The sequence below is a fragment of the Lygodium microphyllum genome, chromosome 6 (assembly GCF_053477565.2).
Source record: "Lygodium microphyllum isolate KBCC chromosome 6, Lygodium_microphyllum_v1.1.10, whole genome shotgun sequence".
NCBI lineage: Eukaryota > Viridiplantae > Streptophyta > Polypodiopsida > Schizaeales > Lygodiaceae > Lygodium > Lygodium microphyllum.
This window is the reverse complement of record NC_141140.1, coordinates 136,321,432-136,393,520: the sequence shown is the minus strand read 5'-3', so window position 1 is coordinate 136,393,520 and position 72,089 is coordinate 136,321,432. Positions and strand designations below refer to the sequence as shown.

General features: G+C 41.7%; 1 protein-coding gene across 4 annotated transcripts; it reads right to left on the bottom strand.

The window, feature by feature from the left end:
* Positions 1–21,562: 21,562 nt before the first annotated feature.
* On the bottom strand, positions 21,563–55,869 carry LOC148035176 (uncharacterized). Of its 4 annotated transcripts, none has more exons than XM_087680153.1 (6): positions 55,323–55,869; positions 25,382–25,432; positions 25,094–25,227; positions 24,896–24,987; positions 24,537–24,634; positions 21,563–21,788 (listed from the first exon to the last, which is right to left on the bottom strand). In XM_087680153.1, exons 1-6 carry the CDS (start codon positions 55,674–55,676, stop codon positions 21,780–21,782), a joined length of 738 nt encoding a protein of 245 aa, XP_087536279.1. In that variant the 5' UTR covers positions 55,677–55,869; the 3' UTR covers positions 21,563–21,779. The 4 variants fall into 4 exon arrangements, with proteins under 4 accessions (XP_087536279.1, XP_087536278.1, XP_087536280.1 ...); XM_087680152.1 differs by having other exon boundaries at positions 21,568–21,788; positions 24,537–24,623; positions 55,323–55,868; XM_087680154.1 differs by lacking the exon at positions 21,563–21,788 and having other exon boundaries at positions 23,704–24,623; positions 55,323–55,863.
* Between the last annotated feature and the right edge of the window lie 16,220 nt (positions 55,870–72,089).

The window sequence follows — 72,089 nt, the reverse complement described above, 5'->3', positions numbered from 1 at the left end:
AAAGTATACTCACAAGAAGACGTGGTTTAAGGATTGCTTCCTCAACAGCAACAAAGTCCAACAAGGCTCCAGAGCCTGTAAAGGAAGTGGATGTGGCTAATGCTTTTTTAGATCTGGGTACCCCAGAGACTGGCGTGTGGATAGAAGGCTGCTTCATTGCAAATGCACTGATTGATGGAGGTTCATCAGTGAACATTATGACGGATGTGACGATGAAGGATCTAGGCTTACAAGGTGTGCAACCAACCCAATGGCTCATTAGACTGGCGGATCAGAGTAGAATCAAGCCTTTGGGCATTCTTCCATATGTGAAGACTACAGTGGCTGGAAAAGATTATTGGCTAACCTATTTAGTGGTGAAGCCAAACTCTTATGGCACATCCTATCCCCTGTTACTAGGCAGACCATGGCTTTTTGAAGCCCGAGCAAGGACGGATTGGTTCAAAGGAACCTTGACCTTGGGCAGAGGACCCAACAAAGTGGTGCTGAAACTGTATGGTTCTCAAAAAGGACATGGATCCACCTCCTTGGAATTATCTTTTGATTCCCCTAACGAGGCTACAGATGGAACATCAGCAGACGAAGATGCTGTCAAACAAATCCTTCCCAAGAAAACAATGGCACATTCTTTAACAGTGGATACTGTAAGCCGACTTCCAAAAGATGCAAAGCCATTATCAATGGGTGAATACTTCCTGCCTGAATCAGGAATGACTTCTGAAATCACTTCTGACAGTGAGATAGAAGCATGGATGTACTGCTCTCCCTGTTATATGGTCACAGCAGCAGCAGAAGCAGACGCAGAGACAGAGGCAGGAGAGGAACCAGGGAATCTGTTCTTCTGTTACAGAGCTCCTACAGAGACAGAAGCAGAAGCAGAAGCAGAAGCAGAAGCAGAGACAGAGACAGGAGAGGATGGATATGATATGGACGAAGAAGATTATGAAAGTGAGCCAGAAGAGTCTATCCCACCTGAAGAGGATACATTTGAAGAAGAAGTTCCAGAAGTATCAGAAGCCAATGAGCTCATGCTATGGGACAGAATGGCAATGGTACCATTTGGTCTGGTCAATGGATCTTCTCATATGCAAAACCTTTATAAGAAATGGATTAAGAAGAGCAAGCCGTCTTTTAAGTGTGGCTCCTGCCGTCCTAACCTATTTTTGTCGAAGAAAGATGATGATGATGCACCGTGCCAACAAGCACCAGTCCCACTAACCCAACAAGCATCAGAGGGTCCCTGTTATGTGACGTTCTTGGATGTATCATCAGAAGAGGAGTCTTCAAGCCAAGAGGTAATTAATTTTGAAACCAAATCCGAAACGACGCTTATCCCATTCCAACGTCTTAAGGAGCAACCTAAGTCTCCACCAAAAGAAGAAGTTGGTTCTAGTGGGACATCAGAAGAGGACACCACTCCCTTGAAGGAGTCGAATCTATATCCAGAAGCAGTCCGTGGGACCTTCATCCGTGAAGTAGAAGGTGAAAGGCAGTTAACCTTTGTGGATGCAGATGGCACTGAACGCCACTTAAAGGTGGGTAGCAGTCTCCCGGAAGAGGAATTGTTAACCTTGTACAACTTGTTGAAAGAAAATTTGGACGTGTTTGCATGGTCCTACAAAGACCTAAAGGGGATTGATCCCACAATATGTCAACATCATATTGACTTGGAGCCTGATGCAAAGCCAGTACGGCAACGACAGAGGCGAATGAATCCGAATCATTCCACATTGGTGAAAGCGGAGCTGCTGAAGCTTCTGGAGGCCGAGTTCATTTATCCAGTGGCAAATAGTGAATGGGTTTCACCCATCGTGGTTGTACCCAAGAAGAATGGCAAATTGCGAATATGTGTGGATTTTCGAAAGCTTAATTCCAAGACAAAGAAGGATCATTTTCCTATCCCTTTCACAGACCAACTGTTGGATACAGTGGCAGGACATGAACTTTATTCTCTTCTGGATGGATTCAGCGGATACAATCAAGTCCAAATCGCAGAAGAAGACCAATCCAAAACAACCTTCACCACAGAATGGGGGACCTACGCTTACCGAGTGATGCCATTTGGGCTCTGCAATGCCCCTGCTACTTTCCAACGAGTCATGATGGCCGCATTTCAAAATCATCTGCACGACTTCATTGAAGTATATTTGGATGACTTCTGTGTCTATAGTTTGATCAGTCAACACTGGGGACACCTGGAGCAATGCTTTGACCGATGCCGGGAGTATGGGATTTCCCTCAACCCCGACAAATGCATCTTTGGGGTCTCTTCTGGAGTTCTGTTGGGCCACATTGTCTCAGCACAAGGGATATCAACAGACCCTGCAAAGATCGAAAAGATCGCAGCTTTGCAAGCACCCACCAACCTCAAACAGTTGAGGGGATTCCTAGGCCATGTGGGTTACTACAGAAGGTTCATAGCCCATTTTGCGACAAAGGCAACTTCCTTGCACAAGCTCCTGAGGAAAGATGCAGAGTTTACTTGGACGGAAGAATGTGACAAAGCCTTCCATACTCTGAAGCAGTATTTGATAGAGGCACCCATCCTGCAACCTCCTGATTGGACGAAAGAGTTCCACGTACACACTGATGCCTCCATTGAAGGTTTAGGTGCTGTCCTCTGCCAAAAGGGCTCCTCGAAGTTGGATCAACCGATCTATTATGCAAGCCGAAAAGTCACTGATAGGGAACGGAACTATACAGTGACAGAGCTGGAGTGCTTGGCAATGGTGTTTGCCCTGGAGAAGTTTCGCCATTACCTCCTATCTACCCACTTTAAATTTTATGTGGATCATGAGGCCCTGTCCTTCTTGATGAACAAAGCAGATGTGAAAGGACGAATGATGAGATGGCTCCTTTTATTCCAGGAGTTCGACTTTGAGGTGATTACTAAGCCTGGTCGTTCCCATGTTCTGGCTGATCATCTGTCGCGTATCCCACAAACTGCAGACGAGGAGCAGGATGATCCAAACCTCCCTGATGCTTCCCTATTCTTGGTAGAAACTGTAACTCCGTGGTATGCAGACATTGCCAATCTGCTGGCAACCCAACAGTACCCTCCTGGTATTTCTAGTCGGGAAAGGAAGAAGCTCATGCTAGAATCAGCCCCATACACCCTGCTCGGCGGTGCACTGTACAAGAAGGACAAAGATGAAGTGCTCAGAAGATGTGTTGCAGGAGATGAGATTGGGATTGTTCTGAAGGCTTGCCACGACGAGCCATGTGGAGGTCACTTTGCAGGAGAAGCTACAGCCAGGAAGGCTCTGCTAGCAGGATATTGGTGGCCTACCATCCACAAAGATTCCTATGATTACTGTAAAAGATGTGATGCTTGTCAAAGAATGGGGAAACCCACGAAGACAAGTGCCATGCCACTGCAACCTATCCTTCCATTGAAGCCGTTTGAGAAGTGGGGCATTGACTTCGTAGGTCCAATCGATCCTCCCACCAGAAGGAAACAAAACCGATACATCCTCGTATGTACGGATTATGTCACAAAGTGGTGTGAAGCTAAAGCCCTAAAGCGGGACGATGGTAACATCGTGGCCCTGTTCATGTACAAGAATATCATCACCCGTTTTGGCAGTCCCTTAGAGCTGGTAAGTGATAGAGGCACTCATTTCCTCAACAAAGTCATGGAAGAGTTGACAGAATTGTATAAGATCCGCCATCGCAAGTCCACTCCCTATTACCCCAGAGCCAACGGCCAAGTCGAAGTCACCAATCGCATCCTTTGCTCGATTCTGACAAGAACAATTGCCGCACATCGTCGTGATTGGGATGATCGACTTACAGAGGCCCTCTGGGCGTACAGAACCTCCCATAAAGCAGCAACGGGACAAACACCCTTCCAGCTGGTGTATGGTACAGAAGCAGTTTTTCCTGTTGAACTGGAACTACCCTCGTTGAGAGTAGCTATCAAAGAGCGTTTGGGGGATGATGATTCACTGCAACGTCGTCTCCTGCACTTGGAATGTTTGGACGAAATTCGTAGGATGGCTCTACAGTGCATGGAAGCCACGCAAGCTCGACGCAAGGCTTACCATGACAGCTTCATCAAGCACAAGGAGTTCAAAGAAGGTGATTTGGTCCTAGCTTATGATTCACGCTTTGGCAAGTTTCCTAGCAAGCTCCAACAGCGGTGGATGGGCCCCTATAAGGTACTTGCAGTTAACCCTAATGGTTCTGTCCAAGTACAGACCGTTGATGCCTCTGATGATCCCTTTCTGATTAATGGATATCGCCTGAAGAAGTACTTCCCTCCTTGGGGATCTTGACAATTACGGACACTTGATCTTTTCCCTCGTTGGCACGGCACTGTACTTCTTATGATGATACTTCTGATAGCCGTTCTTCAATCACTCCTGATAAGGTGGACGCAACCCTCTGTCCCCTCCAAACCCCCTTCCAGCCTTGATCTCTTATCCTCTATTTTCCACCAGCATCAGTGGCGAGGTGGGTTCTGATAAATGGTAGTTCTACCATTCTCTTGCTCAATTCGAAAAAAAAAAAAAAGAGAAGAAAAAGAAACGAAAAGAAAAGAAAAGAAAGAAGAAAAAAAAAAACAACAAAACATATCGGTCATGGGAGAAAAGGACTTAGGTCCCTGTCATGCCGACCTATTCTTCGAGAAAAGGTGGAAACACCCTCGGGAATAGGGGAAAATAAGAAAAAGAAAAAAGAAAAAAGAAAAAAGAAAAAAGAAAAAAAACAACAAAACAAATCTGTTATGAGAGAAAAAGGAAGCAATTCCCTGTTATAGCAGGCCTCGTTCCAAGAAAAGGTGGTAAACACCCTTGGGCGGGAAGCTGGCTGTGGAAAAGGTGGTAACACCCAGCAGTCCAGAAAGTGGATTCATTGATTGATATCCCTCGGATCCAATTCCGACGCTACCTCCCTTGGTACGCTGTGTCCTGGGTCTCTCTGCAAAGCTGGGTACGCCTCTTCAACAACTAATGACGCGATCTTCATCGACAACCCCTTGAGTGATGTGAGCTTTCATCCTAACCGGATGGGGAAGTGAGTATGGTTGCCCTCTGTATCTATCAACAGAGAGTGAGACAGAGGGTGGGGTGAGAGACCAATCTTTTCCCTTCAAATCGAATGAGAGGTGAGCAGTGTGAATGAAGTGTTGCACGCACGGGATGGGCCTCTCAATGCACAAAGCACAATTTATTTCTGTGCACTGCACCATAAGGCTCCCTGGCCTTCCTTCTCGCACCGTATGCCGACATAGGGCGGGATGCACAGTTGCACCATCAAATGCGCACAAGGCATACAACCTTTGCACAAGTGACTGTGAGGATTACATCAATGGGTTTCAGGAAAAGGCTGCCCTCCTGTATCTATCCACCGAGCGTGAGACAGAGGGTGGGTTGAGTGTGACTAGAGTTTCTTCAATCAAATACCGAGAGGTGCGATTGAGGGACGTTACGACACTTGGAGTCATGTATGTTCCCGTTTCCCTATGCACCCACGGGATGGGTCTTTACCGTCAACACAAGACACAGCACCCTGTTCTGTACACTGCACTGTAAGGCTCCCTTGCCTTCCTCCTTGCACCTATGCCAGACGGGTTGGACGCACTAATGCATCATCAACTGTGCACCCTGGCATACTCCTTTCGACACCATTCCCCCCTTGTCGATTCCTCAACCGGGTATGAGTTATGGGTTTTAATCATTCTTCCTCAAGTGATATTAGTCATGGGGCGGGTGACTGTTCTTTCATTTCAATTGAGTAACTGTGAGTTGAGCGCAATATCCCTCATCATCGACGAATTTCCTGCGATTCCTTCCATCAGCTACCTCCCTGGGTGCTGCTGCGTGGTCCCTTCCATGATGAACGTGTGCCAAGAAGATGCCTTGGTCCCTCTAGCCCCGACAACAACACTAGACGTGCCATCGACACTCAACCTTGATTTTTGACGAAACGGGCCAAGTTTTTCTAACCCTACAACTTCTGTCTCTTAGTGATGTTCATGTTTTAAGTGTGGGAAAGTTAGTGGATGGTCTATGGCATGGTCCTAGGTCCCTGTTGTTCGGTTAACCCTATCCGTTAAGGTTTTAAGTGTGGGGACGCGTCCCTGCGCGTCTACATTGCATACCCATTTGCATATGCCTTATCTTGCTCATGCATGTATACCATGACTTGCTTTTACCCTCCTGGGGTCCCTTCCCACCCACCCGGTTATGTTCCACCCACCCTTGGGGCTGTTCCCTTGCCGTTTTCCTTCATTCCCTGATTTTGAGGTCCTACTATGTGAATGCCTCTTACGTTCACCAAAATCCAAATCTAACCTTATAGCCCTGTTCCTCCCTTTGAACTGACCATTTTTCCCTTTTACCTACCCCTGTTCCGGTGCACAGTTTTTGAGTTATTAATTTTTGAAGCATTTTATGCAATTTAGACGGTTTTCCATGTGAACGCGCCTTTCTTGCTTCGAAACCATGATTTGACGTCATAGCCCTGACCAAAGCTTTTCCCCTGACATTTTTCCTTTTTATTCCGCATCATTCCGATACACGGTTTGTCCAATATTAATTTTCCGGTTTTTTAAGACTTTTTCGTGTGTATTTTTGACATCTTTCCATGTGAACCTGCCCTATTCGCATCGGAATTCCAATTTGATTTGACAACCGTGTCCCCCGTGCCTTCCCCTACCTTTTTCCTTTTTCCTCCACCCTTTTTTGGCTTCTGGATTTTTACTTATTAATTTTTAAATGAGTTTTCGGGAGTATTTTTGGAGTTTTTCACATGTGAACCCCTCCTATTTCCACCGGAACTGCGGTTTTAAGATGATAACCCTGTGCCACTCCTTCCTGCGGACATTTTTCCTTCTTATTGCATGTCATTCCGGTGAATGGTTTGTCCGATATTAATTTCCGATCCCATTTTCGGGTTTGTTTTTTGGGTTTTTCCCATGTGAACGCGTCTTATCTTAGTCGGAATTATGTTTTGACGTGATAGGATTGTCGGGCACATCTTTTTGTACAGTTTTCCTTTTTTCCGCACCTCATTCCGATGCACGGATCTTTCGATATTAATTTTTAAATTGTGTTTTTGGTTCATTTTTTGTGTTTTTTGCACGTGACTGCCCTTTACCCCTCCCGGAACCCCCGTCCCGTATTTTTCTTGTTTCCCCCCTGTCGTCCTGCCCACTTTTTGTTTTTACGGTATTTCGGTTTGACGTCCGGATTGGGAGTTATTCATTTTTCTTTATTTTTCTGTTTTTTCTCGCGCTCGTTTTGCGCGTGAACGCGCCCGTTTTTGATTTAACGCGTCTCCATGCGCCCCGGTCGTGTCCGGGTACCTCGTACCGTCATCCCCGCGTCGTTTCAATCCCGTCATGGCAAATTTTTTTACCCCGCCCCGCGCACGTGCGCGGGACGGGGATCCTCCCTTACCCCTGCCCGCCCACCTTTTATTTTAAAAAAAACAATTTAAAAAAAAAAACCCAACCAACGGACACCCTTCCCCCCCCGACTCTCAACCACCTCTCCTCTCTTCTCTTTCTTCTTCTTTCTCTCTCTCTCTCTCTGTGCGTAATTTCTCCTCTCTCTCTCTTCCATCCCTTCTCCCTCTCCACCCACTTCTTCTCCCTCCTCCCTCTCCCTTCTCTCCTGCCGACTCCCTCCTCCCTCTTCTCCCTCCATCTCCACCTTCACTCCTTCTCTCTCCTTTCTCCTCCCTCTCCTCCTTTTCTCCTCCCACTCCTCCTCCTCTCCCTCTCCTCCCTCTCCCTTCTCTCCTGCCGACTCCCTCCTCCATTCCTTCTCCCTCTCCACCCATTCCTTCTCCCTTCTCCCTCTTCTCACTTCTTCTCCCTCTCCCTCTTCTCACTCCCTCCCTTCCTTCTCCTCTCTGCCCTTCTCTCCTTCTCTCCCGCCTACCCTCCTCCTCCTCTTTTTCCCCTCCCTCCTCCCCTTGGTCGCAGTCGCCTCCCTCCTCCCCTTGGTTGCAGTTGCCCTCGTCCGCCTGGTCGTTGCCTCTCCGCCCGCGCCACCTCGCGCCTCCTCGCCAGCCTCTGCCCGGATCGCCTGGCCGCTGCGCCGCTGTCGCCGCCTTCGAACCGCGTCCGCCGCCTCCGGATTGCCTGGCCGCCGCGCCGCGTCGCCGCCCTTGCCGCCTGGTTGCCGCCGGTGCCGCCTCCACCTCCCCTCGCCTCCCTCCAACCTCCACCTCCTTCACCCCCACCTCCTCCTAAGGTTAGCCACTAACCTTAGCTACCTTAGGACTAATTAATCATTAATACTAACCTTAACCTAACTTAACTAACTAGAGTTAGTTAGACCCTAGTTAGACCTTAACTAACTAACTTAGTTAGCCCTTAACTAACTAACCTAGTTAGACCTTACCTAACTGACTTAGTTAGACCTAACCTAACTGACTTAGGTAGACCTAACTTAACTAACCTAGGTTGACTTACCAGACTAACCTAGGTAGACTTACCTGATTAACTTGATTAGCTTGACTAACCTGACTTATGACTAATATGACTAATGTGATTAATGTGACTTAATTAATCACTACATTAATTTTTCCATAAAAAAATTTTCAAAAAAAATTTCTAAAAATTCCTTCTGCCAGCTGCCAATTTTTGGACCTTTGTCTGCTGGAAATTGCCTTTCCTATAATTTTAGATAAATCCATCTTTCCTAAAATTACCCATAAATTGCAAAAAAAAAAGGAAAAATCATTTTAAAAATTGTAAAAATTTCTAAAAAATTCTAAAAACATTCTAAAAAATTTTCCTCACCTCCCTTGCTCATTTTCCATTTATTTAATCATTAAAAAATCACAACTAAAATAAAATAAAATAAATAAAAATAAAAAACCAACATAAACCAAATTAATACATCTGCTAAGGTGTTGTTTGTTGTTTCATCAGTGCTTTTTGCTTTTCCTTTACTGGGACTCTTCCGTGCGCATTCCTGCATTTCATACACACCCTTCCAGGTATTTATTTTCTATTATTTATTTATTTATTTTCCCCCTTAATCACAATTAATTGTTAAAATAAACCCTTTAATTCACCCACCGTTTCCACGCGCCTTCGCGCTCAACACACATTTTTTTTAAAATTAAAATAAACCAGCCGTTCACTTAGCACGCGCTACGTGCGCTAAAGAGGCACTCTAAAATTTTAATTAAAAAAGAACCAGCCGTCACATGAGCACGCGCTGGCAAAAAAGCGCTCCACATCACCTTAATTATAATCAATGAATTGCATTTAGAGACCCAGTCGGGAATCGAAGTCCGGGAATCGAATAAAAGCACCGGTTTAACCTAATAATTGGTAATTAAATTTATAATAAGGAACCGTCGTTTTCTTATTAAGGTTTATCACCTAATAAAAATTCATCCATTTTTAATAATTGATTAAAATCAACCCTTCATTAAATTAATTCCCCCCTCACTGCACTTAATCCCCTTTTTAATGAGCCGTTTTGTGGGATGGGTATACGCAGTTCTTAGTGTTGTTTTCCATGGTCCAGTCTTGGTTCTATCACAGATGTTGTATTGATATGTGTCGGATATGGTATGGTTTTGGTTTCATGTCTTAGTAACGGTTACGGGTACGGTATGTAGTTTTTTCTTTTATTGCCTGATACGGGGTTCAGGGTGTTTGTTTGATGCATCGCATGAAGCTTTCGGTCGCATTTGTCTCAAGGTCATGTCAATTTTTTTTTAGGATGTGGTTTGCTTGGGGTTAGTAGGTCGAGTTACGTTTATTTGGTAATTATCTTATCCTTGGTTTTTTGTCTGTTGGTTTGCAGGCATTCACCTTGATTGTCTGTGTTTGTGGTGTGTGTGTAACCATCTGAATGGCGCCTTCTCATGCTCCTCCCCCTATCCAGTACGTCCCACTAGTTAGTAGGGATTACTCGTCCCTACTTACTTTTGAGCCACTCACGAAGGCAGGACTTGCTGCTTTTGTGGCCACTCCTTTTCCATTACTTCTTGAGGATCCGTCCGTATGTGATGAGTTCCTGGCCTCTTACAGCAAGAAGACAGGAGTAGTCCAAGGCATGTCTATGACATTGATGTCTCGAGGCTTAGGGAAGGCTCTATCCTTACCCTCCAAAGGAGAACCTTTTGTAACCACTCGTCAGCTCTTCTCTAATGAAGAGATTCTCAAGCTGTTGTAGAAGCAGACAAGGGAAGTCCGTGATGTTAAGAAAGTGATAAACTCTTCAGGAGTTTCGTTTTCTATGATTACTGATCCCGTCTAGAAGACGATGTGCCAGTTCCTTCAGGACAGGTTCATGCCTGCCAAAACGCCATCCCACTATTTGTCCAAAGAGCTTTTCACAGCTTCCAGGATGGTGCTAAAAGGAGTTGCCATTGATTGGAGCACATACCTCCTTACTAAGATGGATCAGCATTTTGTTAAAGTCACGAGGGGTAATGTTACCAATGTTACCTATGGATCCTATTTGTCTGCCTTCTTGACCTATTCAGGTTTACAGAAGACTGTGCCTCCACCTCCTCCATCAGATCCAGTCCTTCCTCCTCCACCTTCAGAAGAGTCAGCACCTATTGACATTGAGGATGATGATTCTCCGCCTCCCCTGGTCATACAGCGCAAACGCTTGAAGATGGTAGCGGACAAAGCCCCTGCTGTACTTCCCTCAGTGCCTATCCCTGCTACTTCTGGCAGTGAACTCCCCAGGTATCTCACTTGCAATAATCTGTTCCGAGCACATAGAGAAGGATCTTTGGAGATATAAGTTCCCTCCCTGAACAGTCTCGTTTCAGGAGATGCCATTCCTTTCCTCTGCAAGGATATTCAAAGTTCCATTGAGTTGTCAGTGACAGCCTGTGTTCAACAGCTGTACGCATCTTTCTATGAGGAGCTCATGCAGTCCAAAGACCAGTTGCATAAGGCAACATCTGAGTTAGCTTCTGCTAAGGATACCCTAGCAGATCTATTTAAGCAAATGGAACAGCAAACCCACCTGGTTGCCACCCAAAGCGATGAGATTTCTTCATTGAAGACCCAGTTATTCGAGGCTCAGTCACAGGTTACTAGCCTTTCAGCAGAGAAGGAAAGGATGTCCAGTGAAGCGACAGAATTCCAAGTTCTTTTAGATGACAAGCTTTCAGCTTTACAGATGGCTAATAACACAGTGGCCAACCAAGCCTCCCAAATCCAGCAGTTGCAAGATCAGCTTGCAAAGTCCCGCTCTGTTCCTCCAAGCCCTCCTGTTCCATTAATTCCTTCTCTTTCACAGCAGGACTTGGCTGCCTTACAGAGACAGACTACTTTGTGCCCTCTATTCCAAGACAAAGTGGAAAGATTGCAGTCCAGAACGGACTTGTTATGGTCTACCTTTGAACAGTTTCAGGAATATGTCTTACCTGACCATTCTTTATTTGTCCACTACCACTTACAGAAGTTGGTCTTCTATATGAAGCTTTCCACGATGGATTTACCTTTTCCAGAGGATGGCTGGAGTGGGGCTTGGTCTGCTGAGTTGTTGACAGAGGTAGTCAGAATGCTCTTTGAAGATTCTGTCACGCCAGACACCATGTTGATGTCATACATGTATCTCCGAGGAGATTTGTTAATTCCAGATGAGGTAGATATGGCATGGTATGTGGGGGATGTGGTCTTACAGGCTGTTCTCTATGTCAATCATTTGGAGTTGCGCATAGCTGATATGTTTCAGAGTTATTCCTCCACAGTAGCTGATTGTCAGGATAATTTGTGGCATCCCATGATTGATTCGGTGGTCCTCAATCAAAGACAAAACACAGCTCCTACCTTTGTACAGAGTACTAACCAACTAAGGATGGATCTCTTAACCTATCTTTCCAAACATAATCCGTTTGATGCTACTTTCTTTGATGCCTATCAGAGACGATCTCTTTTGGGACCTTCTGTTCCTACCCTCCTTTATTACCAACAAATGGCTCACCGTTATACTATATATTTTTCCCTTTGTCAAACAAATTCCACAGTAATTTTACCACTTCTTTTCCAACCTTCCAATTTTCCTCAAATTCCCATTTTCACTTACTGTTCCTTTATTGAGGATAGGGTATTTTCCCCTTCTCCACCCTGTCCTTCACCCCTCATAAACGTACCCTCTACATTTCCTATTTATCAGTTAACACCGTTCCTTAGTGATTCCTTACAAATTTCTGCCACTCATTCTTTAACCTTTTCTTCCTTTTATGATTTTTCTTATCCTTCCCTACATCCACTTTCCCTTATTCCATTACCCTCTCCTAACACTTCCATATCTCAACCACCTCAGTTGGTTAGTGACTGTGCCGGTTTTGATAATCAGATTTCCAGAAGAAGGGGATGGAGTTCGGATGATTGCCTTACAGGACCGCAGATTAATTGGCCAGTAATTCCAGGGGAATGGACAGCTTCAAGTCAAGCTTCTCAAAACTATGTTCATTTTGCCCAACAATATTCACAGTCTGCAGATCCCTCAGTGAGATTAACTGCTCACTTTGCTTGGTACCTGGCGTATATGCATAGGCATTCTCATACTGATTCAAAGCCTATCCCAAAGTTGTGCATGAATGTCAACGTTAGCATTGATTCCCAGCAGTTGGAGATACTGTATTTTCATGCCCTCTGTTTGCCTAGCAGATACTTGGTCCTTTTGGAAAGGATGTGTTGTCTCCAATTTTTCCAAAATCCTCCTAAAAACTTTGTAGATGAATCCTTATCTATGGATCGATTCCGACAACATCAATCTTTTAAGAGGGATCATCTTCATTGATACCTTTCCAATGTATGGTGGAAGCTTTTAATGCCAAACTTTCTTTTTGAAGAAGTCATTCAGATGGTTGTGTTGTGTATTAGTGTTTGTGTTGTGAGTTTATGTATGTCAAACGAACGTGGTGGTTTCCTATTGGATCTTGTGTACGAGCTATGTTTTGGAGATTTGTAGAGATGGGTTCGTGGTTGGAGAGTTGAAGCAGATGAAGATGAAGAAGAAGAAGTAAACTCTTATATCCTTTACAAATTTGTGATGATTTTTAGTTTGATAAGGGTGTTAATGTAAAAAGAGTTTTCCTTTCTTTGTATTTTTATATCAGAAACAGGTTATAAGTTGGGGTTGTGGTGGATGGATTCCTTGTAAGAAGCTAATGAAGATCAAAGTGAAGCTTGTCAATGAACTTGTATTCCCTTTTTCCTGGGTCGCGAGGACGCTTCCTTATTAAGTGTGGGGATATGTTGAGTGTTGAAATGACTTATTTTTTGGATGATTTTTGTTGTTTTTGAGAGCTGAATGGTTGATTTTAAGGGATGATTGATTGGTTAGGAAGTGGATTGAGAGTGTTTTGGATGATAATGATTGTGTTTTGGAAGATCATGATGTTTGTTGATGGTTCTGTGATGTTCTGATAGGTTCTGAATGGTTCTGTATACCTTCTGTTTTGGTTTGTTTTGTTCTGATTGTCTTCTGTAAGGAGGGATGGAGTATTGATTGATGAAGAATGAGATATTGTGAAAGCTTATTGAATGGTTTGTGAGAGTTTTGAATGGTTTGAGTATAAGTTATGTGGTTTTGATGACCTTCTGTAACCTTCTGTAGGTCTTCTGTAGAGCTTCTGCTTCTGTTCTGTTTCTGTTCTGTTCTGTACTGTAACTGTTCTGGTACTGTTCTGTAGACTGTTCTGTAAGTGTTCTGTAGAATGTATGTATGACTTTGGGAAAGTTTTCTAGCCTTGGAAAGAGGTGAATACAAGTGCAAAAGAGCTGAAAGAAGTGGAAGAAGTAGCTGTTGAAGACTCAAGAGAAGACTAGAGTGAAGTGACAGTAGTGAGCTGTGAAGAGACACTGTGGTGGCTCTGGTGACCCTTCATATCAGACATACCTCTTGGGAGGGGTATCCACGACCTAAGAGTGATTATTGAGAGTAATTTTTGAGAGATTGTAGTGAGGATATGATGTATTATTAATGGAGTGTGTGAGAGAAAGTCAGAGATAGCCAATTCTACTGAAACAGAGTGATTGTATATGAGAGATTGAGAGAGAAGACTATGAAGATATTGAAGATGAATACTATGTGATGTATTTCCATTCAAAGATGGTGTACTTCTTTGCTTTCTTTGTTCTATTGATGGATTTTGTGAAGATGTTGAAGAATATGGTTGATTCTATTAAAAACCGTGGGAGATTTACATGATGCTGCATGAAGATTTGTTGTGCCTGGTGTTCTTTTCTTCATTGTGATCATATGAAACATGATAAACAAGCTTGTTGATGTTACAAGATAGATTTTCTTGCAAGAGAATTCCCTTTTCCTTGGTGTTCCTCTCGGGGCTCCACCAGCTCTCTGGCAGAGTGCAAAGCAAGCACGTAGCTTTGAACTCATCATTAATATTGAACTTCAAAGCGGCAAGCTGGCTGAAAATGGAGTTAAACTCACTAAGGTGAGTAGACATTACAATACCCTCTTTCATACACAAATTCATGAGTTTCTTTGGCCGGTAGACTTTTCTTATAGCACTCTTCTGCGCACACAATTCTTTCAGTCACTTCCAAATGTCATAAGCAAAATCCAAGCGTTCAATGCTAAACAGCAAGGCATCAGAAATTGATAGCTCAATGGTCGAGCATGCAAGCTCATTCAGCTCATCCCAGTCATCCTACACTACATCAGCTGGTTTTGTTCCCTTTACTTTAATCGGCTTTGCTTGCTTCTTCTGCAACAAGATATTATAGCACTGCTTTTGCCAAACTACAAAGTTGTGTGCTCCTTTAAGCTTCTTGATATGCATAAGATGATTGTCGTTGCTGCTAGACATGATTCACAACCAAATAACTGTATGACAGTAAATGACAGCTAATGCCAAGCAATGAAAGCTCCAAAATCTACTCAGTAGTATGTTAGGAATATCCCCAAGTATGTATAGCAAGAACATACATCAGTTCATTGCCCAAAATGCATCAAAAGCATTCAATGATAGTAAATATACCAATTTCCTGACAAAAATAGAGTGGAATCCTGAAATTACTAACAATACAGGTGGTTGTCCTGCAATTCAGGAGTGCAATCTAGAAATTCCTGGCAATACAGGTGGCTATCCTGCAATTCAGGAGTGCAATTCCCTAGACATTCAGGAAAAAATTGTCTTGAAAATTTAGAACTAAAATAACCTCTCAGACTAACTGAGATTGAGCTCCAAAGACCATGCAAAATTGCTCAAAACATCAAATTTCCTGACAATGAGGTACGATGTCGTGGATATGCAGGAAACTGCCATGAATGTACAACGATAGACATGTAAGTAAAGTTGATCCAAAAAATGACATTTAATCACTGCTTAAATGCATTCTAGAATCAAATCCAAGCATGTAACATCAACCATAAGCATAAATACATGGTATAGAATTCCTAAGACCAAGTCTAGAAGCAAGACATAATGCATATGTAGTCAAAATGTCATTTCAGCCTTGTTATTCTAGCAGTCAAATCTCTATCAAAACTAAGGGAAATCTCAATTAAAATCATCCAAATACACTTCAATACATAGGCATATCATTCCTCAGTGTCTTGACATCACGAGCATGTATACGCATCAACATGCATGTCGAAGGACCAATGTCATTAAAGGACAGAAAGTTGCTTGTAAATTGTAGGCTATAGAGTGTGTATTCTAGCCACAAGCACATCTGCAAACCGAGCCAAATCCTTGCCAAGATTAGCTCAAAATGGCCTCAAGACAATGCCACATGATTCCCAAAGCATCCAACATCAAGATATCTAATAGCCATCAAATGAGCATGATTTGTATGCACTAAATACACAAAGATATGTTCAGATTTGAATAGTATGTATTTTAGACCTGAAGCTGAATGTATATCAACCCCAAGTGTAATACTACACTTCAATGCTCAATGCTAAGCATTAGATGCAAAGTCTGGAGCACAACCATGATGCCAAATGAAGAGGAGCAACTGTTGTAGGTCTTGAGCATGCTGAAAACCAAATCTACATACCCATGCTAATGACACCTTCAACCCTGAAGAGATTGGAATACTAGTCCAAGTGTTAGAGATGATAGGGAGGGTCCCCAAGTGGCCAACGATGCTGCCACCAACAAGCTCAAAATGAAGAGGGAAGCTTCAAGCTTCAAGAAGAAGCTTCAAACCTTGTTGCCTTGCCTGAAGACTCTTCACAATGAACTCTTCTTCAACTTTAAGCTCCTACACTTGAAGAAATGCCGAGCTCCTGATTGCCTGAACCAAGCTCTGATACTAGTTTGTTGAGATAGTTGCAATGGAGCTTCTATGTAGAGATGCAGGTTGAGAGAGAGAGAGAAGAGATAGAGACACATGATTTGTGGTACTAAAGAGTGTACCTCAATAATGATTTTAGATAGGTATATGTACTATGTACAACCTAGCCCTTATGAGTGGACATGGGCACTGCCCTTTATCCCAACACCACAAACCCCAAATCCAACACACTGTGCAAGACTTTCTAGGGTGACAATAGATAGAGTCACATAGTTAAGTAGAGCTAGGAGGCCTCATCTTGAGCTAGGTAGCATCCACAATATTATTGTAGGATCCAAGCTATCATCTATCATCTAAATTCAACATTCTCGAGGGGATTCACTTCATCATATTCTATCATAAAGGAGTTGATACCCTTCCAACATAATCGCACAATGAATCTTGTACTTGCTAGGATAGCCAAGCACTCTTGTAGACTTTAATGCCATAATCACATTAGTTTTTAATTTCTTTTTCTTTTTCTTTTTGCTTATCCATAATAAGCCATATCGTGGCTCAACTATACTATAACTTCATTCTCATAGGTCATTTTGTCCTTGAGTACTCTGTGTGTGTGTGTGATTGGGTGTGAGTGTATGGGTAGTTCATAAAGATTAATGGATATTTAGAAGAAGCAACAAGCACGTCTTCCATCATCTATTCACTTTAAAGCATAGCAATAAGAAGCCATGTTTTCCACATTTTCCATCATCCATTGTCACAAATTGAATTCAAAATAAATATAAATGCTTGGTTTTTCATACATTTTTTTGGCATTTGTGTAGGGATGATATGAAAAGAATGGCACGTGTAAAAGAGAAAGAGCAGTGCTTAATTAAAAACTTGAAATTGGACTTAATATTCGTAGAGTTGTAATCTAAGTAGCAACAAGCAATGCTCATTAGCAATTATTACTATACAAAAGTCTTTGAAGAAACTATAATTATGGCATGATAAAGATTGTATTAAAGAAGAACTTGAAATATCATACAAGAAATAAGGAAGTTTTGATATTATAAAGGAAAAAAATCTCGTGGCTACATATGATACATTACTTGATGAAACACAACTGGTTCTTACATATAACATATGTTGCATGAAAAGCAACATCAACTTTGTTATCCAAATAGTTTTAACATAGGAAAATACAAAAATTTACCATGAGACTATATATGATACATGATAAAACACCAATAGTTGTTGCATAAAAAGCAAGTAGTTGACTTTATCATCTACATGTTTGGAAGCATAGATTCCTCCTTGGAATATACCATTTTTTATGTTGTTTTACTTCTTAGAATGGTCTCTACCATAAGATCATGTTAATCACAATAGATAGAGCTTTCACTATTGACACATTGCCTTTGATACCATCCACCTTGACCTCTTGCCCTTGCATCTTTCACTCTCTGTCTCTACCATGCAAGTTTTTGGTTATCTTGTTGATATTGCTCAAATTGACCCCATACACCATGACCTCTAAATGATGATCATGTTCTACCTTCATGTGAATATGAGTAGAAGGGTTGTGTTTGCTATCCACTATTGTATAGTTATGGAGAGCCACTTGAAATTTTCATCTCCTCCATGACCATCAATGACAAAATATTGTCAAAACTAGGAAGTGTCTCTCATAGAGAAAGGCCTCTATGTTTTTTTCTTCAAACTTTTGAATGTGATTGAAATTATCAACATCATTATGTTGTCCTCTGGTAGATGCAAGTGTATCCTTAGCACATACATGTTGAAAACCAAAACTTTTCCCTTTGCATAGTTCAACTTTTATTGAAATTGATTTTTTCATGACTTTAACATCATCATGTCATGCTTTAGTAAATTCAAGTGTATTTTTAAGACATGCATGTTGGTGATCAAATAATTTTTTCTTTTGTATTATTTAGTTTTTTGCTTGAGCTAAATTTTTCTTGATGTTGTGTTTGTTCTATATAGCTTCTCTAAAATAGCACATGCCTCCTTCAATCCTAAATATCCAACTTATCAAACCATTGCCATAGACAACCAATACGTGACCTTATGGGATTCATTCTAAGTTTCCCATTCCTTAGTTTCGTTTTTTTGTTGGTTCCCAATGGTAGTTCCTTCTCTTCTCTTATTGCATACTCCTCAATCAAGGAACTAGGAGTCTTAAACTTCCATTACCAAACCTTTTTTGCAAAAGCATAACTAAAAACTATAATACTTCAATCTTATGCAAGAATGATCATAAGTACTATCAAAGAAAGCATGGTAACAAAAAATAGACCAAATTGACCAAAACCACAAACATCCAAAATCTACTAATAATTGAAATGTTGCAAGGCTAGAATAAGGCCCGAAGTGACTTCATATGATCAAAATAGTGTTGGAAAGGAGCTAGAAAAACAAATTTCAAGCCCTTTTTGCCCACTTCTCCCACCCAAAATAGTTTTACTTCGGGCTTTACTTGAAGGTATGCTTAGATTGGGAACCAAATTGTTTTCCAATATAACTAATCAATCATGCATGTATCTCTCTCCTTTCATTCATTCTTACTCTCTTCAATATCACTTTGTGTACTCTATTTTGTTTTTTTTGTATACATGCTATTCAAATCAAATTAAATCCCTCTCATTTTCACTCCAAACACTCAATGGATTTTGCTTTTTGTTCATTTCATCAAACTCTCAATAATATTGCACCTTGAAAATGGAATAAAATGATTAGATGGAGATATAGTCTCCTTTAGACTAGGAATCATATATTGTATATATTCAAGGTATTTAGCATATTCATGCCCAACTTTCATTATCATGCATTTTACAAGGTGCTATGTTCAAATATATAAGTTATTTTGGCATTCCAAAATTCTCCATCATGTGGTCGGCTTCATTTAGGAAACTTAATGACGATGCAACCTTTGCCATGAGAACACACCAATAAACAAGAATGCAACTTCATCGCATGATATAGTTCTAAGTACAAAATAGTTTATTGTAACCCAAAATTAGCTTAAAGAGTGAGTCTAGAAAAAATTTGAAACAAAGCCATCTCACTTGCTTAAAAATTTTCAAGATGTGTAATAATCTATTTAAAGTTTAGTTTAAATTGACATTCAAAAAATTAAAATTATTATCGATAGAAACCATGATGTCCAAAATATTCAATTTGGTTGTGTGTAGGTAAAACTACCATAAGAAGATGGCAAGCATAAGTCATATTGTGGCAACAAGTAGGATAGTTGATCTAGATTGAGTAGTTGCAAAAAATGATGGTGAAAAACTTACCTTCATAACCATGCTTGGCAAAAAAAGAAAAAAGAAAAAAAAAAGAGAAGGATGAGTCTAAGTCCCTTCATAACCTTATGCCTATGCAAGTTGTTGTAAGGAACCCACAAATGCTCGTCTTGCTCTTCTGGACGAACTATTCCATTATAAATTCAAAGAGATAATTGTTTCACACCAGAAGGACTTATACTCCTATGAAAGGGAACACTCTTACATGATGAGTACATGTTGCAAAGTTTTTGTTTGCCTAGTTCCCAAGTGAGCAAGGTAAGGCATGTTTTTGTAGCTTTATGATCATCCAAATCATTGTCACCATGTTTATGCTCTCTATGTGTATGATTATGATGTGCTCTTCGTTTGTAGATCAACATTGATTAGCATGCATATTGCTTAGGAGAAATGACACCATAGAAAATATAGAGATATAAGGAAAGGGCAAGAGGCAAGTTGAGAGAAGACCATACTAGAAAAACGGAGCAAAAGGAAGAGTAGACTAGGGAAGAGGAAGAGGAAGACCATATTGGGCCTAAGGAAGAGGAAGCAGAGGGGATGAAAGGTAGGCCCAAGTCTCAAAATGACCTAAATCTCTTGAGCATCCTAAGTCTCATAAGCAATCAACAAGCCATAATAGTACATATGAGAAGTAGAAGGGTGAGCACAAAATATATGGGGACATGGAGGAGAAGGGTGAAAAGCACAAAAGAGATAGGGATGCCAAGGAAAAGGGGGAGGTGTAGAATAGAGATAATGGGGCCAAAGAGGATAGGGAGAAGGAAGACAATGGAGATGAGGATGCCGAGGATGTTGAGCAATAGCATTGGGAGTAGAATAGAGATGGTGAGGCTAAAGAGCATAAATATGTGGAGCACAAGGGAGATGATAGAGGCAAAACAAAAGGTGAAGTACAAGAGAAGGATATTGATGGGGTAAAGGATTGGACATTACATATTGATGTGAGCCCATTGTACAACACATTTGTTTTGGAGTTTTCCATGATGATTTTTGATGCTTTTTACAACACTAACTAATGAGTTTGTTTTTTCTTTGTTTGGTCTTCATATCAAGGTTGATAACATTAGATATCAATGGTCTATTGATATAAAAGGTAGTCAAAACCATTTAACAATAGTAGAAGATTGATGTTTTGTCAATAGGTTTTTGGCATCAAAGGCTCATGCCTAGAATTTTGGAGTTATTGAAATTTGTGAGTATTACTTTAAAGTTGCACTATGGACATTTATGACTACGTGAAATTTGAAGCCAATTTTGCTCCCACTAAACACACAAATATGGTACCAAAAATAAGATTTTATTTTGTATATGGTTGAGAATAGTGTCATAGCTATTGTAACACATCCCATTCCAATAGATATAGTGTGCCTCTCCATACCAAGCCATCTATAAATATTTAATTACCCTTTGATATAGGTAATACATTATTCATTAATGACATCATTCAATGATGTGTGCTACCAATGACAATCAACTTATACCCCATTTCTTATAGTCGGTAAAGGGTTATTGATCTATCTTGAAAAACAGACCAATGTTAAGCGTTATTGAGATTTTAAAGCAAATCACACACTATAGCTAGTCTTTGCAACAAAATGCATAGAAGCAAGCTAGCTAATGGTCCTATCATTGATCACATTCTAGGATCTTTGAACATTACATGTTTTTAAATATCACAATATATATTTCAAGCCATATAGAATGGCTTGTACTTCTACTTCCCTGAATATTGTGCTACAATATTGAGTAGCAAAGATTGAACTTGTCAAGATTTAAGCAAGTTACAAAGCCTTTCTATTAGGCATTGCTTGTAACTTTAAAGTATCATACTAGTGATTTATGAATACATGTGTGTATAGGTGCACGTGTAACAAATATTGTGAATCAACAAATTGAACTTTTAGATATAGCACAACAAAGATAAGGATAATGCCACATGGTGAATATTACTACAAGTTACTGCAAATAATATTTTGTTTTCATATCCTTTGGAATAGAGATGAGGAAAATGTTAAATGTATGGATGCTAAGTATTTTATACTCAATGTGAGAGATTTAAATTCAGGGTGAAAATATGAGAAGTACAAATGCCAAGTATTTAAAACTCAAATGGAATGTTTTTACAAGTGCTTGCTTTGTATGTCACAAGTTTGAACAAATCTTCAAAACGTTCTTCTATCTGGACCCTCCTTGAGTTTCTCCAAAGTGGTATCAAAAGGATATCCAATTGTCAACCAATCGTTGAATATTCAACTTGACTAAAAAGAAAATAAAAGAATATCATCAAAGCTCACTAGTACTAACCTTCAAGGTATAAGAAATAAAAAGATTGCTTTAAATACTTAGCAAGCACCTAAAAGACCTTTCTCATCAAGTACAAATGTAACACAATCCAAAAATAAATAAAATTCTAATTTGCTCTTGCTTCAATCACACTTCTACACCATTCTCCTCGATTGTAGTTACTACTAGATTCATAAGTTCATATTCTAAAGAGCAATTCATCTCTATAAACGCGAATGATATTAAAATATGTGTGTAAGACATGACCTTTCCAATTTGGAAACTAGATTGAAATTGCTCTTGCTTTAATCAAACTTCTATACCATTCTCCTCCATTGTAGCTACAACTAGATTTATAAGTTGATATTCTAAAGAGCAATTCACCTATAAAGATTCAAATGATATTGGAATATTTGTGTCACATGAATATAGCCACCTATGATTTTATGTTCCATCATGATGATGTTATCATATGAGATGTTTGATTCTTGTAAGAGGATACATAGCGCTATAAATATTATGTTTAAAGCTCTCTTAAAAAATATGCTTCTAATAATATCCAATGCCTTTATGGCCCTAATAAGTTGAGGCTACCTTAACACTCTATACATACCATGAGTCCACACATTGTTTATGTACAAGATTATAATAGATATGCTTTGGGTTCCCAATCAAATCACTCTTCTAATTTACTAATTATATACTTATGCTAGTCTATCTCGTTCTTCTAGTGTTGCAACAATGGATGCTCATAATCTTCAAACTTGTGTTTCTAAAGTTTGGATAGAGTGTGCTCACTTATTATTGAATAATGTTCCACTTTGGTTGGAACTCTTTTTTGACATGTAAATAGATGAATCTCCATTGGATTATACATACCTCCTTTTGGTTAATCATTGTTTGATGAAGTGCAATGAATTACAATATGTTTAACAAATCATACACATAGTTGTATAGTGTGGATATTAATTTTGTTTATCACATAAGATGATTACCTAGGATTATGGCCATTGGTTTATGGGAGGAACGATCACATGACACTAGCCAACACTAATTGGACATTTTTCAATCTAGGCAAGTGTTAAATGATTCTTTAGTTTGGGCATCCTTCAATCTCCATGTTTTCAGTATGGATGTCCTTCAATCTATTTGATTCTCCAATTTTGATATTCTTTAGTCTAGCAATTTGACATTCCTTCTTGTTATATAAAGTTTACATAATCAAAGAGAATAATGCCATTCTCTCTTAACTTTGGAGTACCCCCAAGGTTTGAATCTTGTAAAATGCATGTGTACAACCTATAGAATTCTTAAATCTACATGATTCTTTAGTTTGAACACTCTTCAATCCAGACAAATTGACACACTATTATTTGAAAAACTACACATTTACATAGTCCAAGGGAACCAAATCCTCCTCTCTATCTACTGTGTAGCATCAGTGAAGCATATGTAAAAGCCACAACTCTTGCATGTGTATAATCTGCGACATTCCATATTAACAATTGTTTGACACTATGAACATACAAATTTTCCCACACATAGAAGCTGCTACTCTTGCACGTGTACTATGCAATTGGATCAATTAATCCACAATTTGATATAGATAAAATTAGAAAACCAAAAAATTGATGATACCCTACATAGATTCGACTTTCTCTTTCTAATCAATTAGATCTTTAGATATTCCAAACCAAACTTTTATCTAAATTTCTTTTTAGGTATCTGTCATTCTATGTGGTGATCTGTTGCTGAACTCATGCTCCACCATGCATCAACCAAGGAGAACACCTTTATGATTACAACAATAATGCTGAGAAAGAATGAAAGAGCTGCGCACAATCATAGAGAGAGGAGCCCCAATACAAAGCCATGCTTGTGATCTAGTAGTTACACTTCAAGCACATGTATTACCAGGACGTGCAGTCCAGTGAATGTGGAAGGGCACGGCCCATCTTTTATAAATTTCAAAGAGAATTGCGGAACCTCTCCATACATATTGCATGGCAATCATGTAGATTCAATTTTACATATTCATAGGTACCTATGATTTTTCTGCATTGATTTTGCAAGTAATCTAACCATTGATGCTCTTTTGTTTGTGGCAAAGCCATGGCCACTTCACCATGGAATTCAAGATCCTACTAATAAACTATGGCACATGGCCAAATGATTGAAATTGTGGGTAAAAAGGTTCCGAACATATGGAAGGACACAATTGTGAGTGGTCTTAAATTGCATTTGAGTGGCCTGCCCCCAGAACAATTCTTTCAGTCTTAAATTGCATTTGCTGGTACTTCATGGCCAGCAGGCTTCCAGTCTAAGATTTGTGGAGTTCTCAATCTATATCAAAGCTACAATTTCACCATCTTCCAGACTGCCTCGTAAAGTCTGAAGTTTAAAAAATTAGAACTATAGTAACTCTCAAGATACAACAGCGGTCAATATTGCCCAGATGATTGCCTGAATATCTGAAACCCTTTCATCTTCTAGGCACTTTGATTTCATGCAGAACTGTCCAAACGATTGGACTGCTGTGTCTCTTTATAATGATTGTAGATCTTGAACTTATTAAGCAATTATATCTCACTCAAGCTATGAAAGCTTAATCAATTCACCTTGGTTGAGATGGCCCTCCCAGGTAGCTGTGAACGTCTCATTCTCCATAATCTCCTAATCCACTTCATACAATATTTTACAGTAATAAAGCTATTAAAGATCACCTGCAGTTGTGTTAACTTTTTGCGAAGACCCTTTGTTGGTTGTGCCACTGCTACCTTCACCGACTCTGCTGGAACTGCGGCTTGTTTCTGTAAAAAAGCTACCCAGTGAACAGGAAACAGTGGTTGGCAACCATCATGTTATGAAGATCACAGACTAGCAAGAGCTATGGTTTCAGTTAACGTGCTTGTATAAATAGCTCAATACAGCTGATGTGGATGGAAAGTTCATGAACACATGGAATGAAGCAACTCACATTTTATGGTGCTATGGTTTATTTGTACTGTTATCAGCAGGCTGGGCAGAATTTATGGATAGATATGCACATATCTAGCAGTGCTTCAAATTAGATCATACTAACCCATTGAAGCTATGCTGCTCATCCGCCGAAGCCCATCTTGTGCTGCACGAACTGCACGAGCAGAATTCTTTACACCTGATGATATCTCCTGCCTATTTTGTTTCCAACAAGTCAAGTTTCAAGCGTCATCAAAAAATGGGACTAATTTAAACTTGAATGCACCATTGTCCCCTGCACCAGAGATGCACTATTACTCACCCCAACTCACTGAGCTCCATGGTGAGATCACTAATTTCCATTCCTGAGAGTCTGACAGCTGCCATTGTACCTGGAAGCTCCTCCCTAGTTACTTCGAGGAGCTTCTCCAACGATTCAGCTGCTCTTTTAAAAGCCTTAAGCAGCAAGGAGTTTTAAATAAGCATGTGTTAGTGTCTACAGAAGTTCAAATTACACACATGCTCTATCAGGAGTTCAATTTCCATACGTTATCAGATGATTAAAACAATTTAAATGAAATTGGGTAAAGCATGAGTACAAAATGCTCACCAGTAAAGTAGGAATTGCAGCTACAAATAAAGCAGTCACTGCCCCTCCAGTCTAAAAATCAACAAGCACGAAGAACTATTTTAGAAATGCATTCAATTCCTTCTCATAACATGGCATCCATCGCACCAACTACTCTGTCATATTAAATTGCATGATTTTAGAGCAAAGAAAAAGAGTGCGACTCAATTACAGCTAAACTTACAAATAAAATAGCTCACAAGTCAGCTACTATTAACAGCAGGCTATCAATCTAAGTAGATAGTAGTACACTAGACTCTTGAGACTGGTTATCTAGGAAGTAGTCACAATGGTGGCAAGAAAGTCCACTGTGGATCTAGAAGTCACTTAGCTTTGTACCTGGAGTTTTTTAGGAGCAATGATCCATGATTTCAATTGAGTGATCTGCAAAGCACTCAGCACCCAAGACAGTCTGGCCAAATATGCAACTAGCTTTTTGGAAATTCCGCTTGGTTATGTTGCCCAAAGGAAGAAAGAAACAGGAGGGGTGCCTTCATGAGTATCTAAACCCAATCTAGAGTTTGAGTTGCAAATTAGTAAAGTACTGCTAAGGAAGAGGCATCATAAAAATCTCGGAGTTAGATGGTGTGGCAAATGTCTTACAAGCTCGCTGCCCTCTCATTCTGGCAGCCCTCATTCAAGTGCCTTGGGTGCTTCATAGAGGGGTGACATACAAAAGAAGAAGGATCAGTGCTACTTCTGTGGCAAGAAGGGGCAAGTCTTCAAGGACTACAAGAAGCTAGTGGCACTACGGAAACAAAAGAAGCTAGTGGCCTATGATGAGTCATTTATCACTGTATCATTGTATTGTATCAAATCACCCATGATCTATGAGATGGTGTTAGCAGTATTGTTAGCTCATGTGTGAGTTTGTGCATGCCAGAGTGGGCTCGGCACACCCCAAATTATTTAGGATTTTATCCAGCATTTTATATGTCTTTCTTTTGTCATTTCTAGCGTTTCATGGCAGGCCAACCAGCATTAAATACTAGCTGACCTGTAGCAATTTATGGCATTCCTTTGGCCTATTTATTTAGGCTCCTCCTCCACAGTCTCTCATTCATTACTTGCAGATCCAATGCATACTTTGGTGGAGAGAGAAGCCAAAGCCAATGCCTACTCAGCTAGTGACTCTTGTTGTACGCAACTGTCTCGTGTTTGGTATATGGATTCCGTTTCCCAAGCGTTCTTCTGAGTTTCCTTCTTTACACTGTTCTCTCTTTCTTTCTCTTCTATCTTGTGTTTAGCAATTTATTCTAGCACTTGTTTATGCTTCCATTGTTGCATCACTTTTGACAAAGATATACCCAGAAAAGCGATGATGATGACTCATTGAAGGAATCCTTACCCTTCTTCTTCTTGTTCCCCTTTTGCTATAGCACTAGTTTCTTGCACTCTTTTTGAAAATACCCCCTCTTACCACAATGATAACATTATGCATAAATGCATCTTGCTTGCTATCATATTAAGATGGTAGCCTCCCTTATAAACACAAAGAAGCCTCATGGTCAAGTAACATAGAGTCTTGTGCTCAAAACTAACGAGTGTTGCCAATGTTTGAGCTCATAAAGCATTGGCCTCAACATCAAACTTGAGGGGAAGCTTGTAGAGAGCAATCCCCACAAGGTGTGCTTTTGGAAGGACGAACTTGTGTCAAAGCTAATCCTATATTTGTATCACCCAAAGTAGGAATGATTAAATCATATCAGTTGCCTCAAACCTAACAATTTGAAGTTGACTATAGAGGGTCATAGCACACATGGTCGACGGAACCTCGTACCCATACATAAGCCATAACTGCTCGCACACTTTCTGAAGATGTTTGGCAAGGGGAAAGAACTTTAAAAGATGCATTGGGAAAGAGTAAAGTAGGCTTAGGAATCATTGGTGATCGATCTCCCAAGTAAGAATTGCTTCTTCATATTGTCTTTGTACCAATCATTTGGAATGGAGAGGGCATATAGGGACATAAATAGCTCTTGAAACAACGTACAATAGGTGCTATACAAACCAAGCATTCATCACAGAACTCCAAGTAAGACACTCAAGTCCCTTAAGCTTGTCATCAGTAGAGCAACATGGAGGTGCCATTCAGGCGAGGTGCAAGGATGATGAAAGAAGGCAAGAGATTAGAGAGAGGCAGGCACTTGCGGAGACATAGCCCAATCCACAAGTTCAACAGGTCAAGCAATAAAGTTCAAAAGATAGAGAGGAACGAAAGTGAAGGGAATGTAATGATAGAAGCACAACAAGATAAATTGGGAAAGAGTAAAGTAGGCATAGGAATCATTGGTGATCGATCTCCCAAGTAAGAATTGCTTCTTCATATTGTCTTTGTACCAATCATTTGGAATGGAGAGGGCATATAGGGACATAAATGGCTCTTGAAACAACGTACAATAGGCGCTTCTATACAAACCAAGCATTCATCACAGAACTCCAAGTAAGACACTCAAGTCCCTTAAGCTTGTCATCAGTAGAGCAACATGGAGGTGCCATTCAGGCAAGGTGCAAGGATGATGAAAGAAGGCAAGAGATTAGAGAGAGGCAGGCACTTGCGGAGACATAACCCAATCCACAAGTTCAACAGGTCAAGCAATAAAGTTCAAAAGATAGAGAGGAACCAAAGTGAAGGGAATGTAATGATAGAAGCACAACAATTGACACATGTGATCTGTCCTCTAAGGAAGTTCAAATCAAGCTGAAAACACATTGTTGGAGAGAAAATTTGTGAAATAAAGTTGAAAATGGCTGCAAAACAGAAAAGTCGAGAGCTGTACCAGCAAAAACAACAGCAGTTTGATGTAAATGTATGCACCTATTGATGTAAACATAGGCAGAAACTGCAGAATGCAAGAGGCAGTGGCAAAATGCAAGCCACAAACAACCGCCTTGTGGCTGGGAACTGCCACCGTTGTTGTAGCAGTTTACGCACAAATAAACCTGAAAACAGAAGGCAGCACCAAAACCAACGGGCATAAGCTTTGATACCATGTCAAAAAAAGTGCGAATCAACAAAAGCAAAGAGACATTGCTGATATAGACTGCAATGAACACAAAGAACAAAAAAGAGAACAACAAGAACACGAGAACCCAAAGAAAATAGACTCAGGAAATATAGTCATGTTGTAGGATGTATATCTAATGAATAACTGAGAAGGAGGGACATTGCCTACACATAGGCAAAAATAATGCCAAGAAAATGGCCAATCAGCCAGCCTAAAAGCAGATGCCAATTTCCAAAATCAGATCAGCCAGCAGTAAAATGCTCTGGCATAAAATCTGAAATGCACATCAACAAACTCTTATGACATGTACTTTGCTAACAAGAGGGAGTGTGAGCGGGGGCTGGTGGTAGGGCATGCGAACCTCATTCATATACCAGTGTGAGGAACCCTGAGCATGGCTTTCCATTTGCATTGATAAAGTTTGGCATATTCAAACCTTGGAGCTAATTTGCCTTTCAAGTTTACATAGGAGATATAAGAGAGAGAGCGGTATTTGCTCCTAGTTTGTTCCCACATAAGGGGACACTAGGAAATTTGGCCGAAGGTGAGGAATCCATGGTCATAATGTGCTTCGATGGAGCTGGTTTGGGACAAGCATCAATATTCAACTATTTCTAGTCTTTGTAGTTAGCGATTGGTAATGATTAACATCGCCATCAGCATCTTTTTGAGACCCCTTGAATGTGGCTTGATCACCCTGCAAAGAAATACTCTGACACAGAAACACAAATAACAATCATACAACAAAGCACAGACTGATAAAAGAACTCAATTGGAGTTAGGGTAACTCAGAGACAATGAACACAGAAAATAACTGAAGTGATATAATTGCTGAATATACAATGCTCATGCAGCAAACACACTATGCAGTGAATGAATACTGAACCTCGCACTCCTGTATCTCTAGGATTAGGGCAAGGATAATGAGCTAGAGAGAGTGTTGTACTCCAAACGGATTCACTGTTCTTAGACTCCCGAGATGTGGCTAATGCCTAGAGACTATGGAACACGAAGCCCTCGACTGTTGGCTATGCTTTACAGCGAGCAATCACTAAACCAATTTGAGAGTCAAGGATCTCGACTGTGGTCGTTGTAAAGAAAGTTGCTTGCCCCAACTGGCAAAGCTACTGAACATATAGCAAGTTTATCCCAAGCTGGGGGACATGGTATACAATGTCCAGCGAAGCCAAATCCGAACCCTTGTCAATGGCAAAACTAATGCTACCTTGAGCCTGAATCTTGACCGAGGAGTTGTTTCCTATGCGGACTCGCCCGACTGCAGGAGCTTGAGTGCGGAAAATGTCCTCTATAAGAGTCATATGATATGTAGCTCCACTGTCCACAATCCAAACAGGAGCTGAACTGCTTAGCTATGACGAGTGGACCTCTTCGGTAACCTCGTCAAGAGACAACTCACATATGTGAACGAGACTCATATCCATTGTCTCTATGGAGACGATGTGGGCCTCTGCAAACCAGTCAAACAAGCCCTCTTGAGTTGAGAACGTTGTCGACTGAGATGACTGAGCGGTGGCAATATGAGTCTGACCTTTAAACTGCCCCTTGCCATCACCCTGCCTCCCATGCTTGGGGTTGCCCAACTGAGGGGTAGGGGTTTGAGACTTAGATTTGGGTGTTGTATCTCTGGTCTTTGATCGATACTCATTGTCAAAATGACCAACCTTTTGACAATGTTGACAATACCTATTCTTTTGAGGTACATTCTACCACCCTTGTTTGAGTTGTGATTGGGAGTTTCCTTGGGATTCCACGGATTGATTTTGTTTGCCCTTCCCATGTTGCCCCTTCTGAGAATGAGTAACAAGAGCCCCCTTTGAGGAAAAATTCATATGAAATTGATCGACCAACCATGTGTAACACAACAGCTAACACTCAGATTCATAGACAGTAGACATGGTCGACTTTGAAACTACACCTTCCACAAAATTGAAGTATTTCCTAGGGAGTTTGTTTAGAAACAATGTGACTTGATCGTCAGAGAACTTGGGAGTCCCCGTAGTTGAGAATTCGGCAAGAAATCGCCGATACTCAACCAACTTGACTTTCAAGTCATCCCGGTCAGTGATTTTAAAGAGTTGGAGCTCATGGTCAAGATTTTTACGACGGGTCCTACCCCAAGCTGCATAACAGTCAGTCAAGTGCGCTCATCGTTCTGACGCTAAGTCAAAATGCTGAAGCTGGGAATGAAACTCAGGCAATAAGCCCTGCATCAGCTCGACAATAACGGAGGCATTCCTAGCCTTCCATGAGCGGACAACCTCGTATGAAACAAGTGCGGGATCGGGTTGGGGTTCCAACCCTTGCACAAGATCACATAGATTCTAGGAGTCAAGGACATGTCTCATCAAGTTCGACCAAGTGGTAAAGTTTGACACATTAAAATGAGTCTTATCATTGAAAGCATGCTTGGCAGAAGATGAAATGAAACCATGAGGCGTCGGAAAAGTGGGATAAGATGGAGGTGGAGGGTAAGATGGTGGTGGTGAATGTGTCTGATAGGAAGAATGAGGGGAAAAAGATGGGTAGGCAGAAATAGGCAAGTAGTGTCCAATGAGTGCCGATTGATGCGGAGCCACTGGAACATGAATGTTTCCATAAGGTGCCAATGGAGGTGAAGGTACTAGGACACGGAAGCCTTGTCCAAAGCTCGGCTGGGGCACAACAACATAACCAAGAGATTCACTAGGCAATACTATAGAGGCAAGCTGTGGTAACAAACTGATCCACACTCGGGAGAGACTAGGGGAAACACCCAGGCTGCAATGATCCCGAAAGTGTGTGAGAAGTAGGTGAAACACCACCTGATGGAGGAAAGGATGAGGTTCTAGAGGCGATGCCTATGTTTCAATAAACCCCCTGGTGCGGTGTCAGGTGCAACATGAGGTGTTTGATAGGGGAATATAAATGGTGTGAAAAAAAGTGGGAAAGCAATATAAGAATGTGGTGGGATGGGTGGGTTTTGAATTTGTGATGTGAAGGATGCATATGTATTTTATTCATTTTTACCATTTAATGATTGAAAATGAAATGATTATGATGATGATGCACCATGCAATGTAGAAATAGGAACATCAAATTCATTCTGATTTTGAGAAGTTAATTGAAAAAAAGGAAGGGTAGAAGAAGAGATACCTAGCTTTTTCTTATAATCCCCACGATGTGTGTTAACATACAAGAATTGCTCCTCAAGAGAACATTTTCTATAGTCAACTGATTGTACTCTACCTTCCTCATGAATTCTACCAGTATATTGCAAAGTAGAAGAGGTAGAAGACGAAGGAACAAAAGACTAATCTAAAGTACCTTGCACCGAAGTGGACGGAAGAGGATGAAATAATGAAACATATTCCGGATCTCTTTCTCCAATAGAGGGGCCCATCCCTGAGAAGTCTCGACGGCCCTACAATATCATCACATTTATGCACATCATCTGAAGAGAAATTCATGCATACCTTCATTGAGTAGCTTCTCCTAAAGGGCAATCCTTCGATTGAGCTCCTCAATCAAACTCTATGATCACTCAATATTCTTAAGTGGAAAGCTTGTATAGTCTTTCTTCTATGTTGTCAGAAGTGACTTCCACCATGTCGAAACTTTGTGGAGCAAGTTGTTCTGCCCACTCTCGCTCGGTTCTCGACATAGATTGTTCTGGAGACTGAATTGGTGTTGATATGTTCGAAGTCATTTGAACCTACTGTTGTTCTTGCTTCTTGCGGAGAGCTTTTAAATCAAAGGCCTAGATTTCTTAGAGAGTACCAAGCTCTAATACCATATAAAGAAATACTCTGACACAGAAATACAAATAACAATTATACAACAAAGCGTCGACTGATAAAAGAACTCAGTTAGGGTTAGAGTAACTCAAAGACAATGGACACAGTGAATAAATGAAATAATATGATTACTGAATATGCAATGCTCATGCAGTAAACACACTATGCAGAGAAAGAATACTAAACCTTAAACTCCTGTATCTCAAGAATCAAGGCAAGGGTAATGAGTTGGAGAGTATGTCGTACTCTGAACGGATTCCGAATTGCAACAAGACAGCTTCCGGATGTCGAACACCAGCAAATGCAGCAATGAGGATCTGATTCAAACAACAATGAGGAGAGAGAAAGACTAAAAACATAGGCTACAAGAGAGAAAGATTGAAAACGCAGACAAGACAGCCTGCAAGAGAGAGAAAGACTAAAAACACAAGTTGCAGGAGAGAGAGAGACTAAAAACGCATGCAGGACAACTTACATGAGAAAGAAAGACTAAAAATGCAAGTTGGACAACCTGGCGACAACCTGTAGAAGCTGGGCGAGGAGAGAGAAAACTGCCAAACACTGGCTGCAGATGACGTGACAAGCAGTATGGCAACAGGTTTGTGTAGGAACAGCAGTCACCTTGCTGGGATCAGCTCCAAACTACGAGAAAAGGGCTGAAAATCATGCACCAACTAATGTAGACAGCAATGAACAGCTTTAGCTGAGATGTCCTCCGCGAACGGTGTGTGGGCAGCAAGCTAAAACACCTGAAATCTGCAAAAACAAGATTGTAGGCTGAATGGAGGGCAGCATACGTATTTATAGAAAATTTGGACCCTCCCAAGTGTGTTTGTGCATATGGGACACAAAAACTCTCTAGGATCGCAGATCTTTTAAATAAACAAGGTTTCTTTATTAATTAAGCAAGTTTTGGGGCTGTTTAAGTAAAGCTAATGCATTTTTTGCTCAACAAGATCCACTACCTATCCATGGCCATCTCTAGTTGTCATTATTCTACAATAAGTCTTTCATCATTGTATTTCTTTATTTCAGCCTATTTATAGGCCACTCCTCCTCCTTGTCATATTGTTTTTGAGTTCATGTATTCTTGTTCTTTTGTTCAATTCTCTGTTTACAATAGCTTATCGCTTTGCTTCCGTTGCTCCACATCACTTCACACACTAACACCCCTCCACAATGTGTAAGGGATGATTAGTGTGCAGCCCTTCATTAGCATTCAAATCAGTGTTTTCCTTTTGTCTTTTGTATTTTTGTCTACTCTTCTCTCTCTATGTATTCATGCTTTCATTGCGCACTTTCACAATATGGGATCCACAAGAAAAGAAGAAACTTAGTGTTGGGTTTGTTGTTGATGGTGAGCCTGCAAATAAGGCAACATGTGTTACTTTGCAAAGTGTGAATCCTCATATTATTGTTTCTTTCTAGATGACTCACTCTTTCAATAACTTGCTAAAAGACATTGAAAACTTCCCATGGATAAAGCCCATTATTGACATGGTAAAACACATAGTGCCATTTGTGTTAAATTGTTAGTTCCTATGCCATGAATTCAACAAGCCAAATAAAAACACTATTGAAATATTCGAATAAATGATTTGCTTCTAGTTTTCTTATAGTGGGGAAATTGAGCACATGGAACGTTGCTTTACAACAACTTTTTATAGTGATGATTGTTTGGTACAATTGCAAACCAAAATGCAAAGAGTTGGCTAAAATCTTATGTTTTTGTAGAATGTGAAGCATATTGATGCCATGGTACAACAAATTTGCATTTGTTGAGACTTGTGGATGCTACGTAACCGACTATTGACAAGGTCTATGAGGCCATGGATAGAATGATAGAGAGGCTAAAGTTTTAGAGCTCGATACTAACAAATAGGAGACTATCCATGAGCTATGTCAACAAGTGGGATTCCTACTATTCCCACTATGCACACAACGACATTCAAGTTGGACCTATAGTTTAAAAGTAGCAATCAAGTGAAAGATAAAGAAGCCCAAGCTGGTTGGATGTCTGCCTCGTATAAATTGGTGCCTAATCCTATCCCCAAGAGAACTATTCATAAATCAATTGGCTCACTATAAAGCATTTCCTAGCTCCTATGGTGATCATGATGTACTTCTGAATTGTTTTAAGATTGTTTGACATAGCATTACAATTGGGTCAATTTACATAGAAATGAGCCCATGCTACAATAGTTAGCCATTCATATACTCAACCAAGTGATTAATTCATCTTGTTTGGAGCAGCTTAGGAGCTCGACAACCATATAGCATCAAAGAGAAGAAATTGCCTTAGCACAAAAAAGGTAAATATTTATGTTTTTCTAAGTGTCAACTTGTGCATGCTCGACAAGAGAGTGATTGCCAAAGCGGATCCTTTTGTAGAGTGAGAAATATTGCAAGAGGAAGAGCAACAACATGCTGGTGACGAGGACTACGATACATATCTCAAGGTTCCAAGTAATGCTTGCAAGATGGTCTATTTTGATTTACATTTGCTCCATGTATCTTAGGCCTTGGCATTTATGATTTACTTTTTGTCAAATGTGACTTTGTTAGATTGTCTACTCTAGTCTTTTGTACTTAGTACTTGGCAGTTAAACAACTACTCAAGTCCCACTAGACATTTATAATCCAAATCTTGTGATTAGTGATCACAAATAATGATGTTATAAGAATCATGACACATGTACTTCATATTATCTACAACTTATTGGACTTTGCTATTCATTCTTTCTTCAGTATCTTTTTAGGCACCTTCATGGTGGCTTAATCACCCACTAATTGGGTATCCATGGTCCTATTAGCTAATTGTTGTATGTATTGTAATAAATACTTAATCATTGTATATTTTATTGTACTGATCACCTATGATCTAAGAGAGGGTGTTAGTAGAGTAAAAATCTTGGGTGATAGGACTTGCACTGCAACTACATTACACTTTTGTGTTGGCCACATTTATTACTCACTGACTAGTCATTAGTTTTGTATTACTTTTTGCCTACATACAAGCAGCTTATCTTCCATTGTTTCACACACTCAAATACGAGAATATTACTTATGCAGGAAAGTATTGAGCAATATAATTGATCTTCAGAGTTAAATCATCTTGAAAATTAATTTCAGCCCTTTTGACCCTGCCCAAAATTAAATGTGCCTATCCATAATTAAATTGGATGGGCCATTTGCAACCTAGAGTGGTCCACAACCTTTGTTGACCCTTAGACTGACATTAATTAATGCTAGTCCCTAATGTCACCACTGCCACTTATTGCTCAAACAACTGTGCTAGGGTTAAAATTGATACCAACAAACCCCCAAAGCCCAGCTAGCATAACTTATCATAACTTTTGCCTTTGACACCCATTGCATCCTCGGGGTCCTTGGCCTATTACCATGAAATAACTACCATATGCATCACATGTGCTAAACAACCTTGCACATTTGATTAATAACTTAATTGAATTTTATCGACAAGATTAAAGCATCTTAAAATTTTGCGTCTCTGTGACAGGCCTTTTGGATCAATAAAGGAGATTGTGGAATCTCGGCTTGTAATAAATACATTGGCAATTGAAGATAAAGAAATACCAAATGGGGTGTCAGTTTTTGGGCCAATCAAGTGTCTATTGTCCAGGATTGTTGAAGTAATGTGTGCATTTCAGTTTATGCTTAGTAATTGATTACTATAATTGAATGCTCAATCAAGTTTTACTACCCTATCCGAGGAGAAAGGCTGGTTTCATGGTTCCATTGCCGGAATTTCACTCAATCCCTAGATTTGGTGGACTCAAGGCACCTGATTGCAAGCCAAAGCTTTGTGTTAGTGCTAATTTTTGCTATCAGCTGAGAAATTACAGCAATATGTCTTCATACAATGAGATACAATCAAGAACTGATGATGCCTCTCAGAATAGACACTCACATGGGGAAGAAGGAAATGCAATGCTTGATCTTGGGCAAGGCTTAGACCATGGATAGCAAGCTGAAAATGTTGTTGTTTGGTAAGATGCAGGGCCTTCAAGGCATAATGAGGCTAATGACTAGCAAAGTGGAGGAATTTGATGACCAATTCAAGTATCGAATAAGGAAAATAGCAAATCTCTTTGTTGAATCCGTAAAGGATCCTCAATTCACCTGATTTTTGAATGCTCCGAAGGACAGAAATGGCAAGAAGAAGAAGCCATCTTCTACACCTTTGGGACAACAAGGTGCATTGAAGGTAATGCCAAAGTCTTCACTTGAAGCTCCCAAAGATGCTAATGAAGTAAAATAATTGGTATCTACAAGGCAAGAAATGCAAATGCAAGGCCATCATGGAAGTGCCGATCCAATGGATTTTCGACAACCCAGCATGCATGCTATGATGGGACAACCAAAAATACTTTGGTGCTAGCACAAATTTTCATGCTACGATTGGACAAAGACCGCATATAGTAAGGTATGGCACAAATTTCTATGGTATGCAGTAGCCAATGCATGGTGTACAAGGCTCAATGTATTCGGGTATGGCTGGAAACATGAAAAACCCTATGTATGGCAACATTGGCTTGGTGCCTAGGGCACAAAGTAGCATGTTTGGTAATGCATCTTCACCCCTAAATGCTTATGGGGCTCAAGGAGTGAGTGTTGGTCATGCAAATGCTCCACTTAGTATTGGCTTTGATGTAAAGTCAGCAAATGCATCCTTTTTGCAGTAGCTAGTGTATGACAACTTGACACCCAAAGGGGCAGCAAAAGACTATGATGAGGGTGGAAAAGCGGAGAAGTTTAAGTCCTTCAATGGTACACAAGATAGGCTGAAAGATTTGACTTTCATTCAGGAGTTTGATACAGCCTATTTAAGGGAAAACTTCAAAGAGTCCTCAAAAATTCGAAAGATAACTACTTTCTTGAAGGGGAATGCATTGTAATGGTGGTCCACCTTTTGATGCAAGGTAGAGCACCGTCTATGGGTACAATTCAAGCAAATGTTTGCATCGAATTGATTGACAAGTACTTTTGAGGTGGACATCATGACGACTTGCAATAAGCTAGATGCTAAGGAATGTAAGAATCTGGAGCAATATAATAAGAATTTTTGGGATGCATTGCTGGCTATTACTTGTTATCACTTTGTATCTCTTCATGAGAAAGTGAAAAAATATGTATGTGGACTACCTAAAGGAATCAAGGATTTTTGCATTAAATCCACTGTGTCTAGCATGTCTCAGCTCATAGAGACTACTGCTACAACAAATACTTTGCTGCACAGGAAGTATTCCAGCTTCTTAGAGAGGGGGGAGAAGTTGAATAAAAAGTTGTTAAGATTGAGAAAAGGGTAAGATTTGAAAATCAGCCTTAAAAGAGGCCAAAACAACAAAGAAAGGGCTCGAAAATACTGGTGCAATGTAGAGAATTGAAGGCAAATAAATGCTTCATTTGTGAATAGGAGGGTCACATTGCAAGAGACTGTCCCAATAGGCAACAAGCTAGAAAATCAAAAAATCAAGGAGATCCTAAGGAAAAAAAGCCCAAAACATCAGTGGGAATAGTGCTCGATGTTGTTAGTGATGAGCTCAATGACAATGCTACTGAGTTGTGCAGAGCATGGGGCAAGATTAGGAATCAAGATATATTGATTTTCTTTGATAATGGTATGTAAAGGCCATGGAGGAAGTTCGAATGGCATGCAAAGGCCATGCAAAGCCTATCACACTGCTCATTGGAAAGTTTCAATTGCATATACAAGGATATGTGGACAACGAAGAGTTCTTCATTGCTCCACTTGAGGGTTGTAATGTATTTCTTGATATGTCATGGTGCTCTCGTGCAAAAGAGATCACTATTCAATATAAGGAAAAGACACTCATATTTGATGTAAAGTAGAAAGGGAAATCTATCCCTGTTATATCTACACATGTTATTTCTAAAGTAATGAAAAGTCATCTTTTAACGTACTTGGTTTTTACTAGGATAAGAACAATAGTGAGAAATTAGAATCTTTGGAATATGTCTTAAGTAGAGAAGCATCACATGTCATTTTTGAAAATGCATGCTAATTGCTTCTCTCACTCACTTCCAAGGCAGCTACTGTCATGAGAACGTAAAATTTTCAGATGCTTTAATCTTGTTGATAACATTTTATTAAGTTAAAGTGCAAGGTTGTTTAGCATATGCGATACACATGACAATTATTATGGTAATAGGCCAAGGACCTCGAGGATGCAAAGGGTGTCAACGGTAAAGGTTGTAATAAGTTATGCCTAACAAGTACTAGGTGGTACCCAATGTCAAATTTCACCTAGATCAATTTATTAGCCACTAATGTCGATGGTAACATTAGAAACTAGGCATTAATTAATTAATTAATGCTAGTCTAAGGGCTAATAACTGCTCAAGGATACTTGGAAGACAAATTTGTCTAGCCAATTCAATTATTGGTTAGTGAAATTAATTTTTTAATCATTAGAATAATTATTAAATTAATTTTTAAAATTAATATTTTAAAATTAATTTAGTAAGCTGAAAATGCTAAAAAATAGGATTAAAAGACTGCCACTTGGCAAAACCTACCCATGCAAGTGGAAAAAAAAATTAGGGGCTGATGAAGTCTATTCCAACCATTGTGAAAGAAAAGAAGGCTATTAGAGAACAAGGAGTTGCTGCTAATGTGATTTGCAGCCACAGGGATTAGTCCTGCAACAGGTGACAACAATTTGAAGCCCTCCAAGAGTAGGTGACAACCACCTAAGGTCCTTCTGGTACAAGTGATAGCATACAAGAGGGGACAATAGTCTTTCTGTTGGTCCTACCAAGGATCGGTCCTACAACAAGTGTCAACAATTTGAAGCCTTCCAATAGCAAGCGACACGAGCCCAAGGTTCTTCTAATGCAAGTGACAACATAAAGAGGGGACAATAGTCTTTCTAGTGGTCTTAAGCTGTTGCTAATAGATTCCATGGCTGTTTGAGTAAGACAATAGCAATTATTCAACGTTTCTCACGATGAAACTCTGAAATTTCTATCTACAGCATTCTCTCTCATTCCTTAGCCATTTCTCAAGTTATCTCAATATTTTTCAGCAGTTTGAACCATCAAAGAAAGAGATTTCAATCAATCTCTGCTGCAAACCCTAATTTATAGTAGAAATTAGGCTTTTGACAGCCACCTCTGTTAGAAGTGGATGCAGCAACAACAAAAACATAAACATGTGCTGAAATAAACTGCTAAACTCAAGACAAAAGAGAAAGGAAAGAAGGTACACTTAAAAACACAATACATATGAGAACTCAAATGTATGCTCAGGAAATGGAATCCATATATCCAACACGAGACAATCACATACAACAGTGAGTCATTGGTTATGTGGGCATTGGCACCTGCTCCTCTCTCCAACAGAAGATCCACACATGTGATGGTGACTACGTGATTGAGAAGGAAGAGCCTAAATAAATAGGACAAAAATATGTCCTCAATATGATCAGGTCTTTGGTAATAAATGCTAAATATGACCAAAATGAAGACCATAAAAAATGCCTAAAATAGTATAAGTTAATGCCCAACCCTAAACCATGCACAAACTCGCACATGAGCTGACATATCTTCTAGCACCCTTTCTCAGATCATGGGTGATTTGATACAATACAATGGTACAATGATAATGAATAAAAAACGATATAACATAGAACCGTCAAATAGAACCATGGATACCCAAGTAGTGGGTACACAAGCCACCACCAAAGTGTCTCGGAGAAAACCTCATGTCGATGTCAATCATACTACCTTCTTTTTCGGGGGGCGGGGCACAAGTGACCAAGTGTCATTCCTCTCAATAGCCTCCAACTCAGCTTCCATAGCTTTCTTCCATGGTGCGGACTGTAAAGCCTCCTTTACGGAGGTGGGCTCTCGATCCTGCATAACACGGGTCATCAAACAATAGTTAGAGCAAACAAGCTCCATAGAATGTGCCTGGTGCCTCCGTGACCGCCGCGGACCATCCTGCGGTCCCCACTCCTCAGGAACCCCCTCAATCCTTGAATCACGGAGTGTGTCACGGGCCCAGCGAGGAGGAGGCCGAACCTCCCCTCGTCGTTCTCCATCAGCAGAAGACTCTGAAATATCCACCGGCGGTAACTCCTCAGAGGTGTCCGGTGGAATAGTAGACTCTGTGTCAGAAACAGAATCATAATCAAAAGGCACGGGCTCCAGTGGAACTGTAGAAGGAGCCCAACTCTCCCCTGGATCTCCAAGAACGGGATGCTCCTCACCGGTTGAAGTAGCCGGAACCTCCACAAACCGCACAGCACGGCTAGTGTACACATCCCGCTTGACGGGATCATATAGTCGGTAGCCTTGGGACTGGGAGCTGTAGCCAACAAATACCTGTTTTCGGGAAGCTGCTTCAAATTTATCACAATGAGCCTTGGGAATGTGAACATAGGCATCACACCCAAAGACTCGAAAGTAAGAAACATCTGGCTTCGTCCCAAAATAAGCCTCAAATGGGGTCATCCCTTCCACGACCGAAGTAGGGGATCGATTAAGGATGTGAACTGCAATAGCCACAGCCTCGGCCCACAAAACCTGAGGGGTCTGTCGGTGCTCCGTCATGGTGCGCGCCATCTCGATCACACTGCGGTTCTTCCGTTCAAGAATACCATTTTCTTTAGGAGTGTTGGTATTGGCAAACTCCTGGTGAATTCCTCTATCTGCACAAAACCGAGCAAACTCATTAGAAACAAATTCACCTCCCTTGTCGGATCGCAAGGTCTTCAACTTCCGGCCCGATCGGTTCTCTTCAAAGAGAAGCCAATCCTTGAAGTGCGAGAAAGCTTCTGACTTTAATGCAAAAAAGTAGGCCCATGTCATTCTGCTGTAGTCATCCACGTTCAGCATGAAGTATGAGCTCCCACGCAAGGACTCATTCCTCATAGGGCCACAAAGATCCGTAGATACTAGCTCCATCGGTGAAGTAGACCGCCGTGAAGCTGTGTGGGGAATGGCATCCCTATGCTGCTTCCCCCGAATGCAAGAGACACATGGCTGTTGGCTCACCACTATATCCGGCAACCCTCGAACAAGCTGTCCACGTGACGCCCTCCGAAGATAGTCATAGTTCAGGTGACCAAACCGAGCATGCCATAACTCTGACTGTGACTGAGAGGTAAGAAGAAGAGTAGAGAGGGCGGTGGAAGACTTCAGTTTGTAAATGCCATTCTCCTCATATCCGGATGAGAGAACCTTCCTCGATTCACTATCGAGAACTCGCACCGTAGTGCTGTCAAACTCCACCAAAAGACCAAGGTAGCAAATCTTATGAACTGAAAGGAGATGGTACCCTAATCCTGGTACATGCAAAACCTCTGAGGTATGGGTACCACCTCGCCCATCGGGAATAAGCTGCATCTTACCCCGACCTGCAATAGAAACTGAAGAGCTGTCTCCAATGAGAATCTGCCCACGCGAGGGTCGCAACAGGGCAACACCATCTGATGAAGGAGTCATGTGCCGTGAGGCACCACTATCAACAATCCACTCTCGAGCCTGGGGAGCCGTCATCGCAGCATCAGAAGCATTCGGTGAAGCGTCCTCAATGACAGCTAGATGAAGAAATGCAGCTGATGAGGGTGCAGCCACCGCTCCAGAATCCTTGGTATCCTTCTTCTTGGTGTCCTTCGTGTCTTTGTCAGGGCAATCCTTCTTCCAATGGCCAGTCTTTCCACAAATATGGCATGTGGAATCTCTTTGTCCTTGTCCTTGTCCTTGTCCTTCTTGGACTTGTTATCCCCCTTCTTGGACTTGTTATCCCCCTTCTTCTTCTTTTGGTCCTTCCCCTTTTTCTGAGAGGCTTGACCTGTCAACCCCTCCGACTTGGAAGCATTCTGTCCCTTTAACTGTTCCTCTTGGTCCAAGACCATAGGAACCAACTCTTCCCATCGAAGAATAGACACTCGCCCCGAAGCTATAAGGGCAGAGTAAAATGTACCGAATCGTGGCGGCAACTGGGACAATAGTGTGATCGCCATGTCTTCGGAGGAAATCGGCTTCCCCGCATTCTGAGCTTGCATCTGAAGCTGCCTTAGCTTGTTAATGTACTCCCGCAGCGAAGAAGACTTATTTACGGACAAGGTCCGTATCTGTACCTCCAAAGAAACCCGCTTCATTATGGTCATCCGATTGTACATCTGATTAAGCTCCAGCCATATCTCCCGAGCCACCGTCAAGTACTCGATGTGAGCGATCACGGCTGTAGTGCATGATAGAAAGAGAAAGGATCGAATTCTTGCATTCAGTTTGTCCCAATGAGACTGAGCCTTGGCCAACTCCGCACGAGCATCGGAAGAGAGTTTGGACTCATCTCTTACCGAGGGCCGGTCAATCTCCTCCTGTACCAACTCCACCAAATCATAGGACTCAAGAATGGCCAACATCATGACGCGCCAAATGCAGTAGTTGTCGCCGTCGAGCTTCTAATCTGCAGGAATAGCCGGTAAGACAGGCACCTTCCGGTCCATAATCGACTGGAACTCCAAGTCAATCTCTGTAGACATCTTCACCTGCAATGCCTTCACAAACGCAAAAGCAGCCCCCTCTGACTGGGAAAACTCAGCCTGCTAAGGCTCTTCCGCGTCTTGAACCTTCTTCACCCGCCGGAGGTGATGAAAAAGCAAAACCTGCACTTCTAGGCTGAAAACTCAAACTTCCTCCGCGTCAAACAGCAGCAAATCCACCACCTGTACTCCTTTCCTGAGCGCCCACACTCGTTTCAACCTTGTACCAAGGCGCAGCCCTCCTGTCTGCCCTTAAACGCAAAAAAAGCAAATTTGTGTCGCGATGGAAACTCCTCTTCAGGTTGATTCTACGCTTAGTCAGCCCTCAAACACTGCTCTGATACCATGTCAGAGTGCAACGGTGCGGAAGCGTAGGATTGAGAGAGAGAGAACGCAGAGAGAGAAGAGAGAGAAAGAGACAGTGGACGATGAAGATCTGTTGTACAAAGAATGCTGAATACAAAGATATGCAAATATATACACAGGCGCAGTGCGCTGGACTGCGTGTCTCCACCTCGACGATGCAACCTGCTGTTCAGCTCGAAGTCCGCTGCAGTCTGCACTGTCTGCTGTCTGAAATCTACGAACAGAGACGGAATCTGCGCGTCACCGGTCTGTAATCTGCGAGCAGAGAAGTGTCACAGACTACTGAAAGTGCCAGGTATAAATAGCTGAAAAACCGGGGGAAAGAGGGCGCCAAAAATAGCCAGGCGGCTGCATTAAATGCAGCCGACTGGCTGCAGTCCGACTGCCAGTCCGGCTGCACCAGCCTGCTGCCCCTGATCAGGCTATGATCTGATCTCTAACACCACTTGACGCCAATCACCTTCTTATTCGGGGGGCGGGGCACGAGTGACCAAGTGCCATTCCTCTCAATAGCCTCCAACTCGGCTTCCATAGCTTTCTTCCATGGTGCAGACTGTAAAGCCTCCTTCACGTAGGTGGGCTCTCAATCCTGCATAACACGGGTCATCAAGCAATAGTTAGAGCAAACAAGCTCTGTAGAATGTGCATGGTGCCGCCGTGACCGCCGCGGACCATCCTGCGGTCCCCACTCCTCAGGAACCCCCTCGATCCCTGAATCACGGAGTGTGTCACAGGCCCAGCGAGGAGGAGGCTGAACCTCCCCTCGTCTCTCTCCATCAGCAAAGGACTCTGGAATATCCACCGGTGGTAACTCCTCTCAGGTGACCGGTGGAACAGTAGACTCTGTGTCAAAAACAGAATCATAATCAAAAGGCACGGGCTCCAGTGGAACTATAGAAGGAGCCCAACTCTCCCCCGGATCTCCAAGAACGGGATGCTCCTCACCCGTTGATGTAGCCGGAACCTCCACAAACCGCACATCGCGGCTAGTGCACACATCCCGCTTGACGGGATCATACAATCGGTAGCCTTGGGACTGGGAGCTGTAGCCAACAAATACCTGTTTTCGGGAAGCTGCTTCAAATTTATCACAATGAGCCTTGGAAATGTGAACATAGGCATCACACCCAAAGACCCGGAAGTAAGAAACATCTGGCTTCGTCCCAAAATAAGCCTCAAACGGGGTCATTGTTAGCAGAGTATTTGTCAACTCATGTGTGAGTCTGAGCTTGATCTGGGCTGGGCATTTTTATTAGGTATTTTAGGTATTTTTCTGGTGTTGCATTTTATGCCAGTGGAGCATTTTATGCACCAGTCGGCCAGCATTAATGCTGTCCGACCAGCATTATTGCTCCCCACTTTTTCAGTCTATATATATGTCAGAGTGCAGCGGTGCGGAAGCGTAGGACTGAGAGAGAGAACGCAGAGAAAGAAGGGAGAGAAAGAGACAGTGTACACTGAAGATCTGCTGTATAAAGAATGCTGAATACAAAGATATACACGGGCGCAGTGCACTGGACTGCGTGTCTCCACCTCAACGATGCGACCTGTTGTCCACCTCGAAGTCTGCTGTAGTCTGCACTGTCTGCTGTCTGAAATCTGCGAACAGAGACAGAGATCTGCACGGCACCGGTCTGTAATCTGCGACAGAGAATGAATGCCAGACTGCTGAAAACGTCAGCAATAAATAGGCGAAAATCTGCCTAGAATGGGGCGCCAAAATAGGGCGCAGCTTGATAAAAAACAGCTGCAGGCAGTCGGACTGCCACGTGGCAGTCCGACTGTGCAGCTGGACTGTGCAGCTGCTGCCTGCCTGAAAACAGGCTATGATCTCTGACACCCCCTCTCAGAGCCTGGACAGGGCAGAAGCCTGAGGGATCTGGAATGTTGCCGCCAAATGCGGTAGTTGTCGGCGTCGAGCTTCTGATCTGTAGGAAGAGCCGGTAGGACAGGCACCTTCCGGTCCATAATCGCCTGGAACTCCAAGTCCATCTCTGTAGACATCTTCACCTGCAATGCCTTCTCAAACGCAAAAGCAGCCCCCTCTGACTGAGTAGACTCAGCCTGCTAAGGCTCTTCAGCGTCCCGAAGCTCCTTCACCCGCCGGAGGCGATGAAAAAGCAAAACCTGTACTCCTTTCCTGTGCGCCCACACTCGTTTCAGCCTTGTTCCAAGGCGCAGCCCTCCTGTCTGCCCTTAAACGCAAAAAACGCAAATTTGTGTCGCGATGGAAACTCCTCTTCAGGTTGATTCTGCGCTCAGTCAGCCCTCAAACAACTGAAGATCTGCTGTATAAAGAATGCTGAATACAAAGATATACACGGGCCCAGTGCACTGGACTGCGTGTCTCCACCTCGACGATGCGACCTTGGCGCCCCATTCTAGGCAGATTTTCGCCTATTTATTGCTGACGTTTTCAGCAGTCTGGCATTCATTCTCTGTCGCAGATTACAGACCGGTGCCGTGCAGATCTCTGTCTCTGTTCGCAGATTTCAGACAGCAGACAGTGCAGACTACAGCAGACTTCGAGGTGGACAGCAGGTAGCATCGTCAAGGTGGAGACACGCAGTCCAGCGCACTGCGCCCGTGTATATCTTTGTATTCAGCATTCTTTATACAGCAGATCTTCAGTGTACACTGTCTCTTTCTCTCCCTTCTTTCTCTGCGTTCTCTCTCTCTCAGTCCTACGCTTCCGCACCGCTGCACTCTGACATGTCAGAGATCATAGCCTGTTTTCAGGCAGGCAGCAGCTGCACAGTCCAGCTGCACAGTCGGACTGTGCAGTCGGACTGCCACGTGGCAGTCCGACTGCCTGCAGCTGTTTTTTATCAGGCTGCGCCCTATTTTGGCGCCCCATTCTAGGCAGATTTTCGCCTATTTATTGCTGACGTTTTCAGCAGTCTGGCATTCATTCTCTGTCGCAGATTACAGACCGGTGCCGTGCAGATCTCTGTCTCTGTTCGCAGATTTCAGACAGCAGACAGTGCAGACTACAGCAGACTTCGAGGTGGACAGCAGGTCGCATCGTCGAGGTGGAGACACGCAGTCCAATGCACTGCGCCCGTGTATATCTTTGTATTCAGCATTCTTTATACAGCAGATCTTCAGTGTACACTGTCTCTTTCTCTCCCTTCTTTCTCTGCGTTCTCTCTCTCTCAGTCCTACGCTTCCGCACCGCTGCACTCTGACATGGTATCAGAGCAGTGTTTGAGGGCTGACTGAGCGCAGAATCAACCTGAAGAGGAGTTTCCATCGCGACACAAATTTGCGTTTTTTGCATTTAAGGGCAGACAGGAGGGCTGCGCCTTGGAACAAGGCTGAAACGAGTGTGGGCGCACAGGAAAGGAGTACAGGTGGTGGATTTGCTGCTGTTTACTGCTGTTTGTCGCGGAGAAAGTTTGAGTTTTCAACCTAAAAGTGCAGGTTTTGCTTTTTCATCGCCTCCGGCGGGTGAAGGAGCTTCGGGACGCTGAAGAGCCTTAGCAGGCTGAGTCTACTCAGTCAGAGGGGGCTGCTTTTGCGTTTGAGAAGGCATTGCAGGTGAAGATGTCTACAGAGATGGACTTGGAGTTCCAGGCGATTATGGACCGGAAGGTGCCTGTCCTACCGGCTCTTCCTACAGATCAGAAGCTCGACGGCGACAACTACCGCATTTGGCGCGTTATGATGTTGGCCATTCTGGAGTCCTATGATTTGGCGGAGTTGGTACAGGAAGATATTGACCGGCCCTCGGTAAGAGATGAGTCCAAACTCTCTTCCGATGCTCGTGCGGAGTTGGCCAGGGCCCAGTCTCATTAGGACAAACTGAATGCCAGGATTCGATCCTTTCTCTTTCTATCATGCACTACAGCCGTGATCGCTCACATCGAGCACTTGACGGTGGCTCGTGAGATATGGCTGGAGCTTGATCAAATGTACAATCGGATGACCCTGATGAAGAGGGTTTCTTTGGAGGTACAGATGCGGACCTTGTCCATCAATAAGTCTTCTTCGCTAAGGGAACACATTAACAAGCTAAGGCAGCTACAGATGCAGGTTCAGAATGCGGGGAAGCCGATCTCCTCCGAAGACATGGCGATTACACTCTTGTCCCAGTTGCCGCCACGATTCGGTACATTTTACTCTGCCCTTATTGCTTCAGGGCGCGAGTCTACTCTTCGGTGGGAGGAGTTAGTTCCTATGGTCTTGGACCAAGAGGAACAGTTAAAGGGACAGAATGCTTCCAAGACGGAGGCGTTGACAGGTCAAGCCTCTCAGAAGAAGGGGAAGGACACGCAGTCCAGTGCAGAAATAAAGAAGGTGGAGACACGCAGTCCAGTGCACTGCGCCCGTGTATATCTTTGTATTCAGCATTCTTTATACAGCAGATCTCCACCTCGACGATGCGACCTGCTGTCCACCTCGAAGTCTGCTGTAGTCTGCACTGTCTGCTGTCTGAAATCTGCGAACAGAGACAGAGATCTGCACGGCACCGGTCTGTAATCTGCGACAGAGAATGAATGCCAGACTGCTGAAAACGTCAGCAATAAATAGGCGAAAATCTGCCTAGAATAGGGCGCCAAAATAGGGCTGTGCTACCTGCAGAGACTTGCTCCCAAAATAGAAAAATGAAAGCAATACTGGTCCTCTTACCAGAACATCGCGAACTTGGTTTGCTTTCTCGAGCTCCTCACCACGAAAAAGGCTCTGATACCTTGTAAAGATTGTGGGAGAGAAGGAAGGAGTCTCACTTGTAGCTTTCTTGCTTGCACAATGGGGGAATACACATAAGGGTGGAGGTTGAAAACAGTTTTCCTCTTCTTAGTTGTATAAGCCAAAAGAACTCTAGTACAAAGAAATAGAAGAACCCTATATATGGGTCTCAAACCAAACTCAACTAACTAAGGTGGCATACTAATTGAACCACGAACTAGAGTAGATAAGGATAGCTGTCATCTAGCTATTAATCATGGGTGGTGTACCAACCGCATCTGCAACTAACAGGTCGGTGACATAAATGCACAACAGTCACCTTGGCATATCACGAGTGGAGCTTGATATCTCAACAGTCCTTCGATCGAAATTGCAGCCGACTGCCATTGATTCGACCACTCCTAAGGATGCAAGTACTCCTCTCCCTACAACCACAACCACCCAATGCTCCACACCTAAAATCAATACCAACAATGTCTTGGCCTGGGTGCAATTCTTGGTGAATAAGGAAATGGCCCAAGGGACAGGTGAAGGAACTCCCGAGGTAGGTACTAAGAGATCAACATGCAGAAGATGCTGATCGAGACAGGTTCCTAAGAGGTAGAGGGTGGAGACCTCCACAACCTCCATTCCCACAATGATGACACCACTTGCAAAATATGATGAGTACATGTCCAAGATCTTCTCTTCTAGTTAGAGAAAGAAAATGAGGATAAGAAGGTAGCAGTTGGCTGAGTTGGAAGCCCAAAAGGAGTCTATGGCAATGCTTCAATTAGAGAAGACCCGCCAAATAGCTATGTGCCAAAAAGAAATACATGAGCTAAAGGTAAAGCTCGAAGCTAAGGAGGATGAAGAAGGATGCATCGAGGAGCTGGCACAATTGTATGAAGAGCTATAAGAAGAAATGAATAATGTCCAAGATGCCGCAAAAATGCTAGAGGTAGCACGAGAGGAGAGGGCACACAGGCTCCTATGAAGCCCTAGGCCCTATAGAAGGCTCCTATGTATCTCTCAACAATAAGTACCAAAATCATAAGGCTGCCATCACGAGCCTTCTTTGTGTATAAACACGAATCCATAGAACTATGATGGTATCCCTATGAATGCATAAAAGCCTTCTTGCCACTAGACAAAGGTACCAAATCCCACGTATGGCTAGTCTATAAGAAATCAAGCTCTAACTACATAGTCCTATCCCATGAGTGACTATCATCTCTACGCATGGCCTCATCATAAGAGAGGTTCACCTGCATCTATCACCATAACATAATCCATGAGAGGGCATAAAGCACTCATGCTAATGTCTAACTCTAGCAGAACGTCTCAAAGCAGGGTGATCTTGCACAATAGGTGGGCCCTAGGTCATTAGAGCATCAACTCTGCTGCTGTAGGCTATCTAGATGGCTGTACCAGAGCACAAGACTCCTCCTAAAAGATCACCCTGCATATCTCAACTACCTGCTCAAGCTACTTATGCATATATTCCTCATGGAAAACAACATCATGGCTATGGATAGCCTTGCAAGCCCACAAATCCCATAAGTGATAGCCCATCTTACCTACATCCCCATACCCAAGAAAGATGCATTTCACAAACTTAGGATCCAGCTTATTGCATGGCAAAATACCTCAACCAAAGACATGCAAGTGAGCATATGATGGAGGTTTTACAATCCATACCTCCTATAAAACTTGGCAATCAATAGCAGTGTAAGGGAACCTATTAAGTAGTAACTATCTTAGCCCAAAAGTGTTGTGGTAAGTCTACCTAGCTAAGCATACTACGAACCCTCTCTTGAATTGTTATGTTCATGCATTTAGCAATACCATTCTGGAAAGGGGTGTAGGGGGCAACCAACTAATTCTTAATACCCCACTCATTGCAAAACTGCTTAAAAGATTTTGAGACATACTCACCCCCATTATCTAACCTTAGGCATTTTAGCCTATACCCAAATTGGTTCTCAACAAGAGCAAGCCAATGTTGAAAGGTAGACAAGATATCTGATTTTTGCTTAATAAGGAAAGCTTGGACCTTATGTGAGTAATCATCAATGAATGTAACAAAGTACTTCACACCACCTAGTGAGGACTAACAAGGCATGGGACCACATACATTTGAATGAATAAGAGCCAAAGTCTCACCCATGTGCTTTATGCCAAACTTCTTATCCATATTATGTGTCTACGTGCCATATAAATAATGATCACGAGACTTAAAACACTTATAGTCTAGGGGCGGAAGATACTGCAAATCGGTAACATTTTCATTTCTTTCAAAAACATATGCCCAAGGGAACAATACCAAAGAGATATATATGAAAATGCAGCAAAGGATAGAGGGTACTAGACTTAGCACCACATGCAATAACAAGATCCCCACCACGAGAAATTTTCCATTAGGAATCACCAAAAGAGACAACATAACCTGCATTATCCAAGGTGCCAGCAAGGATAAGGCTCATTGTGAGAGCCGATACATGACATGCATCATGAAGAGTGAACATGCTGCTTGAACCAAAACGTAGATAGACATCACTAATAACAACTATCTCCAATGCCAGGTCATTACGCAAACAGACAGATCCAGTCATACTGCAATAGGAGTAAAACCACTCTCTATGACCGGTTGCATGAAAGGAAGCCCCTGAATCTATCAACCGACACTGAGTATATCTTGACAAAGCATTAATTAGCTATGAAGTATCCAAATAAGAAGCTACCAAGATAAGATCATCAATTATATTAGGCTACACTACATTAATCTCCTCAATATTGACACTGAACTTGCTAGGCACAATGTTGCAATCATCATTCTTATCTTGCACTTTACCCTTTCCCTTTTCCTTACGCTTGTCTTTGTGCATTTTATGGCACTATGGCCAAATATGATTTGCTTTCCCACAATAATGATAAGTAAGACCAGACTTATGGCCCTGAGACTTACTACAAGACTATCTACATGTCTTAGACTCAAATCTATTAGAGTCTCTATCATCACTTTTTTCATCATCCTACCGCCCTCTCTCACAATCAATGCATCTAATGTACGAGAAGCATCCACATTCTTTCTATTCACCTCTTTTGTCAAGAGGGCACTCTCAAGATCCTACAATCTTAGTCAATCCTTAGCACATAAAGCCATACAAAAAGTGTCCCATGGCTCAAGTAGAGTACCAAGCAAAGATAAAGGATGCAAAGTATCCTTGAACTCAATCTCCTGCGAAGCTAAATGGCCGATGATGGAGTGAAACCCATTCAAGTGTGCAGAGATAGAAGTCCATTCCTTCATGGAAAGGTCCATCAATTGCTTTAGCCAATACATTTGAGATGCATGACTTTGCTTGTTATAAAAATTCTTAATATGTATCCAAAGCTCATATGCAATTTGATTTCTAGTTACAAATTGTAGTGGACCTACTTGGAGAGTGATAAAATGATTGTGGACTTATATAGCTCATCTAGTTCATCCTAGTCCTTTAGCTGTAATGTTTTCGAGTTTGGCACCCCCATTTTTGAGTGGTCAAACCTACAATGTTTGCACTAAAGCTTGCCATATCTGGATCTTCCAATAGCTATAATTGGTCCCATCCAGTTTCTCAATGTTGAAGATAGCATTGTCGTGAGAACTACTAGCCATAATGAGACCGAGTAAGTATAAGGAAGGCCAAGACGTGTTGCTGTAATACCCTGCAAATCAGCCCCAAAACCACTAGTAAATCAAGTAGAAACAGGAGATATTGCCAAAGTAATGACCTATCCACAAATTGCAAGCAAAAATATTGTCAAGTCCAGGTGACTACCCTCAAATAGAATGCATAAAACTAAAATGACAAGCTACTGTAATAAACTGAGCAATATGCCAACAAGTGAGTAACCAAGAAGGAATAAGCCAGGAACAACCATCATTAAAGACTGTCACATTGTAGTGTGTTGGTAACCATACATGCAATAGACATGAACGTCATGCACATGGTAGATCTCAAGCATAAATGAAGTGAATTGTCAGATGCATAACCCACTGAGTAAAAACTCATTACATAACCCAGAAGTGTATAAATAACATTGACAACACCTTGACAAACATAAGTACCAGGTCCAAGCCAAGAGATTAAATCAACCCACGATAGGGTAATTCCATCTAATAAATCTTAAGAGAGCATGTACATGTCACAATGAATCCCACTACCTCACTGTGATAAGCTCAAGCTCAACTGCATAAACCAAATGCTCTGTAGTACATCCAAGTGCTAATGTGGATCAATACACAAAGTTGAGTAGCTCTCCCACTGAAGTAAAAGTTAAATGCCAAATGAGCAAGTGAAGCTCAAAACATCACATGAATGACATCCAAACATCCAAGTCCATAGAGTAGACATTCACAAGCATAAAACCCAATATATTCTTCAAGTTCATAACTACATAAGCCATTGAAGCAACAAGGCATGTAACCATAACCAATATTAATGTGTGGGGCTCAAATCTTCGCTCAAAATCATACTATAACATATCAAAAAGTCTACATAGCAATTGAAGTAGTGGTACATCCATTAAGTATCCTGTAAAGCATTAATGAGCATTAGGCATAATCTTTTCATTGATAAATGCTTATTCCCTTGTTATTATAGCACTAAAACAATAGTAAAATTTGAGCTATTTTAAGCTCAAATCGGTCCCAAAAGCATAACCATACCATTTAGGCACCAAAATAGCATCCCCAAAGCATCAAACATGCATTATGGAATTTACTAATTGTTATCCAAACCAGAACTGTTCTATTTTGTTTGAAACAAAGAATAGAAATTTGCACAAAATCAACTTTCTGAGTACTCATATTTGTATTCCCATCGCACTCTTCATTTTTAGCTATAGAATGCCTAAATCTGATATCATATGCAAAAGTTATGACCAAAATACAACAATACTATCAAGCTGCCATAGCTATCCCACAACTTCTACAACACACTCTGTATCCACTAAAACTGGATAAAATTCATGCTCCTCAACTCAATAAGTACTCAATACCTTGAGAGAAAGAAACAATGGTTGCCATGAAACCTTGAGTTGAAGCTTTGAATCTGGGCTAGAGAAAAGGATAAAGAAGGTCCTCAAATGGTTGGCTTTGATACTAATTGAAGGGAGTGAGCTTGGAGTGGAAGCATGAGCTATGGTAGAAGGAGCAAGAGCAAGAGAGAGACACACACAAGATGTGAGAACTCCAATAGTCATAATGTGTGACCGGTCTTCCCTTTTTTTAAATGCCACTGAAAGAATAAAGAATGAAGTGATAGTGATGGGTGCCGAGGTGGAGACACGCAGTCCTTCCCCTTCTTCACTGTCCACCTCGACGGGCGCCAAAAATACCCTGTCGGCTGCATTAAATGCAGCCGACTGCCTGTAATGGGTCGGACTGCCACGTATACCCTGTCGGCTGCATTAAATGCAGCCGACTGCCTGTAATGGGTCGGACTGCCACGTGGCAGTCCGACTGTGCAGTCTGACTGCACACTGTCCGACTGCACCAGCCTCCTCCCTGGCTGTGATCTCTAACAAGTAGTGTAACTTTAAACTCAAAGACAACAGAAATACAAGAGGGGCCGGCCCTAGGGAAAGGGGGGGATACTATTCCCATTGATTATGACTCAAGACACACACCGAGGATAGCTCTGATGGTAGCAACCAGGCTACAAGTCAAAGAATAGGTCAATTGTGAACCGTCGAACCAACCACATACCAACTACCCAAAAAACGAATCCCTTGCCTGGGCGAGCCTCTCTCTTTTCTAGGTTGATGCCAGCTACTATATTCTCTCTAACCACATGCCCTGCCAATGGGCATAGCTACCGCCACAATCGTCTGCTCATCAATGTGCCACTAGCCATAGTGCTTTTAACGCTATTAACTACTGCCGCCCTTAATACCTAGTCCCTACTGTCATAACCTTGTACATTTAATTATTAAACTAATCAAACATTACTAGAAAGATTTAAGCATTTCATAAATTTCACGTCCCCGTGATATATACCCTTACATCTCTCTCTCTCTCTCATGACACCTTTTTGGACCTGAGGGTGTTGAGAAACCCATTCATTAAGTTCATTCCATTACCTTAATTCCTATTTTGGTTTCCATTTACAATCCCAAAAAGGCTTTATTTGTATCATTATTTAGTGTTTGGGTGCTACCCAAGAGAGTCCAATGGCTCAAGTGTCTATAAATCAGACATGGATATCCATCCATTCTTTACTCCATTCCACACTTACTCTCTCATTCATTCTTCATCATTCACTCATCACACCTTCAGCCTCAACCCTCTATCATTATTGTCCACACCCTTACCATGGTGAATATCTCAATTCATGGTAATGTTCAGCTAATTGTGACGCTATACCGGCACGTGATATCATTTTGGAAGTCTTCTTGACATTGCCATCAGACATTCCAAATTGCTACATTTTTAGCCTCCAACTTGTTCTTCATTATCCCTATTGCTGCATTTTCCGGGTTCACTCCTCCCTAGACTGGTACAACAAATTATCTTTTATCAATATTGTATGTTTTCAGCTCCTACCACCACCCAAGCAGCTAGGTTATCCCAGCCATCAGCCACTTTATAAAGGCTTCCTTGCAGTAGGTTATATCCTCTTTATCACCCCTACATTAGATACCTAGGTTTTTTGCGTTTTCTTCACTCTTGAGGACTATGTTTCACTCCCTACATTGTTGTCCTTCATCTTTCACAATCTACTTTGATTGACTATTGCCCGGAGGACCACATTTTGCTCCCTTCACTGTGCACATTCCCTACAGGTGCAACCACCTTATTAGCCAAGATAGTACAATCATCATTGAGCTTTTGCTCCATTGTATTAGCATGATTTATTCAACATGATTTAGAATTTATCATTCATCATCTTCTTCTTCTAAGTTTTCAAGTTTTCTCCTCTGTGTGTTTGGCATACACTCTATGTTTCTCCCTGCAAGCCCTACTATCTCTCTGATATGGTATGGGTGGATACCATCTCATTACTTTTCTTAACACCATGGACTAGTGTAATCAACATTTTGGTGTTATATATCATTGTGGCCTCTAGTGGTCCTCTCTCTCTCTCTCTCTCTCTCTCTCTCTCTCTCTCTCTCTCTCTCTCTCTCTCTCTCTCTCGTTTGTTGGTCTATTTCATTATTGACTTATATGAATGCCAAATATATATACAAAGAAGCATGTATGTACACCTTTTAATAGGAGGCTTTGAGATCCGCTAGAATTTACTGTTGTTCCCATCCCAACCCAAGAAGATTTACTTTTGTTAAGTTCCCACATGAAAACATTCAAAAGAATATTTTCAATCATGGATGAAGTCGACGCCATTTTAATCCCCCCCCCCCCCCACCCATAACACGCACACACATGCACATGCATGCATGCACAGATACTTACCTACACACCTCTACATGCATTTCAATGTATTTTAGCACTAGGTATGATCTAAAAGTCTTTTCAGTAGGGTGAATGCTTTCAAGTTACCAGGCAAGCAATGGTGGTGAGTAGAAACAAATGCTGGTCTGTGAGGTTCCACGTCTTCATGGAGGCGGGAGGCAAGTCGGGAATGCCGACACTCGAGATCAGATGCGCCCTCTCTCTACTGTCCATCTGGATGCCAATGCTGTTCTGAACATCCAAGGGCGACGAGGGGGCGCCCAAAGAGGTCGAACTGGTTTTGCCTTGGGAACCAGTAAGCGAGGCCGAAACGCTTATGGATGCAGGCAAGGGAGCCACTCCCAAAGCTTGTATCCTGCGTTGTGGACAAGCTCGCAGGGCAATCCTTTGCAGAGACAGAGATCCATTCATCTGCGTACACACAGCGGCACGCGTGCCCATGTCCGCTCTCTTCTCTCTTCTTTGCCCTCCAGCAATGGAGCTAGTTCCCTGTGGATACCATAACAGTGAAGCCTTCCTTTGTCCTGCCTGCGAAACTGTGCCTTCTCGACGATGACTCTGCAATGAAAGTCTCCATTACCGATGAAAGTGTAGCCTAACGAATGGGTTCTTTGTTTTTTTTAAAGCGAGGTATATTCATAGAATGAAATAATTACATCAGCTGAGTTTGTACACACACATGGCCAAGAGGCACCAGTATGAGCAGGTCGCCCAAGGTGAGTGGGACGAATGGCTAAAATATTTCCTCTCTTAATCCTGGGTCACATCATGGCTCCAAAACGGAAGACGAGATGTAGAAATATAAAATTTGATTGGTTTTGATAGTGTGCTCATAAAAACAGCACTGACGGTCATTGTTAATTTTTGCAAATGGAAAAAGATGATAATCTCATTGGCTCCACATCTGTCCACCTTCTTATGCCATCCAATTAGAGCATGCGAATGGAGCTCACCCTGCTAACCCTGGGTGCAACTGAGGGTTAGCAGGGGGAGTGGAATCACACTCCCCCTGCTAACCCTTGGTGTGACCCAACTCTATGAACCTTGCCACATGACATACTCAACTTTGACTTGCCCATTTCATAGATGTAACCTTTTTCAAGGCCGCATATTTTTCTAACCCCTATCATAATGCTAATCTATTGGTCTGCTTGTACACAAAGCAATCACCATTATGATAGGTGGCATTACTATTATGCTAGTACTTCAACGTGAAACTGATATTGACGCTCGTTATCAAAATCAGGTTGATGAGTTATTAATGCAGCTACACAACGGTAAGAATAGCTTGCATGAGTTTGCACTTGAAAAAAGCCCCTACTCACTATAGTGCACAATTGATGGCTTCTTTGTGACTTTCATTCGTGCAGGGCTTGCCATCCCACCAGTTTAGCACGTTTCCAAAGCGGGCCATAGAGATGGTGGTAACTCTCTACCTTTCGATCCATCTCTAAGTGTTGAACTGTGGCTCTCATTCAACAACGCTTCCAGGTTGCACCCTCAACCTTGGCCATCACTGCAAGATGCATCAATGGCTTTCCTACCACACCACCTTTGCACCTACAGAAACATGCACTTATGCACTCTTTGGTCTCTCTCTCTCTCTCTCTCTCTCTCTCTCTCTCTCTCTCTCTCTCTCTCTCTCTCTCTCTCTCTCTCTCTCTCTCTCTCTCTCTCTCTCTCTCTCTCTCTCTCTCTCTCTCTCTCTCTCTCTCTCTCTCTCTCTTTGTGTGACTGCCCTAGTGCACCAACGCATTGTCCACCACTAGTGCATAGTGCACTAGAACCACACACCTTAGTGCACCACATTGCACTCTAGTCCACATGTACTACACTAGTGTACTTGCCCAGCACCACCCCAATACACTACCCTAGTGCGTTGTAGTGCACTATCCTAGTACAATGCACTATACCTTGCACTTTAGTACACTAGCACATTAGCCCTATCCTTGTATGCCAACCCTAGTCCACTACCTAGTGCACTACACTCCAATGCACTGAGCACTAGTGCACACATTCATTGTACACCCCCAATCCACCTTAGTGCACATGCATAATGCACTAACCTCGTTTACATGTGCACACGCCTACTGCACTACCACTACTAGCTAGATCTCGGCCCTTGGATAACCCTTCTAGTACATTCACCTTCCATAGAACACATCACCCTTAGGAGATATTATGCATGCATAACACTAGTGCACCACCCTTGTACACTAATGCACCACACTAGCGCACAAGCATACACTAGTGCATCCTATCCTAAATGCTCTTAGTGCATATACCATGCATACACGTCACTATGCATAAGACATTATTTCACCCTAGCGCACATTACCTACCCCTAGTACACACAAGTGCACTAGCACACCCAACAATGTACATGTACACTAGTGTACTCACCTCACATCATCCCAACATGCATGTCCCGATGCACATGTGCTCTAGAGCACCTAGCATACTCCCTACACTCGCATAATCTATCTATGCACTTGAGCACTCCACAACACTCACTTCATTGTATTACACTACACTAATCCATTAGCAAATTGCACACGTGCACAAGTGCATAAGTGCACACGCACAATGCACTAGTATGTAACTAGCACACTGCACACGCATAGTGTGCACATGCACAATGCACTAGCCCTCACACATGTGCAACTTGTACACCATCCGGAACCATCTTAATGCACTCATCCTTGCATGCCCTACACATAGATCACCACATACAAGCACTCCAATTCATCTTAGTGCACACAACCCACCCTAATGCTGCGCACAAGTGCACTAGTATGCCACTAGCACAATGCACATCCCCTATGCATGTGTATTATGCACTAGTCCCCCAATAAGCATACGCAACCATTTTGTACCCCTCTTGCATACACTACCTAGTGCACACTCGATGTGTACTTATACACTTAACCACCACATCTCATCCACATCAACACACCTAGGTGCACATGCACTACGCTAGTGCAGTATGACCCTTATACACATACCTTAGTATATATTCATGTGTGCATAACCCTCGCACAACACCCCCACACACACAAATAGGCTCACTTTTGTCACATTTACCACACTTAGGCTTGTGTACATACACTAATGCACACATGTACATGTGCATGTGCACTAACTTTAAAAGTAGTAATTCGAGCATAAAAACTATTGTGCATAAGCCACATTAACATGATCTAACTCACACATTAGCGCATCACACATATCCATGGCACCTATATCCATATATCTAGTACATTTTAAACAATCGTGCACAACCTAGTGCAGACATGCATGTGCACTAACACATTTTCCTAGTATACCCACCACACAAATGACCCACAACACAAGGGTATAGAAGGGCAACACATCATCACACACACACGCGTGCGCGCGCATGCGCATGCATGCATATCCTCATACGCACAACTAGGCAACACGAATCACAAACATCAACTAAACAGGAGGATAGCGGAACCACAACATTTGAGAGAACCAATTGAGAACCCACCAATCAAACAATTGAAACCAAAACTTAAAACAACGTTAACTTGTGGGTTGCAATGATCACACATATTGATCGAAAAAAAAGAAAGCATGTTTCTACACAACACACTTGAACATAAATTGAAATCAAGAATGTGGAACCATTGCTTATGAAAGACAATGAAAACTATTATTTGAAACTTTTAAAAACAAAATAGGGCAACAAAAAACAATAGACTCAAAAAATCTAACACCTAGACCAAAACCTAAAGCTGGAAGTCACGACATAGGTGCATACACTTGGAAAGTGGATGTGAGCTTGTGATTCCCACAATAAGCAGACCCCACTCCTAATAGGCCAATGGATATCAAGAACACCCCTATCCATGACATTATAAATCAAGTTATTCAACTAGTCAATCTAGCGACTAGAGGTACCATACCTGGAATGATGGAAAGAATCAAAAATTTGAGAAGAGTCTCAGATGACTTCCAAGCTACCATTGACACTTTCCAGCATGTTGTTGACTTTGATGTCAGAAGCATTACCCCAAAGACCATGGAACAGAAATTCATAGAGCTATAGGAGCAAAGGATGAACACTCATAATTGATTGTTGGACATCAACAATGATACTAAATAGCAACTTACAACCATGCAAGCAGAGATGGATAGCTCATGAAGGATGCTATTGAATGTTGGAGCTAGAAGTTCCTCATAAGATCATTATTGGAGCTTATGCAACAACAATTGTTTGATCACACGAACGTGTTGTAAGTAGAGAATCACGGTACTCGAATCCTTCTAACTAGAATGGGAAACACGCCAAATCAAGTGAAAATCCCATTAGCGACAAATATTGAGTTGGGGATAACATTTATAGCTTTGTTTAATAGTTTGATCATGTCTATGAAGTGAACAACCTTGTAGGTGAGACTAAGCATGTCAAGCATTTGAATGTGCCTAGAAGAAAAGGGGGGACCTTGGTTCACTTGGCTTGATGCCATTCATAAAGTCTTGTTCACATTGCTCAAAGACCTATTTATCAAACACTTTGTAGAGGTTAGTTATGATGGTAATCTCATTGTCTGGTTAATGAATAGTGAGTAGTAATAAGAGGAGTGCATGGGAGGCTATTTCTCAAAGGTCAGGACCCTCATCAAGGGTATATGTGATGAAGGGATCTATGAGACCTTGGTAGGAAACTCGAGTCTCAATTACTCTAGCATCAATGATGTACTTGATGAGACAATATGCATTAATGACCTGCATAAGGAGAGAAGCAAATATAAAAATTTCATAAATAATTGACAAAACTCTCAGGTGAGCCATGGCAAGGCTAAAGCAAATGACATAGAAGACCTTAGTTGATGTTAAGAAACAATAATAAGAGCTCTTAAAAGTGGTTAGAACCCTGAAGTTGTCTTGGTCTTATCACCATAATATGAAGTGCATCCATTGTGGTGGAGACTTACTTCCTTTAGAAGAGTGCTTGAAGCCAACACAAGCACTTGCACTAATTGTGGATGGTTTGGGCATGAAGCCTCTTATTGTAGAACTTTGTGAAGGCTCTTAAGCCCTAATCTAAATTTTGGCTATCCACATTGAAATTGTAGCCTCAACTATCCAAGACAGCCCCCATAGATAGTGTCATCATTAGCCTTATAACTCCTTAGGAGTAGAGACAAATAGTGTAGAGAACGAAAATCAACCCCTTAAGAATCCCTAGACTTCCAGGTCCTCGATTGTTTACTCACCCTCCTAGTGATGCTCCCATTCATATGTTGAAGAACTAGTAAAGAACGATGAGTACACTAGTCCCTTTGTTTTACAACGAAGAGGATCATTGAGTCCTAATGGATTATATGCCAATGTTGATCACGATGTCGAGACAAGAAAGAGGGCATGGAATTATCCAATCTCAGGAAACAAAACCTTGCTAGAATCATAGGAAATCAGGACACGTATCCTCACACTGTCCTCAAAGACAAGAATAGCTTAAGGAAAAGAAAGGAGACCAATGGTTCCTTGGGTGTGGAATTGCTCACATACATCAAGATTACTCCAAACACAAGGCCAATAGTAGCAAGGCAATCATAGCCTCGATATCCTTGATTCTCTTCACCATTGAGATGTAAGGATGAAGATGTTATTCCTATTCCAATCAATGCTATCACATGAGCAACATAAAGCAAAAAAGTGAATTAGTATTTAGGGACCAACCATAGTAAATGGGCTAACACTAGGCGATTAAAATACAAAGAAAAAGTAAAAGTGCATAACCTTAAGTTGAAAAGCAAAGGCTTAATAGCCCTACAAAAAAGCACAACTCTGATTTCAAGGGCGGAGAGTGCAACAACAGTATCCCAGATCAACAAAATTGCCACATCAAAAGTAGGAGAGTATCCCAATCTTGAGTAGCATTAGCCAGTGTGGATAAAGTCAAGAAATGGATTAAAGCAGCATAAGAGAAACTACTAGTAGAGACATCTATGGAGAACATTAATCTTCCCAACCTCTCTCATGCATCATACAAATCTTCCCATGGTTGACCCCCAAACCTTGGAGGTTCCACCATTGAACCACTACGTTTTGACTAGCACATACAAGAGTGAGAGGTTGTGACTCTATAAGACACAATTTATTACCATTTTCAATATCAAGAGATAGAATTTAGCATTGTCTCAACCCTCGCATCTACCAATGTCTCCATCCCTTTAGGACTCTTGATGAAAGGAAACCTTGCTATATGATAGCCATTTAAAAACTAGATGAATAGAGTAGAACCTCCATGATCAACACATGACCCAAAACCTAGCCTTTCAACCTCATTGTTGGGGATAAAGACAACTGTGCCCAGATACCAGTGTATTTCTACACTGGCAATACTACCCGCACACCTGTACAACACTACAGTAGGTGGCGGGCACCCATCACTATCACTTCATTCTTTATTCTTTCAGTGGCATTTAAAAAAAGGGAAGACCGGTCACACATTATGACTATTAGAGTTCTCACATCTTGTGTGTGTCTCTCTCTTGCTCTTGCTCCTTCTACCATAGCTTATGCTTCCACTCCAAGCTCACTCCCTTCAATTAGTATCAAAGCCAACCATTTGAGGACCTTCTTTATCCTTTTCTCTAGCCCATATTCAAAGCTTCAACTCAAGGTTTCATGGCAACCATTGTTTCTTTCTCTCAAGGTATTGAGTACTTATTGAGTTGAGGAGCATGAATTTTATCCATTTTTAGTGGATACAGAGTGTGTTGTAGAAGTTGTGGGATAGCTATGGCAGCTTGATAGTATTGTTGTATTTTGGTCATAACTTTTGCATATGATATCAGATTTGGGCATTCTATAGCTAAAAATGAAGAGTGCGATGGGAATACAAATATGAGTACTCAGAAAGTTGATTTTGTGCAAATTTCTATTCTTTGTTTCAAACAAAATAGAACAGTTCTGGTTTGGATAACAATTAGTAAATTCCATAATGCATGTTTGATGCTTTGGGGATGCTATTTTGGTGCCTAAATGGTATGGTTATGCTTTTGGGACCGATTTGAGCTTAAAATAGCTCAAATTTTACTATTGTTTTAGTGCTATAATAACAAGGGAATAAGCATTTATCAATGAAAAGATTATGCCTAATGCTCATTAATGCTTTACAGGATACTTAATGGATGTACCACTACTTCAATTGCTATGTAGACTTTTTGATATGTTATAGTATGATTTTGAGCGAAGATTTGAGCCCCACACATTAATATTGGTTATGGTTACATGCCTTGTTGCTTCAATGGCTTATGTAGTTATGAACTTGAAGAATATATTAGGTTTTATGCTTGTGAATGTCTACTCTATGGACTTGGATGTTTGGATGTCATTCATGTGATGTTTTGAGCTTCACTTGCTCATTTGGCATTTAACTTTTACTTCAGTGGGAGAGCTACTCAACTTTGTGTATTGATCCACATTAGCACTTGGATGTACTACAGAGCATTTGGTTTATGCAGTTGAGCTTGAGCTTATCACAGTGAGGTAGTGGGATTCATTGTGACATGTACATGCTCTCTTAAGATTTATTAGATGGAATTACCCTATCATGGGTTGATTTAATCTCTTGGCTTGGACCTGGTACTTATGTTTGTCAAGGTGTTGTCAATGTTATTTATACACTTCTGGGTTATGTAATGAGTTTTTACTCAGTGGGTTATGCATCTGACAATTCACTTCATTTATGCTTGAGATCTACCATGTGCATGACGTTCATGTCTATTGCATGTATGGTTACCAACACACTACAATGTGACAGTCTTTAATGATGGTTGTTCCTGGCTTATTCCTTCTTGGTTACTCACTTGTTGGCATATTGCTCAGTTTATTACAGTAGCTTGTCATTTTAGTTTTATGCATTCTATTTGAGGGTAGTCACCTGGACTTGACAATATTTTTGCTTGCAATTTGTGGATAGGTCATTACTTTGGCAATATCTCCTGTTTCTACTTGATTTACTAGTGGTTTTGGGGCTGATTTGCAGGGTATTACAGCAACACGTCTTGGCCTTCCTTATACTTACTCGGTCTCATTATGGCTAGTAGTTCTCACGACAATGCTATCTTCAACATTGAGAAACTGGATGGGACCAATTATAGCTATTGGAAGATCCAGATATGGCAAGCTTTAGTGCAAACATTGTAGGTTTGACCACTCAAAAATGGGGGTGCCAAACTCGAAAACATTACAGCTAAAGGACTAGGATGAACTAGATGAGCTATATAAGTCCACAATCATTTTATCACTCTCCAAGTAGGTCCACTACAATTTGTAACTAGAAATCAAATTGCATATGAGCTTTGGATACATATTAAGAATTTTTATAACAAGCAAAGTCATGCATCTCAAATGTATTGGCTAAAGCAATTGATGGACCTTTCCATGAAGGAATGGACTTCTATCTCTGCACACTTGAATGTGTTTCACTCCATCATCGGCCATTTAGCTTCGCAGGAGATTGAGTTCAAGGATACTTTGCATCCTTTATCTTTGCTTGGTACTCTACTTGAGCCATGGGACACTTTTTGTATGGCTTTATGTGCTAAGGATTGACTAAGATTGTAGGATCTTGAGAGTGCCCTCTTGACAAAAGAGGTGAATAGAAAGAATGTGGATGCTTCTCGTACATTAGATGCATTGATTGTGAGAGAGGGCGGTAGGATGATGAAAAAAGTGATGATAGAGACTCTAATAGATTTGAGTCTAAGACATGTAGATAGTCTTGTAGTAAGTCTCAGGGCCATAAGTCTGGTCTTACTTATCATTATTGTGGGAAAGCAAATCATATTTGGCCATAGTGCCATAAAATGCACAAAGACAAGCGTAAGGAAAAGGGAAAGGGTAAAGTGCAAGATAAGAATGATGATTGCAACATTGTGCCTAGCAAGTTCAGTGTCAATATTGAGGAGATTAATGTAGTGTAGCCTAATATAATTGATGATCTTATCTTGGTAGCTTCTTATTTGGATACTTCATAGCTAATTAATGCTTTGTCAAGATATACTCAGTGTCGGTTGATAGATTCAGGGGCTTCCTTTCATGCAACCGGTCATAGAGAGTGGTTTTACTCCTATTGCAGTATGACTGGATCTGTCTGTTTGCGTAATGACCTGGCATTGGAGATAGTTGTTATTAGTGATGTCTATCTACGTTTTGGTTCAAGCAGCATGTTCACTCTTCATGATGCATGTCATGTATCGGCTCTCACAATGAGCCTTATCCTTGCTGGCACCTTGGATAATGCAGGTTATGTTGTCTCTTTTGGTGATTCCTAATGGAAAATTTCTCGTGGTGGGGATCTTGTTATTGCATGTGGTGCTAAGTCTAGTACCCTCTATCCTTTGCTGCATTTTCATATATATCTCTTTGGTATTGTTCCCTTGGGCATATGTTTTTGAAAGAAATGAAAATGTTACCGATTTGCAGTATCTTCCGCCCCTAGACTATAAGTGTTTTAAGTCTCGTGATCATTATTTATATGGCACGTAGACACATAATATGGATAAGAAGTTTGGCATAAAGCACATGGGTGAGACTTTGGCTCTTATTCATTCAAATGTATGTGGTCCCATGCCTTGTTAGTCCTCACTAGGTGGTGTGAAGTACTTTGTTACATTCATTGATGATTACTCACATAAGGTCCAAGCTTTCCTTATTAAGCAAAAATCAGATATCTTGTCTACCTTTCAACATTGGCTTGCTCTTGTTGAGAACCAATTTGGGTATAGGCTAAAATGCCTAAGGTTAGATAATGGGGGTGAGTATGTCTCAAAATCTTTTAAGCAGTTTTGCAATGAGTGGGGTATTAAGAATTAGTTGGTTGCCCCCTACACCCCTTTCCAGAATGGTATTGCTAAATGCATGAACATAACAATTCAAGAGAGGGTTCGTAGTATGCTTAGCTAGGTAGACTTACCACAACACTTTTGGGCTAAGATAGTTACTACTTAATAGGTTCCCTTACACTGCTATTGATTGCCAAGTTTTATAGGAGGTATGGATTGTAAAACCTCCATCATATGCTCACTTGCATGTCTTTGGTTGAGGTATTTTGCCATGCAATAAGCTGGATCCTAAGTTTGTGAAATGCATCTTTCTTGGGTATGGGGATGTAGGTAAGATGGGCTATCACTTATGGGATTTGTGGGCTTGCAAGGCTATCCATAGCCATGATGTTGTTTTCCATGAGGAATATATGCATAAGTAGCTTGAGCAGGTAGTTGAGATATGCAGGGTGATCTTTTAGGAGGAGTCTTGTGCTCTGGTACAGCCATCTAGATAGCCTATAGCAGCAGAGTTGATGCTCTAATGACCTAGGGCCCACCTATTGTGCAAGATCACCCTGCTTTGAGACGTTCTGCTAGAGTTAGACATTAGCATGAGCGCTTTATGCCCTCTCATGGATTATGTTATGGTGATAGATGCAGGTGAACCTCTCTTATGATGAGGCCATGCGCAGAGATGATAGTCACTCATGGGATATGACTATGTAGTTAGAGCTTGACTTCTTATAGACTAGCCATACGTGGGATTTGGTACCTTTGTCTAGTGGCAAGAAGGCTTTTATGCATTCATAGGGATACCATCATAGTTCTATGGATTCGTGTTTATACACAAAGAAGGCTCGTGATGGCAGCCTTATGATTTTGGTACTTATTGTTGAGAGATACATAGGAGCCTTCTATAGGGCCTAGGGCTTCATAGGAGCCTGTGTGCCCTCTCCTCTCGTGCTACCTCTAGCATTTTTGCGGCATCTTGGACATTATTCATTTCTTCTTATAGCTCTTCATACAATCGTGCCAGCTCCTCGATGCATCCTTCTTCATCCTCCTTAGCTTCGAGCTTTACCTTTAGCTCGTGTATTTCTTTTTGGCACATAGCTATTTGGCGGGTCTTCTCTAATTGAAGCACTGCCATAGACTCCTTTTGGGCTTCCAACTCAACCAACTGCTACCTTCTTATCCTCATTTGCTTTCTCTAACTAGAAGAGAAGATCTTGGACATGTACTCATCATATTTTGCAAGTGGTGTCATCATTGTGGGAATGGAGGTTGTGGAGGTCTCCACCCTCTACCTCTTAGGAACCTGTCTCGATCAGCATCTTCTGCATGTTGATCTCTTAGTACCTACCTCGGGAGTTCCTTCACCTGTCCCTTGGGCCATTTCCTTATTCACCAAGAATTGCACCCAGGCCAAGACATTGTTGGTATTAATTTTAGGTGTGGGGCATTGGGTGGTTGTGGTTGTAGGGAGAGGAGTACTTGCATCCTTAGGAGTGGTCGAATCAATGGCAGTCGGCTGCAATTTCGATCGAAGGACTGTTGAGATATCAAGCTCCACTCGTGATATGCCAAGGTGACTGTTGTGCATTTATGTCACCGACCTGTTAGTTGCAGATGCGGTTGGTACACCACCCATGATTAATAGCTAGATGACAGCTATCCTTATCTACTCTAGTTCGTGGTTCAATTAGTATGCCACCTTAGTTAGTTGAGTTTGGTTTGAGACCCATATATAGGGTTCTTCTATTTCTTTATACTAGAGTTCTTTTGGCTTATACAACTAAGAAGAGGAAAACTATTTTCAACCTCCACCCTTATGTGTATTCCCCCATTGTGCAAGCAAGAAAGCTACAAGTGAGACTCCTTCCTTCTCTCCCACAATCTTTACAAGGTATCAGAGCCTTTTTCGTGGTGAGGAGCTCGAGAAAGCAAACCAAGTTCGCGATGTTCTGGTAAGAGGACCAGTATTGCTTTCATTTTTCTATTTTGGGAGCAAGTCTCTACAGGTAGCACAGCCGGAAAGTGCAAGAGTGCATTGTCTCAGATTGAGATGCCCTTCGCGGTGTAGCAAGAGGGCAGTATATGCAACAGGATTAGGGCTTTAGCCCTTGGTTGCTCTATTTTTTTTATTTGAGGCCATTTCGGGGCCTGTTTTGGAGGCGAAAGTCTTTCATAAGCACTCAGGAAAAGGCCCTGTTTTTTGCTGTGCGACCACTGTTCTACAGGTCAGTGAAAAGTTACTGTAGAAATTGCATTGTATGCCTGTGCGCAGAGACATTGGGAGGTACAGAAACATCCTTGTTGCATGTTGATGCAAAATCGTCACTAGGAAGTGACTGTGTGGTCAAATACCACTTTCGTTAGTTTTACATATTTACACTTGTGAGGCTGAAGCTGTGTTTTTTGCAGTGACAGAATTCTTTGCAGTGTTCTGTAATGGCGTTTGATTCTCTTTCACAGATTGTCACTGAAAAGCTTGACAAGAACAACTTTCAAGCATGGAAGTTTAGAATGACGAATTTCCTTATGGGAATTTGTTGCAGGAAATGAAGAAGAACCAGTTCTTCCTGATGTTCCCAATCAATAGCAAATGCAAGCATTTAAAGCATGGCATGAGAGAGCCAGAAAAGTTATGTATTGGCTGTCTATCAGTATTTCAGACTCTATGATTGTGCATATTCAGGATGCAAGTACGCTAAAGGAGGCATGGGATACTTTGTCAAAAATGTATAGCACAAATACGCAAGCCAAGAAAATGCAGCTCAAGCAAGAGTTGCACAATGTGCAAAGAGAAAGTATGAGCATCAATGACTACCACATGAAGGTGAAGAAGATTGCAGATGCACTTGCTTCCATTGGGTCGCCAGTGGAAGATGATGATTTAGTTTCTGTGACCTTGAATGGTCTAGGAAAGGATTATGCACAGTTTCGAACATCCATTTCCGTCCGTGAAAGATTTTCTGATTTTGAGGAGTTGATTGCTCTTCTAATTTCTGAGGAGCAGAGAAATGGCGGTGCATCTTCTTCAGGAGGAACTTCAAAAGAAGCTGTCTTCTACTCAAATGCTGGAAGAGGTAGAGGTAGAGGTAGAGGAGGCTGATCTGGAGGCCGTGGTAGAAATCAGAATATGCAGCAAACTCAAGAAAACCACTCCTATGGAGGAGGACGTGGTAACTCTAGAGGCAGGGGGAGCCAAAGAGGTCGTGGTGGATGGCAAAGAGGCCAAAATGCAAACAACAATGTTGAATGCTACTACTGTGGTAAAATGGGCCATATGGTTAAAGACTGCTATAAAAGGTAGAATGACATCATGAATGGAAAATTGCAACAAGGGAATTATGCATCTTCTAGTAGACAGGGTGATGACAGAAATGAGCATTTGTTTATGGTGCAGCACATAACCAATTCTGTGACAAGTGCATAAGAAAGCAACAATGTGTGGTATATTGACTCAGGTGCATCAAACCACATGACAGGTCATGCAGAATGGATGCATGATGCAAGGAAAATGGAAAAACCAGGATTTGTGGAGACTGGTGATGATACTGCACATCCTATTATGCAGATTGGAAATTTTCCTTTGTCTATGCAGGATGGGAAAAAGAAATATATGTCGGATGTATTCCATGTCCCAAATATCACCAAGAACCTGGTTTCTGTTGGTCAAATGGTTGAGCAGGGCTTGCAGGTCAGATTTAATTCTCATGGATGCTTTGTTGAGGATATGAAAAATAAAGGTCGCTTGATAGCAAAAGGAAAGAAGAAGGGCAGAATGTTTACGTTGGATGCAGACATGCCTGAATTGAGTGCAGCAATGCACATGGGACCGGTGTAGTTGCAGATATTGATATCTGGCATAAACGCATTGGTCATGTTAATGTACAGCGACTTAAATCAATGCATGCCCAAAATATTGTTGCAGGATTGCCTAAATTCAAGGTTGCAAAAATGCATAAGGTATGTGAAGCCTGTCAGTTTGGAAAACACGCAAGTAAACCATTTCCTAGACATGTTCAAGAGAGTAAGAAGCCATTGGAATTAATCCACTCTGATGTGTGGACTACTAAAGCTGCATCTCTTGGAGGCTGTCATTATTTTTTTCACTTTTATTGATGACTATAGCAGAAAAGTTTGGGTGTATTTTATGAAAAAGAAAAGTGAAGTTTTTGGGCATTTCAAAACTCTTAAAGCTATGGTTGAAAAAGAAACAGGCCTGCAAATAAAATGCCTAAGGTCAGATGGAGGGGGAGAGTACCTCTCAAATGAGTTTGCAAGGTTCCTGCAGGAGCATGGCATAAAACAACAATATTCATGTAGTCATACCCCACAACAAAATGGAATTGCAGAAAGAAAAAACAGGCATATTGGAGAGGTATCTCGTGCCATGCTCGACGAAAAAGACTTGCCAGATTTTTACACAGCTGAAGCAATTGCTACAGCTCTCTACATAATGAATAGGACTCCCACTGCAGCAACAGATGACATGACTCCAGAGGAGAGGTATACTTCTCATTTGAAAATTTTTGGTTACATTGCCTATGTTCATGTGCCAGATGAGTTGAGATCCAAGTTGGATCCAAAAGCTGAGAAGTGCATCTTTATTGGTTACTCTCTGCAGCAAAAAGGGTATAGATACTATAACCCTTCTACTCGTAAGTTTACAATGAGCAGAGATGTTGTTTTTTATGAGATGAGTAGCTTGTATAAACCAGTAAATGTGATTGATAATGTAGATGCACAAAATGGTAATGATGCACAGATTTCACAGCAGCAGTCACAAGATATTAGTGGACCTGGAGTGTCCTCTAGCAGTGGTTCACATTCTTCGCCATGGACAGGTAGATTGAGATTAGGAGAATATTCTCAAAGCAATGCAGATAGTGGTATGCAGGTATCACGAAAAGGAAAAGAGAAGGTAGATCAGCCCATGTTCGATGTGAATGCAGGTAATTCTTATGTAGATGGTGAATCCAGTGGCTCAAAACAAAGCATTGATGATGAGTTGGGCATTCCTTCCGTTGTTACACCTGGAGTAAGGAAGACCATGGATGTTTTGAGAGCATCTGGAAGTGAGCCTACTTTCCGCAGGTCTACCAGAGCTAGGTATCCTGTGGATAGGCTGAAATATGATGGATTTATAGCCATTCACTATGCCTATATAGTCAAAGTGATACAGGAACAAGAACCCACTTCTTTTTAGCAAGCCATGGGAAAATTCTTTTGAGCAAGACATGGGAAAAGAAAAATGGGAGAAAGCCATGGATGAAGAAATGGATGCTTTGGAAGCAAATGCTACATGGGAATTGGTACCTTTGCCTAAAGATAAGAATGCAATTGGTTGTAAGTGGGTTTATAAGGTGAAGCACAATGCAGATGGTTCTGTGAACGATACAAGGCAAGATTAGTAGTTAAGGGGTATGCACAAACATATGGCATTGATTATGAAGAAACATTCAGTCCGGTTGCAAGGATGGCAATCGTAAGAGCAGTCATTACTATGGCTGCATCAAAGGGATGGTCTTTACATTAGATGGATGTAAAGAATTCCTTCTTGCATGGTGATTTGCAAGAAGAGGTCTATATGAGCAGCCACCAGGTTATGTGCGTGCTGTTCATTCTGAGTTTGTTTTCAGGTTGAAGAAAGCCTTGTATGGCTTGAAGCAAGCACCTAGAGAATGGTCTGACAAGATAGGATAGTATCTTGTCACTATTGGCTTTCAGATTTCCAAGGCAGATTTCTCACTTTATGTGAGAAAAACAGAGAAAGGTATTATGCTGCTTGTCATTTATGTTGATGATTTGATTATCACAGGTGATAGTGATGAAGATACCCTTCATGTGAAAATGCTATTGAAGTAGAAGTTTGAGATGAAGGATTTGGGAGCGCTGTGTTATTTCTTGGGCATTGAGGTGATTAGATCACCAAGTGGGATATGGCTCTTGCAGAGGCAATATGGATTGGACATGTTGTCCAAATATGGGATGACAGGCTATAAGCCGATTTCAGTTCCTTTGGAGCAGAATGTGAAGTTGAGCGCAGATGCAGGTGAGCTTCTTGAAGACCCTACTATGTACAGACGCATAGTAGGAAGTTTGATTTATATGACTATTACCAGGCCAAATTTGAGCTATGCTATTGGATTGGTAAGTCAATTTATGCAGGCTCCAAGGAAACCACATTTGGATGTAGCTAGACGCATACTCAGGTATGTGAAGTCCACATTGCAGTATGGACTATTTTATGAGATTGGGGTTCAGATGTAGTTGCATGGATACACTGATGCTGATTGGGCTGGTAGTATTTCTAATAGACGATCTACCAGTGGATATGTGTTCTCTTTTGGGAGTGCTGCAGTCACTTGGAGCAGCAAAAAACAGCCTACAATTGCCTTGTCAAGCACAGAGGCTGAGTACAGGGGTGCAGCAATGGCTGCATGTGAGGTAGCTTGGTTGCATAAGCTACTTTATGATATACATCAGCCTACTGATGGGCCAGTTGTCATTTATTGTGACAACATGAGTAGTATACACTTAGCAAATAACCCAGTCTATCATGCCAGAACAAAGCACGTTGAGATGCATTATCACTATGTACGAGAGAGAGTTTTACTAGGTCTTATTGATCTAGTTTATGTCGGCACGAAGGATCAGGTAGCTGACATATTTACGAAGGCATTGGGCGCAGAGAAGCTGCGAAAGTTCAAAGACCTACTTGGTGTGCAAGAATTGGGATTGAGCTCAAGGGGGAGTGTTGAGATATCGAGCTGCACTCGTGATATGCCAAGATGACCGTTGTGCATTTATGTCACCGACTTGTTAGTTGCAGATGCGGTTGGTACACCGCCCATGAATAATAGCTAGATGACAACTATCCTTATCTACTCTAATTGGTGGTTCAGTTAGTATGCCACCTTAGTTAGTTGAGTTTGGTTTGAGACCCATATATAGGGTTCTTCTATTTCTTTGTACTAGAGTTCTTTTGGCTTACGCAACTAAGAAGAGGAAAACTGTTTTCAGCCTCCACCCTTGT

Coding starts and splice junctions, on each gene's coding strand:
- LOC148035176 (XM_087680151.1), bottom strand. CDS start 55,676: ATGGGCACGCGTGCCGCTGTGTGTACGCAGATGAATGGATCTCTGTCT. Junction 25,433..55,322: donor TCACCACCATTGCTTGCCTG/GTAACTTGAAAG, acceptor GTTGATTTTTAG/ACTGGAGGGGCAGTGACTGC. Junction 24,988..25,093: donor ATGGAGCTCAGTGAGTTGGG/GTGAGTAATAGT, acceptor GAAACAAAATAG/GCAGGAGATATCATCAGGTG.